The 72,089-nt window shown below is 40.4% G+C and overlaps 2 protein-coding genes, 1 non-coding gene and 1 pseudogene across 3 annotated transcripts; 2 read left to right on the top strand and 2 right to left on the bottom strand.

Moving 5' to 3' along the window:
- Positions 1–35,589: 35,589 nt before the first annotated feature.
- Positions 35,590–37,622, bottom strand: LOC145104668 (hypothetical protein At1g04090 pseudogene; annotated as a pseudogene).
- Positions 37,623–39,506: 1,884 nt separating this feature from the next.
- On the top strand, positions 39,507–39,578 carry TRNAD-GUC (transfer RNA aspartic acid (anticodon GUC)). The gene has a single exon. It is a non-coding gene; the product is annotated as a tRNA-Asp (tRNA).
- Positions 39,579–39,719: 141 nt separating this feature from the next.
- Positions 39,720–41,633, bottom strand: LOC145105710 (hypothetical protein At1g04090-like). Its single transcript, XM_079042795.1, has 2 exons — positions 41,510–41,633; positions 39,720–41,303 (listed from the first exon to the last, which is right to left on the bottom strand). Exons 1-2 carry the CDS (start codon positions 41,622–41,624, stop codon positions 39,748–39,750), a joined length of 1,671 nt encoding a protein of 556 aa, XP_078898921.1. The 5' UTR covers positions 41,625–41,633; the 3' UTR covers positions 39,720–39,747.
- Positions 41,634–68,250: 26,617 nt separating this feature from the next.
- LOC145105707 (beta-hexosaminidase 2-like) lies at positions 68,251–70,279 on the top strand. The gene is made up of 2 exons (XM_079042791.1): positions 68,251–69,062; positions 69,161–70,279. Exons 1-2 carry the CDS (start codon positions 68,282–68,284, stop codon positions 70,108–70,110), a joined length of 1,731 nt encoding a protein of 576 aa, XP_078898917.1. The 5' UTR covers positions 68,251–68,281; the 3' UTR covers positions 70,111–70,279.
- The last annotated feature ends 1,810 nt before the right edge of the window (positions 70,280–72,089 follow it).

Here is a 72,089-nt window from a genome sequence, read left to right as displayed (position 1 = left end):
CTCCAAGGTGAGTGATGATGAAGTTTTCTTTGCTGATGTTTTTGATAACTTATTGGAAAATGAGATATTGGAAGTAAAAGATAAAGACATTGAAAGCATGATGCAACTTGGAGAAGATACGTTTGATGCTGAAAAAGATCTGGAAGAACTGGAAAAGCTGCTGGAGGAGATTAATCAAAAAGAAGACTACACGGATAGTAAATCAGAAAAAGAGGAAGCACACCACAAAGAAACACCTTTTGACTCCGATGTCAAAAGTGAGTTGAAAGTTTTACCTGATCATTTGGAGTACGCATACCTAGGAAATAATGAGCAATTCCCTGTGATCATCGCTGCAAATCTCTCACCGCATGAAAAAGAGAGGTTGATTGAAGTTTTGAAAAAGAGAAAGCAAGCTATAGCATGGAATATTTCTGATATCAAAGGAATAAATCCATCCTATTGTTCTCACAAAATTTTGATGGAAGAAGGATCAAAACCAGCAGTCCAACCACAAAGGCGATTGAACCCGAAAATGCAAGAAGTTGTGAGAAAAGAGATCGTAAAACTCTTAGATTCGGGAATGATCTACCCTATTTCAGACAGTCCATGGGTAAGCCCCATTCACATTGTCCCAAAGAAGGGAGGAATGACCATCATAATCAATGAAAAGAATGAGCTGATACCAACAAGAACAGTTACAGGGTGGCGAGTGTGCATCGATTATCGAAAGTTAAATGATGCATCCCGCAAAGACCATTTCCCCCTTCCTTTTATCGATCAGATGCTAGAACGTCTTTCTGGAAATGCTTACTATTGTTTCCTAGATGGTTTCTCAGGATACTTTCAAATTCCTATCGTTCCTGAAGATCAAGAAAAGACAACATTCACTTGCCCATACGGAACTTTTGCATACAGACGAATGCCATTCGGACTTTGCAATGCTCCTGCAACCTTCCAAAGATGCATGACAGCCATTTTCCACGACATGGTGGAAAAATTCATGGAAGTGTTTATGGATGATTTTTCAGTGTTTGGAGATTCCTTTGATGCATGTTTAGCTAATCTAGACAAAATGCTTGCTAGATGCGAAGAATCAAATCTGGTTTTGAACTGGGAGAAATGTCATTTCATGGTGCAAGAAGGCATTGTACTAGGGCATAAAATCTCCAAGGAGGGGATTGAGGTGGACAAAGCGAAAATAGAGACAATATCAAAATTGCCACCTCCAACCAACGTCAAAGGGGTCAGAAGTTTTCTAGGTCATGCAGGATTTTACAGAAGGTTCATAAAAGATTTTTCAAAAATCACGCGCCCTTTGACTCAACTTCTGTTAAAGGAAGCAAAGTTTAATTTTTCTTCAGATTGTTTAAATGCTTTCAACAATTTAAAAGAAAAATTAACAACAGCCCCGATAATGGTCGCTCCAAATTGGAATTTGCCATTTGAATTAATGTGTGATGCTAGTGATTTTGCAGTGGGAGCAGTTATGGGACAAAGAATTGAGAAACATTTTCAGCCAATCTACTATGCCAGCAAGACGTTAAACCCCGCTCAAGCAAATTACACCACAACTGAAAAAGAATTGCTTGCTGTGGTTTATGCTTTTGAGAAATTTCGCTCTTACTTGATCTTGTCAAAAACTATTGTCTTTACTGATCATGCTGCCTTGAAGTATTTATTCAGGAAAGAAGACTCTAAGCAACGATTAATTCGTTGGATCATGTTACTCCAAGAATTTGACATCGAGATTAAAGACAAGAAAGGCATGGAAAATGTGGCTGCTGATCATTTGTCTAGATTAGAGAATCCCAACATCGAAGAACTCAAGGAGTCTGAAATAAATGACAAATTTCCAGATGAATCCTTGATGATGATAGGTGAAGAGGTACCTTGGTATGCAGACATTGTAAACTACTTGGCTGCAGGATTTCTTTTTAAAGGAATGACACATCAACAGAAGAAGAAATTTTTTTCGGACCTCAGGCACTATTATTGGGATGACCCTTACTTATTCCGAAGTTGCGCGGATAATGTAGTAAGGAGATGCGTATTCGGAAAAGAAAGTCGTGAGATCATGAAAGGATGTCACGCTGGACCGACTGGGGGGCATCATGGTGCTAATTACACAGCAAGAAAAATCTTTCATGCTGGATTTTACTGGCCTACGATTTTCAAAGATGCTCACATCTTCGTGAAAGAATGTGATGCATGTCAAAGGGCCGGTAACATCTCTTCCCGAAATGAGATGCCCCAAAACAGCATCCAAGTATGTGAAATTTTTGACGTTTGGGGAATCGATTTTATGGGACCATTTCCTTCCTCACGAGGAAACAAATATATTTTGGTAGCTGTTGACTACGTATCAAAGTGGGCTGAAGCGAAAGCTTTACCCACTAACGATGCTCGTGTAGTAGTCAGGTTTTTAAAGAATCTGTTTTCACGTTTTGGTTTCCCTAAAGCTCTGATCAGTGACAGGGGTACACACTTCTGCAATACCCAACTGGAAAAGGTTTTGCAAAAATATGGTGTTCACCATAGAATCGCAACGGCGTATCATCCACAAACCAGTGGGCAAACTGAAGTCACAAATCGAGCTTTAAAAAGAATTCTGGAACGATCAGTGGGAAGTAACAAGAAGGAATGGGCAGATAAACTTAATGATGCGCTGTGGGCATTTCGAACTACATACAAAACACCTATTGGTAGTACACCATATAGGATGGTCTTTGGAAAAGCATGTCATTTGCCAGTCGAAATCGAACATAAAGCATTTTGGGCATTGAAATCATGCAACTTTGATCCTGTGGAAATTAAAACTAACCGTCTTATGCAGATGAATGCTCTGGAAGAATTAAGGGATGAAGCTTATGGAAACTCTCAAATCTACAAAGAGAAATCAAAGAAATGGCATGATAAAAGATTAAGCAGAGACAAAAAGTTTACCCCTGGAGAAAAAGTATTGCTATTCAATTCCAGGTTGAAACTTTTTCCAGGTAAACTGAAGACGCGTTGGTACGGTCCATTCACAATAAAAGAAGTCTTTTCACATGGTGCAATCGAACTAATTGGAAAAGATGGAGAAAGCTTTAAGGTAAATGGACATTGAGTGAAGCATTACCAGGAAGGAATGTTAGAAGAAGAAGAGAAAGAGGATATACCCCTCCAACTCACTGAAAACAATTAAGTGAGGGGTAGAGTCTGGCTCATGACTCAGTTAAAAAGAAGCGCTTGCGGGAGGCAACCCGATGTTTGTTTTGATTTTTAAATGTGGTGTGTTTATTTTCTGTATGTTTGGTGTGAATTTTCTTTTTAGTTTATGTTTTCAATAAAAGTGCTTTTTAATGGTTTTATTTTTCTGTGAAAGTTACTTTTCAGCTTAGAAACAGGTGATGGTCAGAATGGTGTAAAGTAAATTTCTGAAGTGCAAATTACAATTGGAGCAATGGCATCACATAAGTATGGGGTGATTCCCCACAAAGAGCAGGATGGAGAACTGAAGCTAACACTGACCAACGGGAGAGCATTATTCGAAGGATGAAGCAAGTGTTCGGCCGACACAAGTCAAATCCAATTCACTCAGCGAAAAGGAGTAATTGATCTAATAACGTAATGTGTACTTGGCCAGTATACAAAGCGTTAAATTCAAGAATCGCGAAGAGAATCCCAATAATTGCATTACGCGACGTGTCCAAATCTTATACGGGACACGTAAATGCACATGTTCAGAGAAATTGTGCGGAAAAAGATTCAGATGCCACACTTACCTAATATCCAGCTGGTTCAAAAAGAAAAAATTTACATGCACTTCAACATCACAAACAGAAAAATGCACTCAACACTTGTCCCACGCAATTCAGGATTTCGACCTTGCCACTACAATACCCCAGGGGAGTCTGTTCCTTTTTCTCCCTTTTTACTTTTATGTTCTTTAATTTTGCATACAATGGGGACATTGTATGATTTAAGTGTGGGGTAGGGGGTCGAACAAGGAAACCAAGCATTTTTTTTTTATAAAAATTGAAAAATTGAATTTTTTTTTTGCTAGATTCACATTTATTGAATAATGGTTTAATTCAGAAATCTAGTAAAAATTAAAAAGTTTTATTGTGTTGAAACCTAAGTTGCCAACGTTGTGTGGGATGATCCAATGCGAACTTAAATGTTTAATTGAACCAATAGTATGTTATAGTACATTTATGGCTTCCCTGTCCTAGTGAAATCATGGAACAAAAACACAACCTTGCTTAGTTTGAGGGCCATAATACGTTTAGCATCGTGTACCAGAAATATATCCAGGAGAGCTTATGTAGTCATTGCACTCTAGACTAATATCTCTAACCAATAAGAATTGAAGTTAAGTTCCTTTGCTTAAGCATATGTTTTTATTTTTTAGGATTTTTAGTTTGAAAAAAAAAATATTACAAAGTTTGAGAATAAGAGTCTACAAAGCTATGAAGATCAAGAAATATCATGAAGAAAAGTTCCAAAAATCAATGAAGACTCTAGAATAAAGGCAATTTGCCAAGTTATTAGTTATTGTAATTTTTATTTCTAGGTTATTTTTCCATATGTATGCTTGGGGACTTAGTAAAAATACTTTGAGGTTAAGAAAGATTTCTGAGGATATATTCGGAGGGATGCATAAAATGAATGTTGTTCAAAAGAAGTGGGCAAGTGTTTATGAAGATTGTGAGTATTTAGGATTGGGGAAGTTTTAAGAATCATTAGACACAAATGTATGCATTGAGGTTTCGATGTAATGGTTGGGTTCAAGTTGGATTGTCTTAAACAATGTTGGTGATGAAGGTTTTGATATGATGACATGCTAAAGTTAGTTTTGCTTGAGGACAAGCAAAGTTCAAGTGTGGGGTATTTTGATATCGCAATAATTATACATATATTTCGAGCGATATTTATGTATTTTTAGCTATATTTTGGTATGATTTAAGATAAAAGGTACTTATAAAGTTTGAAATTCCATTTTACAGCTAAAAATCATTTCTGAAGAAAAAGGAGAAGAAAATGTGCAAAAATCCGCAAAAAGAAGTGAAAGAAATTACACGAAGAAAAACGAGATCAAAAAGTCAAAGAATTCAAAAATAGCCGCGTTGGAAAGACGAGAAAACAAAATAAAAATATAAAAAAAAAGAATTTAAATTAATTAATGAGGTTTAATTAAAATAAATTATTGGGAATTAATTATTTAATTTCTAAATAATTTATATTAATTAAATTAATTTAATTTAATTTAAATTGGAAAAAGAAAAAAAAATAGAAAAGAAACCAAAACCCGGAGCCCAAAATCGGAGCCCAAAACCCGAAGCCCTGATCCATTCTCGCGACCCAGATCCAGAAGATCCGCGCATCGACCCGATCTGACCCGGGTTTAGGATCCGCGCTTTTTTTCCGATTATGACGTCATCGACGACGTCACTCGGTTCTGATCCGCATCCGACTTCGATCCAGATCCGACCCGAGAATCCGATCTGTTTCCTCTCACATAAGGTCCGCGTGTCGACCCGATTCCGACCCGATTTCCGACCCAGAATTCGATTCGGTACTATTCATGCCTAAACGACGTCGTTTTGAGTACCAGATTTGCCAATTCCGATTCCATTACGTTTTTAACCATTTTTTCCCCACTTTTTCCTATTCTAAACCCATTCCTTTCCAACCAATACTCAATAATTCACCACCTTTAAACTTTCAAACCATTTATTCCCATCTTTTTATTTCTTTTGAATTCTTTTTCATTAGATCCAATCTCAATTCATTTCTTTTTGGTATTTAATTCTTCCAATTTTTACTATAAATACCACCATTTTTCACCACAAAAAAAGGGAGAAGACATTGAATCATACACTTTGATACACAAATTTCTCCATACAATCTCAGGGATCTGCTCCTGCTGTTGTTTGAGCTACAGAGAGTCGGCCGGCGAAGGCTGAGGCGCCGAAGGCTCGCGGGAGAGCCTTCCAGTTGACAACGGAGGAGGTCCGCGCAGCACCCGATGTGGTAGCTGGTATGTATTCTTTTCTCTGTTTATTTTGAGTTTGTAGTGTTATGCTTATATTGTGATATGCGTAGGTACATTTCTTGTGTGTTCTGTACCTGCCTTGGTGTTATTTGACTCGGGTGCGAGTCGGTCTTTTGTGTCACTAGCGTTTAGTCAGCACATCAGTACCCAGCGTGAGGCGTTGAGTCGACCTCTACGAGTTTCCATAGCTGACGAGCGAGTGGTGTATGCTACTGATGTGATTCGAGGATGTGTACTCGAGATCTTCGGTGTCGAGTTTCCGATAGATCTGGTCCCGATTGCTATGGGGGACGTATGTGTCATAGTGGGCATGGATTGGTTGAGCCGTTTCGGAGCTGTGATTGACTGTGAGCGACAGTTGATGACGATACGAGACCCCAGTGGGGGAGTACTTACGGTGTACGGCGAGGGTTCCCGTTCTGGGTCAGCATTTTGTTCGGCCGCTAGAGCGAGGCAGAGTTTACAACAGGGCTGTAGTGGGTTTGTGGCTTATGTGGTGGATACGAGAGTAGATGCAGAGAGACCGAGGTCGATCGATGAGGTCCCGATAGTGCGCGAGTTCCCAGATGTTTTCCCCGAGGAGTTGTCGGGTGTGCCTCCCGAGAGGCAGGTAGAGTTCCGTATTGATTTGGTTCCGGGGGCAGTGCCTATCGCCTTGCGCCACCAGAGATGCAGGAGTTATCCTCGCAGCTTCAGGAGCTGCTGGGGAAGGGGTTTATACGGCCGAGTAGCTCGCCGTGGGGAGCGCCGATCCTTTTTGTCAAGAAAAAGGATGGTTCACACCGGATGTGCATTGATTACCGGGAGCTGAACAAACTGACGGTCAAGAACCGTTACCCCTTACCGAGGATCGACGATTTATTCGATCAGTTGCATGGAGCGTCTTGGTTTTCCAAGATCGACTTGAGGTCTGGATATCATCAGATGAGAGTACGAGATGAGGATATGCAGAAGACAGCGTTCAGGACTCGTTACGGGCATTACGAGTTCGTGGTGATGCCTTTCGGGCTCACCAATGCACCGGCGGCGTTCATGGATCTCATGAACAGAGTATGCAGACCGATGTTGGACCGTTCGGTGATCGTGTTCATCGATGATATACTGGTGTATTCGAGATCCAGAGAGCAGCATGAGGAGCATTTGAGAGAGTTACTTGGAGTTTTGAGATCGGAGAGGCTTTATGCCAAATTCTCCAAGTGTGATTTCTGGTTACGAGAGGTCCAGTTCCTAGGGCACCTCATTAACCAGAATGGGATATTGGTCGACCCGGCCAAGATTGAGGCGGTTATGAGTTGGGAGGTGCCGAGATCCCCCACCGAGATCAGGAGTTTCTTAGGGTTGGCTGGCTATTATCGGAGATTTATCAGGGATTTCTCCAAGATCGCCATGCCACTCACCAGGTTGACCCGGAAGGGTGTTGCTTTTTCATGGGGACCAGAGCAGCAGGCCTCCTTCGAGACACTTCGCCAGAGACTGTGCGAAGCCCCAGTGTTAGCCCTTCCGGAGGGGATGGAGGACTTTGTGGTGTATTGTGACGCATCGATATCGGGGCTGGGAGCGGTGCTGATGCAGAGAGGGCATGTGATAGCATACGCATCGAGGCAGCTGAAGCCTCACGAGACGAGGTATCCCACCCACGATCTGGAGTTGGGGGCTGTAGTGTTCGCCCTCAAGATCTGGCGTCACTATCTGTATGGGGTTCGGTGTACCATATACACGGACCACAAGAGCTTGAAGTACTTGATGGATCAACCCAACCTGAATATGCGCCAGAGGAGATGGTTGGACGTGGTAAAGGATTACGATTGTGAGATCCTGTACCACCCGGGCAAGGCTAACGTTGTAGCCGATGCCCTGAGTCGTAGGGCGGAGAGCGCCCCGACACGGGACGTTTGTATGAGATTGACAGTGATGACTCCGGTGTTGGACACCATCCGAGGGGCCCAGGCTGAGGCCGTGAGACCGGAGAACCGCAAGAGAGAGCGGGTTATCGGATATGTATCGGAGTTTGTTACCGATAGCAGAGGGCTTATGACCTTCCAGGGTCGGATCTGGGTGCCATTTATGGGCGGGGCACGCACCATATTGATGGAGGAGGCACACGATCGAGGTTTTCGATCCATCCCGGGTCTACTAAGATGTATTTGGACCTGAGAAGAGATTATTGGTGGCCCTGTATGAAGAGGGATGTAGCATGGGTTGTTGAGAGGTGCTTGACCTGTCGCAGGGTTAAGGCCGAGCACCAGAGGCCGCATGGTAAGTTGCAGCCGTTGGAGGTTCCCGAGTGGAAGTGGGAACAGATTACCATGGATTTTATCACCAAATTGCCAAGGACTGCGAGGGGCGTCGATGCAATTTGGGTGATTGTGGACAGGTTGACGAAGAGCGCTCACTTCCTTGCTATCAGTGAGAGCTCCTCCGCTGAGAGGTTGGCAGAGTTGTACGTGAGGGAGGTGGTATCACGGCATGGAGTGCCGATCTCGATCGTCTCAAATCGAGATGTGCGTTTCACTTCCAGATTCTGGAAGAAGTTTCATGAGGAGTTGGGTACGAGGCTACATTTTAGTACCGCATACCACCCCCAGACAGATGGGCAGAGTGAGCGGATGATTCAGACGCTCGAGGACATGCTTCGGGCATGTGTGTTGGATTTCGGAGGGAGTTGGGACACATACTTGCCCTTGGCTGAGTTTTCCTATAACAACAGCCATCATTCGAGCATCGGTATGCCACCCTTTGAGCTGTTGTATGGGAGGAGGTGTCGGACTCCTATTTGCTGGGGTGAGGTCGGGCAGCGTGTGATGGGTAGTACAGAGATAGTACTTCAGACGACTGAGCAGATTCAGCAGGTCAGACAGAGGTTGTTGACCGCTCAGAGCCGCCAGAAGAGTTATGCGGACAGACGTCGCTCGGGGCTTGAGTTCCAGGTTGGTGATTTAGTACTCCTGAAGGTATCTCCTTGGAAGGGGGTGATCCGATTCAGGAAGAGGGGTAAGTTGGGACCTCGGTATATTGGTCCTTTCAGGGTGACTGCTAGGGTGGGCAGGGTAGCGTATCGTTTGGAGCTACCTACGGAGTTGAGCCAGATTCACGATACCTTCCACGTGTCTCAGTTGAGGAAGTGTATCACTGATGAGTCGGCAGTGGTTCCGTTAGAGGACATTCAGGTGGATGCGAGCCTGAATTATGTTGAGAGACCGGTTGCGATTGTGGATCGAAGGATCAAGACTTTGAGAAACAAGGAGGTGCCATTGGTTCAAGTCCAGTGGCAACATCGGAAGGGTTCTGAAATGACCTGGGAGCCGGAGTTAGAGATGCGCGAGCAGTATCCAGAGTTATTTGTGGAGTGAGACTTCGAGGGCGAAGTCTGATTCTAGTGGGGGAGAATTGTAACATCCGGATTCCCAGGTATCTTAAATTATGTATTTTATTGAGTTTTGGAGAGAGACTCGGCGAGTAGGCGCTCAGACTCGCCGAGTAGAGTCGCGAATCTCCATCCGGGTTAATGACTGGACTCGGCGAGTCCATACGTGGACTCAGCGAGTCCATGTTGTTTAATGAAACCCTAATTTCTCGGGTTTAGGGACTATTTAAAGGCCCTTATGGCCGCCATTTGAGGTCACCAGTCATAGTGAGAAACCCTAGAGTGCTTGAGCGTTTTGGGAGAGGAAGGAAGCCATTTTTTGACCTTGGGAGTGTTGTTTAGCAAGAAGAAGGAGGTACTAGCCAAGAGGAAGCATAGGAGATTGCTATTCTGTGGATTTGGAGCTAAGATCTTCACATTTGAGGTAGTAATTCGACTCCCCTTCTGTTCTTATGATGATCATATGGATTTAGGGTTTCTTAGACCCTTTGTTGCTTAGATTTGAAGCCCAAATAGTCCCTTATGATGAGGAGGCTTTGGATCTGGATCCATAGAGGTCCAGAGAGCCTTATTCATTAAGCTTTTTGAATAACAATGGAGGCTATGACCTTGAGTTATGGTATTTGGGGCTAAATCATCATATATGATCAAATAGATGTTGTATGTGCATCAAGATGGAAACTTTACGTGGTTATTGGGTTTGGGAATGATAGATCTATTGGTTAGAGGACTGGATCTGACCTTAGGAAGTTGTTTGAGGATGTGCATGGAATGAACTCGCCGAGTCCATGAACGGACTCGACGAGTAGAGTCGGGTAGCCCCGCGACTCGCAATCTGTGACGACTCGTGGAGCATAGAGTTGACTCAGTGAGTCGGAGGGAATTAGAGGACTGGAGTTCAAGGCGGAACTCGCCGAGTCCATGAACAGACTCGACGAGTTGAGTCGGGGTGGCCCCGCGATTCATGCCAGGTGTCACCCGTCGAGTAAGGGAAAAGACTCGACGTGTCATGCGAGATCAGAAAGATAGTGGGCACGTGTAGACTCGCCGAGTCGCCCAAGTGCACTCGGCTAGTCGGGTCAAAGTTTGACCGTTGACCTTTATTGACTTTTAGGGTTTGGTCAATTTTAGGGTCTTTGAGCCATGAGAGGGGTAAAATGGTCTTTTACCCTTCTGAGAGTACTAAGAGGAGGAATAGTCTAGCCTTGAGAGATGTATTGATTCAGAGTGTTTATTTCATATGATTAGGCGGAGGCTAGACCCGACTTTATAGAGTTCGAGCTTTACCGAGTTAACCGAGGTGAGTCTTCTCACTATACTTTACCTAGAGTGGTAATTAGAGCTATGAGACAGAGTATTGTGTATGCTTTTGCATGATGTGATTTCTATGTGTTATATGATATGTATGCTACAGAGTTTTCAGAGTTAGGACCGGAAGGTCCACAGAGTTAGGATCAGAGGACCCATAGAGTTAGGGCCAGAGGGCCCACAGAGTCATGGGACTGGGGGGTCCCACAGAGACACTTTGACCAGAGTGTCAAACAGAGTTATAGCCTCGAGTGGCTAATATGTGTTATGTGTGGTATTTTGGGGAACTCACTAGGCATTTATGCTTACAGTGTAGTGTTATGTGTCTCAGGTACCAGCGAGGATCGCGGGAAGGCGCCGGCTTGATCAGTACACATGCGGGGAGATTTTATTATGATCTTGGGAGATGATGTTATGTGATACAATGGTGTTTTTATAACGATTATGAATGAAAACGTGTTTTATAAAATGTGAAAAATTGTTTTGAAAATTTGGGTGTTACAGACACCAAGGTCGGTCCGTATATGTGATCTGATTAATAGTTAAGTGTGGGTGAGGCCCGTATCTCATACATAGCTGATATGGTGCAGATTTATATGTTTAGTTATACTTGTTGTCTGTATGATACTTGTATGTGTTTCATGATTAGTTGAGTTTGGGCGATGCCCATATCTCATAGTAGCTGAGTGTGGGCGAGGCTCGTATCTCATAGTAGCTGAGTGTGGGCGAGGCCCGTATCTCATATCAGCTGAGTGTGGGCGAGGCTCGTACCTCAGAGATAGCAGAGTGTGGGCGAGGCCCGTGTCTTCTATTTATATGAGTGTAGGTAGGGCCTGTATCTCATCAAGTGTGGGCGGGGCCCGTATCTCCTAGTTGCATGTTATGTGTATGGTATGTGGTAGTTTAGGGAACTCACTAAGCTTCGTGCTTATAGTTTTTAGTTTTGGTTTCAGGTACTTTCGGTAGCAATGGGAAGAGCTCGGGATAACTGCAGTGCACACACCATTATGTTTATAGCCTGGGATGTTTACAATGATATTTTGACAGATGTTTTGAAATGAGATACTATTACTTATGTTTTGATGAGATGATTATGATAATTATGGTTTTATTTATTAATTAAAAATGAAATTTTTGGTCATGATTTTTGGGATGTTACATTAACTCTTCAAATTCCTTCGACAATAGAGGGTTAGTTGAACCAAAAATTATATCATCAACATAAATTTGAACAAGCATCAGGTGATTCCCAACTTTCTTTCGAAATAAGGTGGGATCAACCGATCCTTGTTTAAATTTAGCAAGTTTCAAAAAGATGGTTAAGGTTGCATACCAGGAACAAGGTACTTGTTTCAACCCATAAACTGCCTTATCAAGATCATAACAGTAATTTGGATACTTATTGTTGACGAAACCCGGTGGTTGTTCGACATAGACCATTTCCTCCAGTTCTCCATTCAGGAAGGCACATTTGACATCCATTTGATATACATCGAAGTCTTTACGTGCTGCATGAGCAAGAAAGATGCGAACAACCTCGAGTCTTGCAACAGGGGCAAAGGTTTCCTCATAATCTATTCCTTCTTGTTGACAATAACCTTTAACAACTAATCTTGCCTTATTGCGAATGACATTTCCTTATTTATCAGTTTTATTTTTAAAAATCCATTTTAACCCAATTAACAAAACATCATCTGGTTTAGGAATTAACCTCCTAATATTGTTACGTTCAAATTCTTCCAGTTCAGATTGCATTGCAACAACCTAATCTGAGTGTTCTAATGCAACATTTACTGTTTTGGGTTCTAGTTTCAAAATAAACACATTGAACATATTGTATTCCTGGTGAACATTCAGTATATCATTCTTAGCTCGAATTTGTGCACGCGTCATAACTTCAGCATGAGGATCACCAAGAACTTGTTCCTTTAGATGACTTCGTTTCCATCTATCCAATAGTGGATATGCAAAATCAAAATCTAAAGGCGCGTCTTCGAATACTTCATCCGCTTCTGAACCTTCACCTGCATTCGACACATTATCAGCAACATCATGAAATTCGTCAGTTTGATCAGTGATATCATTAGGAAGTAATCCATTTAGCTCCCCCTCAACTAATGGATTCAAATTTATATGCTCCCCCTCGACATCATCATTTTTCTGTTCATGCTCCCCCTCGAACTGATGTGTGTTTCGATCATGCCCCCCCCCCCCTCAATAGATGAATCTTGAATATTATCACTTGATATCTAACTCAAGTGCTCCCCTTCCATTTGATCACCTATCGAAACAGGTATGCGTTCGACATGCACTTGTGAAGTTGAGGTTGAATGAGAATCATCTTCTTCCCTAGTAACCGTCGAATCATCTGATTGCTTCGATGCTTCAGGAATATGATTATCATCAGCATGAGTTTCAGCATCTATAGCTCTATCTGGTACACCAAAAATCAAGTCATAGTCAATATAAAAAAGAATTCAAAACTTCTGACTTATCATTCGTTTCAGAGATAATTGGCTTTTATGGAAAGAACTGTTCGACACGTTTGACGTGATAGTCATCGAAAGTGAGATTGAATGTTTCCTCAATCTTTCTTGTTCACTTATTCAACACCCAAAATACAACAGAGTTGTGTGAGTATCCCAAGAAAATCCATTCATCAGCTTTTGACTGAAATTAAGAGAGATTATCTTTGAGATTCATGATAAAGCACCTGCATCCAAAAATATGAAAGAATTTAACATTAGGCTTTCGATTGTTAATGATTTCATAAGGAGTGATGTTAAAACGACGATGAATGGATGAACGATTTTGTGTAAAACACGTCGTCAATACTGCTTCTGCCCATAGATATTGAGGTAAATTCGCATATGTCAGCATTGTTCTTGTTGCTTCGCATAGTGATTGATTTCTCCGTTCAACAACACCATTTTGTTGTGGTGTATAAGGAGATGAGAAGTTATACGTAATCCCTAATCCAGCCAAGAATGAATCAAGAACTTGATTCTTGAATTCTGAATCATTATCGCTTTTGATTCTTCTAACATTATTCCTCAGACTGAATTTGATGCTTTTGATGAAATCTATCATCACTTGAGCAATTTCAGACTTCTGATGAAGAAAGAAAACCCAAGTTAATCTTGAAAAATCATCAAAATAACCAATATGTACTTCTTCTTATTGAGAGTCTCAACAGTCGAAGGTCCACATAGGTCAATGTGAAAAAGTTCTATAGGTTCGATGATCTTAGAGTCGATAACAACTGGATGACCTTGACGATGTTGCTTACCCTGTTCACAAGCTGCACATAACGAATCGTTATCAAATTTTAATACAAGTAAGCCACGAATAAGATCATGTATACTAGCTTCTTGAGATTCTTGAAATTCAGATGAGAGAGTCGACGATGCCACAACCAGCTAAGGTCTGATGAAGCTTTTGATAGTAAACATACAGAGGGAACACCAGCTATTGGCTTCATGTCGAGTGTGAACATGTCACCTTTCCTTTTCGACTTGAGTAGAACTTCCTTCGTTTCTTTTTTAGATATGACACTTCCTTCTTCATCGAAGACAACTTCATTGCCAGTACCCACAACAAGTTGTGAAACACTTATCAAGTTGTGTTGTAAGCCTTCAACATACTCCACTCTATTTACAGTAAACTTCTCGTTCGTTACTTTACCATAACCTTTCACTTTGCATTTTTGATTGTTTCCAAACTTCACAATTCCTGCATTATCTAACTTTCGAAAGTCTTGCAGATTCTCCTTTCGTCCTATCATGTGACGAGAGCAACTACTATCGATATACCAATGTTCATCGTATTGCTCGTCACACAGTACATGCGATCATTCAGAAGAATTTAGGTCCCCAAGGCTTTTTGGGTACTTGGATATTAGTATGAAATGCATTGTGAAATGATGAACCTAGTACCCAACTTCGAACCTTTGACTTTAAACTGTCAATTAAGTCAATTTCGACATTTTTGGGCATTGAAATGTAATCATTCAATGGTTTACGTTCAACACTGATTTTCCCTGTGCTATCGGCAGTTCGATGTCCTTCATCCCTAGTCTTGGGAATTTCTTTCCACCTTTTCACTGATGGATTCAATTACAGTGATGATGAACTACCACTTGGCGAATCATTTAATTAGCTCTCACAGGCAAACTTGATTTTCTCACGAGAGTACTTTCCCGATTGGTATTGTTTCCCTTTACCTTCTAGCCAGTGATTGATATTTTTCACATCATTTCTTCCTTTCGCAAATGAGGCTTTAACTTTTTACTTTGACTCGGGATTTGGAAATTATGGATTTGTGGTCTTTAATGGTTCATTTTTCTTTCCTTTTACATCTAATTTTACAAAATTTCGTTTTGGAAAAAGATGGGTTTAGAGAATTTTGAAACTGATTTCGATATTGATTATTATAACCAACAGATGTTCGATTGAAAACCTTTTGTCCCTGTTGAAATGTAACGCCCCATTCCTGGTATGTAATTTAAATATTGAATTTCCATTCTTAAGGGTTACTCGACGAGTGAGTAGCCCCGACTCGTCGAGTAGAAGCGGGAATGCACGTGGACTTAGTGGGGCGACTCGACGAGTCCATTCCCGACTCGGCGAGTCTGCCAGTCTCGATGAAACCCTAATTCTTAGGGTTTGTACCCTATTTAAACGTCCTTATAGCCCCCATCCCAGCCTCCAACACCTCTAGAGTGTTCCCCCTCAAAACCCTAGACTTCCATTGGTGAGTTGAGTGATTCCTTCTTGATTTTGAGTGTTTTGGTGCATTCTTGGAAGTGTAGAAGAGAAGGAAGAGAGAAGGTGCAAAGGAGAAGAAGGAGATCCAAAAACTAGCTTCCATTTGCTACTTCATGTGGTAATAAAGCCTCTACCTTGTTTATTTTCCTAGTAGATCTTCATATATGCTTGTTTTGCCACTTTTGGGACATTTCAAGGTCCAAACTCGAGATTGGAGCTCCCTTAGGGTAGTGAACTATAGATATGGACATCATTGAGCTCCAGGAGCTCAAAGTAGCTACCTTTATGCAAAGCAAGGCCTTGTTCCAAACCCTAGGTTCCCATTTCTAGCTTATTTTGGTGTTTTAGCTTCATACCTCTATGCATGTACGTAAAGTTGGCAACTTTACGTGTTATATCGGCCCTAGAAGCTCATATCTATGAATTGGATGCACTGGAATCGATTAGAATCAACTGTATAGTGAAGACATGCATAAGACTCAACGAGTCGTTCATTGCACTCGACGAGTAGGAGTGCAAACTCCCGATTTCTCCTATTTGAGAGTTGCGAGTTGAATCAGTGAGTGGAAGAGGACTCAGTGAGTTAGAACAAGGATCTGAAAGTAGAAGGACTCGACGAGTCTACGCCCCGACTCGGCGAGTCGAGTCGCGAGTTAGAGAATTGTGAGTTAGGGAACTCGGCGAGTCCATAGTAGGACTCGGCGAGTAGAGTCAACCTGGAAGTTGACTCTGACTAGGACTTTGACTCTGACCAGGGGTAAATTGTTCATTTACTCCATGAGGAATCATCAGTTGATTCAGAATGTTATGTGATTGTAGCCGGGGAGTCGTCGGAGCAGCGGACAGAGATTTCTCACTCGGGATATCAGCAGCCAGTTATACGAGGTGAGTTCTCCTTCAGTAGGAACGGGTCTACGGCACCAAGGCCGGCCCGTAGTATGATATGATAGTAGTTGAGTGTGGGCGGGGACCGTATCCTATCCTATCAGAGTGTAGGCAAGGCCCGTATCTCATAGTAGTAGTTGAATATGATGTATGAGCAGTAGATTAGCTTTACATGTTGTCTGTGTGATACTTGTATGTTGAGTTTAGTAGTTGAGTGTGGGCGAGGCCCGTACCTCATCATAGCCGAGTGTGGGCGAGGCCCGTATCTCGAAGTAGCTGAGCATTGGCGAGGCCCGTACCTCAGAGATAGTGGAGTGTGGGCGAGGCCCGTATCTCCTAGACAGTGGAGTGTGGGCGAGGCCCGTATTTCCTAGATAGCGGAGGGTGGGCGGGGCCCGTATCTCCTAGTTAGCGGAGTGTGAGCGAGGCCCGTATTTCCACGAGTGTGGGCGAGGCCCGTATCCCCTAGTTGCATGCTATGTGTAGATGGTATGTGGTAGATTGGGGAGACTCACTAAGCTTTGTGCTTACTGTTTTCGGTTTTGGTTTCAGGTACTTACACTGGCACTGGGAAGGGCTCGGGATGATCGCATGGCACACACCACAGTCTTCAGCCTGGGAGCTAGACTCTGATATTTGGATATGAGATTTGATTTGAGACAGATACTATGATGTTTATGATACATGATTATGATTTTACTTATGATTTTGGATGGTTGATGGCTTTAATAATGTTTTGAAAACGAAATTTTTGGGTTGTATTTTTGGGATGTTTCAAGTTGGTATCAGAGCCTTGGTTTGAGAGATTCGGGCACGCTTTCGGGTGTGTCAGAACTCAAACTAAGGAAATGGTATAAGGTTTTCAAAAGAAAATCATTTTCGAAAGAATTTTTGAAAAAAAAAAACTTAACAAGAGAAAAGAGTTTTTGAAAAAAAAGAGAAAAGGGTGTGGTTGATGCAATCAGTCGAGCTCAAGTAAGTACTCCCAATTTACCCATACAAGTTTATGTTATGATTATCAGTTTAGTAGAACAGTATGCTAGATTAGGGCTAAGGATCTATGAGGATGCCTTATGTGCCTGCTATATGTGTTTCAGCTTTATAAGAACTGCATGCTAGTACAGATTAGCCAGGAGGATAGCCTGAGTAGTATATGCTTGATTATGTGCACTCGATGTCCGAATGCTGCTTGCTTTGTGCTTTTAGGAGTTCTAGTTGTCTTTCACTAGCTAGTAAACAAATATGTTAAGTTACATATTGCAAGGACTAAATAATTCTAGAAGGTTAGGTCTAGCCCTATTTTGCAGCTCTTGTTTGAGTCCAACCGTTGTAGGGTAGGATCTCTCATTCGAAGAATTATCTAGTCTGAGTGATATGTAATAGTATTTGCGAGCTAGTTAGGGGAAGAAAGCAGGGACTTCTTACGCAGCTGATGGCGGAGAGTGGGTTGGTGATTTCCCTAGGGCAAGCCTAGGAAGAGCATAGCAGAGATCAGTAGCAGTAGAAGGGACTTGGTGGAGTCAAGGCAGTTCTTGAGAAAAGTACGGATAGATGTGGAAGGTAGTATGGGCCCGTACTACTGAAAGCAGAGGATCCGTACTCGAATCGAGGAAGGCTGAGGCAAAACCAGGAAACTTGTGGTAGATGTGATCCCTCTAGTTATATCAGTGTTTCTCACGATTGTCATTATGTGTTTCAGAATGGTGGTTTTACGCCCTACACCAACAGTCGGCAGTTCAGGTGCCGGAGAGGGATCGGGTTCAGACTCGGGAGCCAAGCATTTGGATGAGCAGACCAGAGAGTTCATCTGTTCAGAGGTCACGCGTAGCATACTTGAGCAGACTCCTGTGATCTTTGGATCGGTCAAGAAGGGTATTCTTGAGCTGTTGGATGAGAGGTTGAGTGCGTTCCGCACTGAGATGGTGACTATGATGGGGTCACGTACTTTGACATTCAGGGAGTTCCGGGCTTGTGGAGCTCCAGATTACCAAGGGGCCCGAGACCCCATTGCGAGTACCAGATGGTTGGCTGATGTGGCCAACGCTTTCCGCACTAGCAGATGTCCCGAGGGGGACAAGGTCCGACTTGCATCCTGTCTTCTGCAGGGCAGGGCACGTGATTGGTGGGAGGAGGTCGGACATGTCATTGGGGATGATGCAGCCCTTGATGCTATGACCTGGATGGATTTTATGGCCCGGTTCAGGGCCGAGTTTGCACCTGTCATAGAGGTGCAACATCTTGCTAGGGAGTTCCAGGATCTCTAGCAGACGACGGAGACAGTGGCGGAGATTACCGCCAAGTTCAGGGAGAGGGCTCTCCTCGTTCCTCAGTAACCGGCAGATGAGGAGATGAAGAAGGCCCGGTACCATGAGATGTTGAGGAGTGATATCAGATAGTTTGTGAGCCGGTCCAGCTGTAAAACGCTGGATGACATGATTGCGAGGGCTTGTGAGATGGAGATTGATCTTGAGATGGAGAGAAATAGGAAACCAGAGGTAGTGTCTGGTTCAGATGGTTCGGGCAAAAGGCCCAGGACAGATTTCCAAGGGAAGGGCCAGCAGGGCCGAGGCCGCTGCGGCAAGTGTGGTAGGTCGGACGATGGGGCGTGCAGGGCAGGTAGTTCGGGCTGCTTCAAATGCGGCCGAACAGGTCATATGAGCAGGGATTGTACTGCTACTTCTACCGTTACTACCACGTCACTTTCTGATCTGATTTGCTTTCAGTGCAATCAGAGGGGCCATAAGAGGTCCCAGTGTCCGAGCTTAGCAGCAGCAGGGAAGGTGGCGGCACCTGCCCCTGCTACATTGAGGATTACAGACGGCCGTCAGGGTCAGACCGAGGCGCCAGTGGCGAAGAGTAGAGTCTTTCAGCTGACAGCAGAGGAGGCGCGAGCGACTCCTGATGTGGTGACGGGTATGTATTTTCCTCTTATCTTTGTTTTTGATATAGTTTGTTTCTCATGATTATGTGTTTGTGTATAGGGTCGTTCTTAGTGAACGGCATTTCAGCTACGGTATTGTTCGATTCGGGGGCTACCCGATCATTCGTTTCGCTCGCATTTAGCAAGCGATTTAGCAGAGCTCCGGGGGAGCTGGATTGTCCACTTGATGTTGAGATAGCCGATGACAGGACCGTCAGGGTCGCGAGAGTCCATAGGGGATGTACATTACGGTTGTATGACGAGTAGTTCATGGTGGATTTGGTTCCTATTCCCTTACGAGGGAATAAAGTTATAGTAGGTATGGATTGGTTGAGCCTGAACGGGGAAGTGATTAGCTGTGAGCGCCAGTTGGTGAGGGTTCGCACTCCTAGTGGGGGAGAGTTAGTGATTCAGGGCGAGAGGCCACAGCGCGGACCGATTCTTTGCTCAGCAGCGACAGCGAGGCGCTATTTCCAGCAGAGATGCGCAGGATACGTCGCCTATGTTGTGGATACCTGGGAAAAGGGTAAGGCGACAGTTGATGATGTACCAGTAGTGCGAGAGTACCCGGACGTATTCCCAGAGGATTTACCTGGGATACCCCCGGAGAGACAGGTTGAGTTTAGGATTGATCTGGTTCCTGGTGCGGCACCGATAGCCAAGGCACCGTATCGGTTGGCTCCTCCTGAGATGCAGGAGTTGTCTACGCAGTTGCAGGAGCTGCTAGACAAGGGCTTTATCAGGCCGAGCAGTTCACCATCGGGAGCCCCGATCCTGTTTGTGAAGAAGAAGGATGGGTCGCATCGCATGTGTATAGACTACCGGGAGCTGAACAAGGTAACGGTGAAGAACCGCTACCCACTCCCAATGATAGATGATTTGTTTGATCAGCTCCAGGGAGCATCTTGGTTCTCCAAGATTGATCTATGCTCTGGATATCACCAGATGCGGGTAAGAGATGATGATGTGCAGAAGACTGCTTTTAGGACCTGCTATGGTCATTATGAGTTTGTGGTGATGCCGTTTGGGCTCACCAATGCTCCAGCCGCGTTCATGGATCTCATGAACCGCGTATGCAGGCCGATGCTGGATCGGTCTGTGATAGTGTTTATTGACGATCCAAGACTCAGGAGCAGCACGAGGAGCACCTGAGAGAGGTGCTAGAGACACTTAGGAGGGAGAGAATTTTCGCAAAGTTCTCCAAGTGTGAGTTCTGGTCGCACGAGGTGCAGTTTCTGGGACACCTCGTCAACCAGAAGGGTATATTAGTCGATCCGGCCAAGATAGAGGTCGTGATGCAGTGGGAGGTCCCGAAGTCTCCATCTGAGATTCGGAGCTTCCTGGGCTTGGCAGGGTACTACGGGAGATTTATCCAGGATTTCTCCGAGATAGCAGTACCGCTCACTCGACTGACCAAGAAGTCGGTTGCGTATCGTTGGGGTCCTGAGCAGCAAGCAGCCTTCAAGACGCTCAGGCAGCGATTGTGCGAGGCACCGATTCTCACCCTGCCAGAGGGAGTAGATGATTTTGTGGTCTATTGTGACGCTTCGGTCACAGGCATGGGAGTAGTATTGATGCAGCGAGGCCATGTGATAGCTTATGCCTCCAGATAGTTGAAGCCTCACGAGGCTAACTATCCGACGCATGATTTAGAGTTAGGGGCTGTTGTGTTCGCCCTCAAGATTTGGCGGTATTACCTCTATGGGGTCCGATGTACCATTTACACGGATCACAAGAGTCTGAGGTACCTCATGGATCAGCCGAATCTGAACATGAGGCAGCGTCGATGGTTAGATGTGGTTAAGGATTACGATTGTGAGATCCTTTACCATCCGGGCAAGGCCAACGTAGTGGCCGATGCCCTGAGCCGCAAGGTGGTGGCGGCCTCGATACGAGACATCTGTTTAAGGATGACAGTGATGACTCCATTGCTGAAGCAGATTAGAGAGGCACAGGTTGAGGGCCTGAAGGAGGAGAGGCAGAAGTGTGAGAGGATCGTGGGCCGGGTGACTTCTTTTGATTATGATGGACGAGGATTGTTGACCCTACACGGGAGAATCTGGGTACCGTATTGGGGCGGAGTACGGCATGTATTGATGGATGAGGCCCACAAGTCTCGGTTCTCCATTCACCTAGGGGCGACGAAGCTGTACCGAGATCTTCGACCCGATTACTGGTGGCCCTGCATGAAGCGGGACGTAGCTTGGTATGTGGAGAGATGTCTGACCTGCAGGAAGGTCAAGGCAGAGCACCAGAGGCCCCACGGAAAGATGCATCTGCTGGACATTCCCGTGTGGAAATGGGAGGATATCACCATGGATTTCATTACTAAGCTTCCAAGGACCGCACGTGGAGTAGATTCGATTTGGGTAATCGTGGATCGGTTGACCAAGAGTGCGCATTTCATACCGATCCAGGAGAGCAGCTCAGCCGAAAAACTGGCTGAGATTTATGTGCGAGAGGTGGTGGCACGTCATGGAGTGCCTGTCTCAGTGGTATCAAACAGAGACGTCCGTTTTACTTCCAGGTTTTGGAAGCGGTTTCACGACGAGATGGGTACTCGTCTCCATTTTAGCACCGCTTTCCACCCTCAGACGGATGGACAGAGCGAGAGGACGATCCAGACTCTCGAGGACATGCTTCGGGCATGTGTGTTAGATTTCGGTGGCAGTTGGGATACGTATCTTCCATTAGCAGAATTTTCGTATAACAACAGCTATCACTCCAGTATAGACCAGCCTCCCTTCGAGATGCTCTACGGGAGGAAATGTAGGACCCCAATTTGTTGGGGTGAGGTCGGTCAGTGAGTCATGGGGAGTACAGAGGTGGTACTCAAGACTACGGATCAGATTCAGCAAGTCCGGAGCAGACTCCAAACTGCTCAGAGCCGGCAGAAGAGTTACGCCGACAAGCGGTGTTCGGACTTTAGGTGGGCGATATGGTCCTCCTGAAAGTGTCACCCTGGAAGGGTGTTATTAGATTTCGGAAGCGGGGCAAGCTGGGCCCCAGATTCATTGGTCCGTTTAGGGTTTTGGCTCGGGTGGGTCGGGTTGCTTATCGGTTAGACCTTCCAGCAGAGCTCAGCCAGATCCACAACACGTTCCATGTTTCTCAGTTGTGGAAGTGCTTAGTGGATGATTCAGCAGTGGTACCCCTGGAGGACATTCAGGTTGACGACAGCCTGAACTATATCGAGAGACCAGTGGCGATTCTAGATCGCAAGGTGAAAGAGCTGAGGAACAAGAGAGTAGAGTTGGTGAAGGTGCAGTGGCAGCACCGCAAGGGTTCGGAGTGGACATGGGAGCCCGAGGAAGAGATGAGGGAGCACTACCCAGAGTTGTTTCCAGAGACAGCAGACTTCGAGGACGAAGTCTAAGATAAGTGGGGGAGAATTGTAACGCCCCATTCCTGGTATGTAATTTAAATATTGAATTTCCTTTCTTAAGGGTTACTCTACGAGTCAGTAGCCCCGACTCGTCGAGTAGAAGCGGAAATGCACGTGAACTTAGTGGGGCGACTCGACGAGTCCATTCCCGACTCGACGAGTCTGCCAGTCTGGATGAAACCCTAATTCTTAGGGTTTGTACCCTATTTAAACGTCCTTATAGCCCCCATCCCAGCCTCCAACACCTCTAGAGCGTTCCCCCTCAAAACCCTAGCCCTCCATTGGTGAGTTGAGTGATTCCTTCTTGATTTTGAGTGTTTTGGTGTATTCTTGGAAGTTTAGATGAGAAGGAAGGAGAGAAGGTGCAAAGGAGAAGAAGGAGATCCAGAAACTAGCTTCCATTTGCTACTTCATCTGGTAATAAAGCCTCTACCTTGTTTATTTTCCTAGTAGATCTTCATATATGCTTGTTTTGCCACTTTTGGGACATTTCAAGGTCCAAACTCGAGATTGGAGCTCCCTTAGGGTAGTGAACTATAGATCTGGACATCATTGAGCTCCAGGAGCTCAAAGTAGCTACCTTTATGCAAAGCAAGACCTTATTCCAAACCCTAGGTTCCCATTTCTATCTTATTTTGGTGTTTTAGCTTCATACCTCTATGTATGTACGTAAAGTTGGCAACTTTACGTGTTATATCGGCCCTAGAAGCTCAGATCTATGAATTGGATGCACTGGAATCGATTAGAATCAACTATATAGTGAAGACATGCATAGGACTCGACGAGTCGTTCATTAGACTCGGCGAGTAGGAGTGCAAACTCCCGATTTCTCCGATTTGAGAGTTGCGAGTTGAATCGGTGAGTGGAAGAGGACTCAGTGAGTTAGAACAAGGATCTGAAAGTAGAAGGACTCGACGAGTCTACGCCCCGACCCAGCGAGTCGAGTCGCGAGTTAGAGAATTGTGAGTTAGGGAACTCGGCGAGTCCATAGTAGGACTCGACGAGTAGAGTCAACCTGGAAGTTAACTCTGACTAGGACTTTGACTTTGACCAGGGGGTAAATTGGTCATTTACTCCATGAGGAATCATCAGTTGATTCAAAATGTTATGTGATTGTAGCCGGGGAGTCGTCGGAGCAGCGGACAGGGATTTCTCACTCGGGATATCAGCAGCCAGTTATACGAGGTGAGTTCTCCTTCAGTAGGAACGGTTCTACAGCACCAAGGTCGGCCCGTAGTATGATATGATAGTAGCTGAGTGTGGGGGGGGCGTATCCTATCTTAGCAGAGTGTGGGCGAGGCCCGTATCTCATAGTAGTAGTTGAATATGACGTATGAGCAGTAGATTAGCTTTACATGTTGTCTGTGTGATACTTGTATGTTGGGTTTAGTAGTTGAGTGTGGGCGAGGCCCGTACCTCATCATAGCCGAGTGTGGCCGAGGCCCGTATCTCGAAGTAGCTGAGCATGGGCGAGGCCCGTACCTTAGAGATAGTGGAGTGTGGGCGAGGCCCGTATCTCCTAGACAGTGGAGTGTGGGCGAGGCCCGTATCTCCTAGATAGCGGAGGGTGGGCGGGGCCCGTATCTCCCAGTTAGCGGAGTGTGGGCAAGGCCAGTATCTCCTAGTTGCATGCTATGTGTAGATGGTATGTGTTAGATTGGGGAGATTCACTAAGCTTTGTGCTTACTGTTTTCAGTTTTGGTTTCAGGTACTTCCACTGGCACTGGGAAGGGCTCGGGATGATCGCATGGCACACACCACAGTCTTCAGCATGGGAGCTAGACTCTGATATTTGGATATGAGATTTAATTTGAGACAGATACTATGATGTTTATGATATATGATTATGATTTTACTTATGATTTTGGATGGTTGATGGCTTTAATAATGTTTTGAAAACGAAATTTTTGGGTTGTATTTTCGGGATGTTTCACGAAAACTTCATTGACCAAATGTTTGACTGAAATTTCTTTGTTCATAATTTCGAACAACATTTCTTTGAAATTTGTTTTCAAAAAACCTTTCATTTTCACGATTTGGACCAAAAGTCCTTGGACGTTGATTTTGAGCAAAAGATCCATTTCCTTGTTTTTGAAGATTTTGAGGTCGAACTTGTTTTTGAACATTAGATTGACCTTTTGGAAAATCATTTTGCTTTTTAGTTGACTTGTTTTAAACAAAGGTCTTTTTTTGAGAAAACGTATTAACTTGTTCAGTTGATTTTTGCTTAAAAACTTTTTGTTTTTGAAAAACCTTGACATTTTTCCAATAGACTTTGTTTCGAGCTTTTGAAATTGAAACACCTTCTTCTTTCACAACTTTTTGAACACTTTCATTGAAAATTTGTGACTTTGTCTTTTGAGTTTTCGAAACAGTTTCTTTGGTTTGATTATCATCTTTTGATTTTTCATATTTTACTTCCCAAACACGTTTCGGTTTTTGTCTTTGAAAGGTTGTTGAATTCTTGTTTAGACTATTTTCAACCGTGCTTTGGTTCGAGAATAAGCTTTCTTATGTCACATTTTTGTTGTCTTCATCAACAATTCTGTTTATTTCAGGGTTCACCTTGTCACCATTTCCAGTAGTGACAAACACTTGATGTGGGAGCACAACAGCATCTGTGCATTTGAACGATGGATAGACAACTGAATTTGATTCAAGATAATGAGGACCTTTGTCTTTTAACACCTTTTCGAACTGCTCTGTTTCTTCAAAGACTTGTTTGACAACAACCTTAGGATTAGGTGTTTCTTTCGCAACATCATCCTCATCACTATCACTATCACAGTCTTCTACAACAACTTGATCATAATCAAAAACTTTCGATGTAGAAGGTTGATCGGTGTTAACCTTCGCCATTGAATCATGACAAATTTCTTTGCCCTTGGCCATCGAGGTGACATTAATGACAGATAACTGAGAACAATCAACAGTTTCCTCTGTTGGATTAGGTGTCTAAGCCCATAACTATAATTGGTATGTACTTGAATTGATAGCAGCACAGTCCTTTTGGGTTGCCCTCAACCTAGCAACTAGACAAGGAAATTATGAAAGGAGAGATATTAATTTATAAGATTGATAAATTAATATATAAATGATTTATTAATATGTTAGTGGATTAATATATTAATTAGAAATCATTATGTTTAATTAATAGTTAGCCAGAAATTAATCAGAATTAATTTTAGGGTTAAAAGAATTAATTATAAAGTGCAAGGACTAGTTTGCAATTAACTAATAGTTGAGTGGAAGGTTCCAGAACCCCCTTGGAAGGGGTGGACGAAATTCTTAGGGGAAACCCTAGAGATTTCGTCCAGGGGGTCCAAATAAGGCCTTTGGATCTTGCTTAGGCCCTAAGCAAAGGATAACTAGGGTTTTCCCTAAACCCTAGATCCCTCAGCTATTTAAGGAGCCTCCTGGCTCACATTTGAGGTCATTGATTTCTTTGGAAGAAACCCTAAGGCCGAAATTGCATACTCTCTCCATCCTCTCTCCTCCAAGTTTCCTTCTTGCTAGTTCTTGGGTGTGATTCCATTAGAGGCATTACATTTGTGGTGCTAAGCTTCCAAGAAGATCAAGATCAAGAGGATTATCAATTGTTTGCTATAACAATTGAAAGGTATGTAACTCCTAAACCCTAGTTTGTTAATTTCGAAATTAGCCTCTCTCCTCTAGGGTTCTTGTTTTGCAATTCAAAGTTATATGTTCAATAGTTAAAACATAGATCTAAAGTAGGTTGCATGTGAACTTAGGAATTGTTTTCTAGTTTATTTGTTTTACCTAAAACCCATCAGTGGTATTAGAGCCATTGTTTGTTTTAAATTGAATTGCTATAATTGTTGAATTGCAAATTAGGGTTTATAGCTATTAAACCCTCAAGGCCAAATTTTCGATTTCTAGGGTTTTGGATAAAAGGGTTTTTTCGAAAACCCTAGCCTCCAAAGAACCCTAATCGAAATTAGGGTTAGGGTTTTGAAAAACCCTAGCCTCCTCCCTTGTAAATTTCGAAATTGCTAGAAGTTTTAGGGTTTCTTGTTTTGGATAATTGTTACTTAATTAGATTAATTGGATAATTATCCTTACCCTATTTTTCGAAATTTAGAGGGATAAGGATTAGGATTAAATTAATTGATTAATTTAATTAGATATTCCTTACAAGATTTAATAATTTGATTAATAGTTAATTAAAAGATAAATATTAAATCTAGTTAATTGGTTTATTTAAATTTAAATTTAATAGTTTGAATTTCGAAATTTATATAAACCCTTGAAGTTTTAAAATGTTTTAAAACACACCCTATATATGTATTATGATTAAAAGTTTAATATTATATATGTATAAGAATATGGTCAGTCAAATCGCTAGTATGCCTCATTCACAAAGCTAATCTATAAGGGGGGTATAAGGAAACTGCCTATAAAATGGTAGTTGAATGGGTGTCCACTCTCACCCACTGCTTCCTTGATTAGTGGAGGGTCGTTAGCAGAACGGATTTGATAGGACAACTACTTCTCATTAAAAGTATAATGACATTAAAGAAAGTACTAGAACATTATTTTTAAAATCCCAACTCTAGTTACTTTAGGAAAAATGTGAAAAGTATGCTAATCCATGAAATTGCACATTATGCTTTATTGGTCGTTAGTGGAGCGTGTGTGGTTAACCAGTACACTAAAGGGCACTAATAAAGAGTAGTAATGGGTATCTCATAATTGTCATTTTGATGGAGCGTGTGTGGTTTACCAGCACATCAATAGTTAATGATAAAGACAATGAGGTTACCAAGCACATTTGCATGGTTATTCACATCTTGTTTGTGATCCTCGGCATCCCAGTCACAAATAGAAGAGCATAATCTGAGATTAAAACATGCCATTGAATAGTTTCAATGTATCTCAAAAGAATTAGGAATTTCACTTCGTTTGTTTCGTCTAATGGTGGAATTGGTGAATCGTCATTCACCTACCTTTATGAAATTTACACTTGGATCTCGGCATCCCATTTCTAAGTTGTGAATCTTCATAGTTGGATCCTAACCTTGATATTTTATCTTTGGGTTATTATATTGAGGTATCTTGAAATCTAACTAAAACTTTCTTTCTTTTCAGATGTCTACTCCTGGAAACACTTCTGCTTCATCCTCCTCCAACCAGAACTTCTCTTTGCTCAATATCTGCTCCAAAGTCGTTATGGATGGCTCAAACTATAAAGATTGGATGCGCAACATCAAGATGGCTCTTCGTTTTGAGAACAAAGAATATGTTCTTGAAAAGGAGCTCAAAGAGCTTGATGAGTCTGAAGCTACTCCTGAAGATCTTGTTGCCTACAAGAAACATTACGATAATGCTACCAAAGTAGCGTGCATCATGGTGGCAACCATGTCCCCAGAACTGCAGAGGTACTATGAGGACTAATGGCCTTTTGAGATGAACAAGGACCTTATGGAAAAGTACCATAAGCGAGCTCGTCAAGAAAAGTTTGAAGTAGTCAAGTCACTCATGGCTTGCAAGATGAAAGAAGGGGAATCGGTTGTGTCACATGTGCAAAGAATGCAACGCTACATAGAGCGTTTGGTCAAGCTCAACATTCACTTTGATGAGGAATTGGCCATTGACATGGTCTTGAACTCACTACCTGATTGTTATGGTCAGTTTATTCTAACTTACCATTTGAACAATACTGAGCAGACCTTGGCCCAATTGCACAACTTGTTGCAGACAGCTGAGGCAGGAATGAAGGGTAAAAGTATACCCTCCACGCCTACAAGTGCCCCTGTGTTGGCTATTGGACAGGGAAAGGGGAAAAAGAGGAAAGGTCCTCCCAAGCAAAACTGGAAGAGCAAGGCTCAAGTTGGGTCGTCTAGTAATGGCCCAAAGGCTAAGCCCAATGGTTCCACTCCCCATGTTTCTGATCCAAAAGAGGCCGTTTGCTTTTACTGCAATCAAAAGGGGCATTGGAAGAGATCTTGCCCACAATATCTGCAAGATATCAAGGATGGCAAAGTGAAGCCATCTTCGGCAGGTATTTACACTATTTCTGCTAATAACTCATTATCTTCTCGTTCATGGGTCCTTGATACAGGATGTGGTTTTCATATCTGTTCTGATTTGCAGGGACTAAAGGAAAGTGAGGAGATAGAGCGAGGAAGGATAAACTTGATCATGGGAAACAGAAAGTCTTCACCAGTGACCAAGATCGGAGTTTATCAGCTTCTGCTTAGCAATGATGTTAGATTAGATTTAATAAATTGTTGCTATTCGTCTGAGATGACGAGAAACATTATTTCATTTCATGCATTGTTCAGACAAGGTTTCAAATATTCTTTTAATGATTTGAATGGTTCAATTTCTGTTTATAATAATGGTGTTTTTATGTTTGAAGCTTTACCTTGTGATGGTGTGTATGAAACAGTGACTTGTGTTGATAGCTTAGGAAATAGTGTACTTAATATTGACTTGTCTAATAGTGTAGACAAGGCATGCTTGTGGCATTGTCGTCTTGGACACATTAACAAGAAACGCATAGCCCAACTCCAAAAGGATGGAGTGTTGGAATCATTTGACCTAAAATCAGATGATATGTGTGAATCTTGTCTTTTGGGAAAGATGACAAAATCACCATTCACAGGGTCTTGTGAAAGAGGTGAAGGTCTGTTGGATCTCATACACACAGATGTGTGTGGGCCCTTCAGATCAACTACAAGAGATGCTAATCGATTCTATGTGACTTTCACTGACGATTATAGCAGATATGGATATATCTACTTGATCAAGCATAAGTCAGAAACTTTTGAAAAGTTCAAAGAGTTTAAGCATGAAGTCGAAAATCAATTGGGCAGAAAGATAAAGATACTTAGATCCGATAGAGGCGGGGAGTATCTTAGTATCGAGTTTAACGACTATCTGAAAGAATGTGGGATAGTCTCACAATTGACTCCTCCTAGGACACCACAGTTAAATGGTGTAGCTGAGAGGCGTAATCGAACCTTGTTGGACATGGTTCGTTCTATGATGAGTCGGGCTTCGCTTCCCATTCACTTCTGGCGGTATGCCTTAGAGACAGCCGCCCACATCCTCAATCTTGTCCCTACAAAGAAGGTTGCCAAAACACCTCACGAAATGTGGACAGGGAAAGTTCCCTCGTTAGCACATATTAAAGTCTGGGGTTGTGAAGCTTTCGTAAGACGAGAGACTCACGACAAGCTAGCAGCTAGAAGTGAGAAATGTGTTTTCATTGGTTACCCAAAGCAGTCTTTTGGATATTTGTTCTACAGGCCTAGTGAGAACGTGGTCTTTGTAGCACGAAGATGAGTCTTTCTTGAAAGAGAGCTCATATTCAAAGAGGACAGTGGGAGCACTATTGACCTTAAAGAAATTCAAGAGTCAGCCAATGAAGGAACCTTAGATGACACTAGCACTCAACCAGAGGAAACAGTTCCTGTTGAACCAATCGATAACTCATTACCTCTTAGAAGATCCACTAGGGTGAGTGTGCCACCTGAGTTGTATGGTTTTCATATCACTTCAGATGGTGACACATTCATAAGTGACAGAACACTGGTAAACTTAGATGAACCAGTCACTTATAAGGAAGCAATGGCAGGCCCAGAGGCTTCCAAGTGGAAAGAGGCAATGGACAGCGAGATTAAGTCCATGTATGACAACCAAGTTTGGAATTTGGTTGATAGTGCACCAGGTCGTAAGACAGTTGGGTGCAAATGGATCTTCAAGAAGAATATAGACATGGATGGAAATGTGCACACATTCAAGGCTCGACTGGTTGCAAAAGGTTTCACTCAAACCCCAGGGGTTGACTATGATGAGACCTTCTCGCCAGTGGCTAAGATTAAATCTATTAGGATATTGCTCGCCATAGCTGCCTTTCATGACTATGAAATCTGGCAGATGGATGTCAAGACTGCTTTCCTTAACGGGAAGTTGGCTGAGGATGTTTACATGAATCAGCCAGAGGGTTTTGTTGATGCAAAGTTTCCCAATAGAGTGTGCAAGCTTGAGAAATCCATTTATGGATTGAAACAAGCATCTCGCAGCTGGAATCTTTGCTTCCATGAGAAAGTCAAAGATTTTGGTTTCTCTAGAAGTGAAGATGAGTTTTGTGTGTATATCAAGGCTAGTGGGAGTATAGTAACTTTTCTGGTGTTATATGTCGATGACATATTACTCATTGGTAACGACGTTCCAACCTTGAAAGATGTTAAGTCTTGGCTTGGAAAGTGTTTTGCCATGAAAGACCTTGGAGAAGCTGCCTATATTCTTGGGATTAGAATATTGAGAGATAGAAAGAAGAGACTAATTGGACTTAGTCAGAGCACATACTTGGATAAGGTACTAAAGAGGTTTAGTATAGAAAACTCCAAGAAGGGAGAGCTACCTATCCAGAGCAATACCAAATTGTGTAAGACTCAATGCCCGAGTACAGATGAGGAAATAGATGACATGAGTCGTGTACCTTATGCTTCCGCTGTCAGATCAATCATGTACGCTATGACATGTACTCTCCCTGATGTGACATTTGCTTTGAGCATGGTCAGTCGCTATCAGGGAAACCCAGGTAGAGCTCATTGGATAGCAGTTAAGAATATACTCAAGTATTTGCGAAGGACAAAGGACTGGGTCCTTGTGCTTGGTGGCAGTGATACTTTGAGAGTAGATGGTTACAGTGATGCTAGCTTTCAGACGGATAGAGATAACTTCCGTTCTCAGTCGGGCTGGGTGTTTTTACTGAATGGAGGAGCAGTTACTTGGAAGAGTTCCAAGCAAAATACGGTGGCTTGATTCTACTTGTGAATCAGAGTACATAGCAGCAAGTGAAGCGTCGAAAGAAGCAGCTTGGTTGAGGAACTTCATCGGGGATCTCGGAGTTGTTCCAACCATCCAGGAGCCTATGGAACTGTTCTGCGATAATGAAGGAGCGGTTGCCTTGACAAAGGAACCGAGAGATCATGGTAAGACCAGACATATCGACAGAAAGTACCATTTCATCAGACATAGAGTTGAAGAAGGTCATCTTATAGTAAAGAGGGTGTCATCTGAAGATAACCCAGCAGATCCCCTCACAAAGGGTCTGAGTAGGGCTAAGCATATTCAGCATGCTCGGAGCATAGGACTGAAAGATGATATTAGTTTTAGTAGTTAGATTAGTTTTATTCTGAAACTTGTAACAAAGTAAATGTAATTGACTTTTGGTGATTAAATAATAAAGTATTATTTATAAGTTTGGTTTCTGCCTTTTGTCAATTGTTTATTATTGTGTTTCATTTTTGCATGTTTTACTTCCCGAATAATAAGATTATTCAAACTCCACAGTCACTCATACTTTTGGAAGTAAGTAGTGAATTAAGATTGTCATGAACTGGATTGTAGATTGTCTAAGGATTGACATGGCAATAGAATTGCTGCAACGTTCATGAGTACTCAGAAATTGAGATTTGAGTATTGGATAAACCCTCGCTCAGAGTATCACTTCATGGAATTCATCACGAGTAATACTGAGACGATAATATCTTATAATCTTGAAACGAAGATATATGAGTTGTAATTTACAAGTCGGTCATGCATTGGTGATACGAAAATGCACCAGTAACTTGGTGTTATAAAACGTATTGTCATGTATAATTTGATGAGTAAAAGATACAAGCATATGAGTCAACGTTTATTCGTTCCTTTTGCCCTAACAGGAAAAGCGATATATGTGGGCCCCTCGATGATTTGGTGTTGACTTATGTGCTGGGCCCAGTCAGGACTAAATTGATGTGTTCGATTAGAAGTCCTACATCATCACAAATCAGAAATCGGGAAACATAGATTCTGGACAAAGAGATTAATTACGTTCCATGTCTTATGTCTGGAGATATCATGCAGAACGAAGGATTATATGATCACTTATCTTAGGACACGTAACTGACCGGGTCAGAGTTCGGCGGCAGCTTTTTGGAAGCTACAATTTACTGGTCAAGTTTAGAAGGCATACTAGCAATTATAGTTACAGACTTATCCAAGTGGGAGACTGTTGGATTAGGTGTCTAAGCCAATAACTATAATTGGTATGTACTTGAATTGATAGCAGCACAATCCTTTTGGGTTGCCCTCAACCTAGCAACTAGACAAGGAAATTATGAAAGGAGAGATATTAATTTATAAGATTGATAAATTAATATATAAATGATTTATTAATATGTTAGTGGATTAATATATTGATTAGAAATCATTATGTTTAATTAATAGTTAGCCAGAAATTAATCAGAATTAATTTTAAGGTTAAAAGAATTAATTATAAAGTGCAAGGACTAGTTTGCAATTAACTAATAGTTGAGTGGAAGGTTCCAGAACCACCTTGGAAGGAGGTGGACGAAATTCTTAGGGGAAACCCTAGAGATTTCGTCCAAGGGGTCCAAATAAGGCCTTTGGATCTTGCTTAGGCCCTAAGCAAAGGATAACTAGGGTTTTCCCTAAACCCTAGATCCCTCAGCTATTTAAGGAGCCTCCTGGCTCACATTTGAGGTCACTGATTTCTTTGGAAGAAACCCTAAGGCCAAAATTGCATACTCTCTCCATCCTCTCTCCTCCAAGTTTCCTTCTTGCTAGTTCTTGGGTGTGATTCCATTAGAGGCATTACATTTGTGGTGCTAAGCTTCCAAGAAGATCAAGATCAAGAGGATTATCAATTGTTTGCTATAACAATTGAAAGGTATGTAACTCCTAAACCCTAGTTTGTTAATTTCGAAATGAGCCTCTCTCCTCTAGGGTTCTTGTTTTGCAATTCAAAGTTATATGTTCAATAGTTAAAACATAGATCTAAAGTAGGTTGCATGTGAACTTAGGAATTGTTTTCTAGTTTATTTGTTTTACCTAAAACCCATCATCCTCTTCCTCAATTTCACTGATATTATCAGAATTATCTTCAATATCAGCAAAAAAAATTTGAGAGTCTAATGTCGAATTCTTAGTCATGTTCAAAATTTTAACTTGTTCATTTTTAGTGAGAGTTTCATTAACAATATGCACTAAATCATTAACATTCAAGCATTCATCAATTTTGACTATTTCGTAAGCATATGAATAATTAGGCACTTTATCAAATTCTGATATTTTCTTTTCGCAATCATAGGAGTAATATCAACCTTCTCTCTTTCATATTCTAAGAAATGTAATAATTTACTATGTTTCTCTTTGCAAATGTCTGAAGAGTGATGGAGTTCAGTTAATTTGGCATAGAATCTCTTAGCGCTATTAAAATAAATGTTTCGTTGTTTCACTAACTAAATATTGTCATCTCTAACTGAATCCGTATCGAGAGTGATATTTCTCAATTGCAGCTCTAGACTATCAATTCTACTCTTCTTAGACTCCAAACGATTTTGAACATCTAACAACAATGTTTTCGAACGTTCAGCTTCGCTACTAACAGAAATTAGCATATTTCTCTATTGCAGCTCTAGACTATCATGAAGATGATGTTCCTCCACTCCTTTCACAATCCCATTAGAAATGTAAGATTGTATTCAAGAGTTGAGCGTGTAACACCATATCGGTTGCACTTGAATATCAATTCATTCAAGAGATCATAGTAGAGTTTGATAGTTTCACTTTCTTTCTATTTGAACTCACCTAGTTCCAGTAAACATTGCTTTACATAGCTCTTCTTCGTCTTTTCACTTCCTTGATACTTTTCTTTCAAAGTATCCCAAATCTCTTTTGCAGTCTTGCATCCTCGAACAAAGTTGTAAACAACCGGTGGAAGAGCCCCGCGAAGTTCACGAAGACACTTCTTATCATTAGCCTCATACTTTTCCTTTTGTGTTGCCATACCAGTGGATGAACCTGCATTTCCAACTTGAGTGAACATTTATGGACGATAATTTCCACTAGTAACACATCGCCAGAGATCTCCGTCGATCCCGTTGAGGTAATCCTCCATGTGATCCGCCCACTGTTCGTAATACTCCGTAATGAGCATTGGAATCTTAGTGGAAGATCCAAGCAGATCAGAAAAGCTTTTCATGGTGTTCATGTTGAAATTCGCCATTTTCGTACGGACAAAAGTGGCGATAAGATTCATAAAACGAGATCTAAAGGTAAAAACAACCAGTAAACAATCAGGAAACACTCAATCTATCAAACGGATTGCAGAACCGAAACAAATCAATTGATTAAAACAAGTTTTCTTAATCAATAGTGCGGAAATCTTTGAATCAGAGGGAGCGATTAAAAACTATTGAAAGGACGATAAAACTAGTATCAACTGAATGTATCCTGCTCTAATACCAATTGTAGTTCGTTTGAATCGAGTTTGTAAGACGAAATCAATAACAGAATGCAATAAGAACACAATCGTAAATAAGTTCTATTTGGCTCGTTGATTTATCTAAAAGAGTACAAAGTACAAGAGAGAATGTATGAACGAAGTGCTCTAAAATCATACTCTCTACTTCAATACTAACCCTATTTAAAAGGTACATCAGATAACAAAAAATATGTAAGGACTAAACGTTAAGCTTCGACATCTAACAGTGCCTTACAAAATACATAGCGAATAACTTCGACACTAAACAGACCATAAGAACACAAACATACCATAAGTATTTCGACATCTCACTAGACATTTCGCCCTAACATGGACATGTTGATGTAGATAACTCTTCAACATTCTCAATATCTAAGTCAACATTTGTAAATCATCATATATAACAATTTTATTAAACAGACCCGAAAAATAGGCAACTTCATGCTGTGTAATACTGTTTGATTTATATATATATATATATATATATATATATATATATATATATATATATATATATATATATATATATATATATATATATATATATAATACAAGTTTTTTGATAATCTAATAAGCAAATAATGTGATAAAAATAAAATGTCTTGTAAATTATAAATGAAAATCTATAAAACAAATGTTCATCCCATTTCATCTCCACTCCACTCGTGTTTAGCTTTGGGCCCAAGTGGCCCATCCTCACCTAAAACTTCTCTAGGAACACTTTTCACAAACTTGTGAAAAGCCTTTTTTAACTTCCATATCATAACTTTCTCCAGTTTATTAAGTTCTTTGTCAAGATCGTATTGAATTTTTGGACCCCATTTTCTAAAATAGTTTAACCATGGTGGTTCAACTACTATTGAGCCTAGGTACTCTGCTGCCACCACTGTTGCCCTCTCTCCGGTGTCCATCACCTTATCACTTTTTTCCATATCATCTCTGAGTCCAATATCGACTCCGTGGGGGCCAATCAAGACTAGTCCAGGTTTGGGGTAGGATGCATGACCGTTTAGTGATGAGTATACTACTGGTTTATTGCCAATTGCATACTCAAGAACCGAAGCACTCACCCATATCCCCGAACTATGTTGTGCAAAGAATACACTTTTTAATCCACCGTTGAAATTACTAACTCTTAATGTGATATGTTCCCAATCACTAACATGTTCTCCTACTTTTTCTAATGAAATGTTGATGAACTCAACTTTGGCTCTTGATGCCCCATTAAAAGGGTAAAAAAGCCAAATGGCAATGTCTGTAAATAACCCTCCATACATTGGTTTGATATGGAAATAAGACCTTGCATTTTGTAGGTTACCTTTCTTGATCCTTTGTTTACTTGAACCATCTTTTGGGAGGTCCAACCAATAGGTACCATCATTCCAACCACCTTGAGGGAGATTTGAACCATTTTGGTCAACAAGGATAGGGTTTGACTCGTCCCCTTTGTGGTAAACCAATGCACCATTCTGAAATAACCAATCAACTGAGCAAGGAAGGTAGCGTTCATTAGGATGAAAATAAACCATAGGAGAATATGTCTGAATTAGGGTTTTAATTTGGTCCAAATTTGGCATTGAATTTACCAAACTACCCTTCAAATTCTTCAAACAAGATATCGACAATGTGTTGCCCCCTATCCCATTTTCAACCACAAAACCTCCTATTGGTGCACTCATGGCTTCAACACCTCTATTCATCGGCCTAGAACTATAGACATTAAACCCATTTACATTTAAACTCTTGCTTGATCCCCATATCCATACGTCGCTCTCTAAAATGTCCGTCAAGTCAAACTTAACACATCGAACTCTTTCAAGAGCGGGTTTTTCTGATGAGGTAGTAACGATATAGCCAACAGCCATGTAGCCATCTGGTGGGTTTGGGTACCAGATGTAGCCATCACCATCTTTCTTGATATTTATAGAGACACTACTCCATACAAGAGTGTAATCAGTTGGTGGTTTGAGAGTAGGGTTTAAAGGGTCATTTGTAACATCTTTTCCCACAAGAACATACCCAAATAAAGGCATGTTGTTGGGTTGGCTGTAAAACCCTAAAATTGCAAATCCTTGAGGTATGGAAACCGGTTCATAAAATGTTGCACCGACATTACCGGGTCCTCCCTCGTTGGCTGCCCAAATCTTGTTGAATGTTGATACTTGACTCACTTGTAATCCTCCTAAATCCATGGTTCCACCACCAAAACCTCCACCTAAAAATAATTATAAAAAAATATAAATCACCATTGTGATTACAAGTCAATATCATCGAGTTTTGTTATGTGGTTTCTTGTGTTAATGAAGAGAAATATGTTGTAATCTATAACAATAGGAAGAAAAAGAGAGAGTTTTGATTTTATTTTTTCTGTGTATTGAATATGAACAAGCTGCCAAAATACATATATGTACATGTACAACAAGAAGAAAGATACTACGATTTGGTAATAACTATTAACTAAACTGCCATTTCGTAATAACTAACTCTAATGACTGTGGTTTAGTTCGGCTAACATTTGTGCATCGAAAAAAAAAAAAAAAAGATACGAACCAGGAGGCCATTTGGGCAAAGGAGAAGGAAGTTTGAAGCTGGTTTTGATCCCCACAAGCTCTCTCCTAGGCGAAACATCTTTCTGATCATAAGCCAATGATCGATTTGATGATTCCACCATTGTTGCACCATTGAAGAACAAGAAGGTTATAACAACAGTGAAGAATACATAGACCAAAGAATGCATCTTGAAGGAGATGGACCCAACTTAGGATAACAACAACAAAAGATGCTTTCTTCTATATATAATTCTAGGGGTTGCTCCTAACTTAGTTAGTTTTGTGTGTGTATGTGTGTATATGTCACTGTGGGTATCATCAAAGGTTAATTTGTGTGTGGTGTTATGGATTGTATGTGAATGGGAAATTGCCGATAACATAGAGACAGATAGATGGGAAGTTGCCAAACTTTGGTAGAATGACACGTTAATTATTTTTATTGGGTAAAATTTCAGGAGTGGATCAGTGGAGTATGGATACTTATTATCCTCCGATCTGTAGTATTAATTTATTTGGTTTTAAACTACATGCAACGTGTTTTTCTTATAACATATATGATATATGGACATGTTCATCATAATATTTTGTTTATGGGAATGGTTTAGTTATATTTAAAAACAGAAAAGTTGTTATTATCAAATGAGTTGGCACGTTTCTCCACTAACAAGTGAACAAGAGTAGTTTGAACATTGTTTTCGTCGGATGTAAATGGTTATGATTTTGATGTTCTGTTTTATTACTCTACATGCTAAACTGTCGTTTTATAGAGAGAGCAATACATTGTTAACCTGTTGGGTTTAAGTATATATGTAGGAGTCAACTCGGATCCGGTTACGTTACTACAATATTTACACTGCTAATACTAATAGATTAGCTCTTCGTGTAAAAAATTGGTTGGATGTGATTTGTAAATTGTATTTTTAAAAATTAAATATTACTCTCACTGCTTAAATATAAATTATATACAATATTTAATAATTCTGATATGATACCCATATTAAAAAGCATGTATATACAGTTAAATTGTAAAAATAAAAAAAAATGTAACAAGAAAATTGTAATATATAGTAAATCGGACCAAAATTTTATTCAGAAAATAGGACAAATTTATTAAAAAAAATACAAATTAAATATTTAAAAATTAAAAAAATTAAAAATAAAAAAAGCCTTGGGATCAAATTCATGATAAATTAAGTGAACTTGGGAACTTAGATAACCACCGATATCAGATCACATAGTATAATGATACAATTTGGAAATTAAATAACTTTGGGCCTCCAAAAACAATTGACTAAATAAGTACACAGAAAAATAGTTGGATGATAGTGTTTTTTTTTTCCTTTTTTGTTTCTTAAATGAAATTTAGTTGATGACCATGTATTTTTAAACAACATATTTAATTAAACATAGTTATTTACACACCTATCTATATTGTTATTTTTTATGATTTTTTTTTAGTATCGTAACAGGAATAAATCTAAAATGCATGACAGTCGGGGTAGCATATAGCAACTTTGATTACCAACACTTATTCAAATAATATTTTATACATATACCTTTAATGCAAAAATCACCAAGGTTGCATTTTAATCAAGCAAAATCTATGAAATATTTAGTTCTTAAAATACTATGATTTGTAAGAATTATTATTAGTAAACATATTCCAACTAGATAAATCATAAATACACCACGACTGCTTTCTTAGATTCTTTAAACTTACGTGTATCTTACTACCGATCAATATTAAGTATTAGTTGTTAATTAGTTGCTACTTTTACACATTTTGTTTTGCTTTTATTAAGGGACACTTGAAATACTTGATTAATCGTTATAAAATATATACAAACTCATATATTACATTTTATTTTGAAACGAAAAGTTATTCTCGTTAACATTCTTTTCTTCGTTTCAAATGCACTAATAATTACGAAGATTCTTCTATAATTCTTTGTTTAACAAAAAGTAATATGGCATTATATAATTTGAAATAGAAATAGAGTCAAGTTGTCGTTGTAGTATAGTGGTAAGTATTCCCGCCTGTCACGCGGGTGACCCGGGTTCGATCCCCGGCAACGGCGTTTCCTTTTTCAAAGGCATTTTTTTTGTTTATTGAACTCTTAGGTGGGCCTGCCTGTTATTGTTATTATTATTTTTTTTTTTATCCAGTTTCTCTATTTTTCCCATCTACAAAAAACAATCCGTTATAACGTAAAATAATCTATAAAAAAAGTATATAATGTTATATATTCAATATTTTTCATCTCCATTCCAATTATTTTTCATTTTAGGACCAGAAGGACCTTCTTCCCCTAAAACTTCATTTGGAACGCCACTTACAGCTTTCTCAAATACTTCCTTTAGTTTCCCTGGCAAAACCTTCTTCACTTTCTCTATCTCCTTTACTATATCATAACTTACCTTTGGACCCCATTTTCTACTATAATTTAACCATGGTGGTTCCTCAACCATGGTCAAATACTCCGCCGCCACCACCGCCGCCCTAACTCCGGTGTCCATCACCGCCTTCCCTTTAGCCGTATCATTTCGTATTCCATTTCCACCCTTCCCTTGTAAAACAAGCCCCGGTTTGGAGTAAAACGCATGCCCGTTTAAAGACGCATATGCAACCGGTTTATTTCCATTTCCAAATTCGATTTGTGAAGCATCGAGCAGTGTACCTCCACTGTGTTCTGAAAAATAGACATATTTTAAACTGCCGTCGAAATTACTGACCCTTAATGTCAAATGCTCCCAATCACCAACGTGTTGCCCTATTTTACCTAGTGAAATGGTGACAAATTCCAATTTCACCCTTGCGGGACCGTTGAACGGGTAAAATACCCATATGGCTATGTCAGTAAATGTTGCACCAAACATGGGCTTTATGTGGAAATATGCGTTAGCATTGTCTAGACCACCTTTCTTGACTCTATCTTTAGCCGAATCATCGATGGGAAGGTCTAGCCAATATGAATCATCATCCGAACCACCTTGAGGAAGATTCGAACCATCTGGTTCAATCGGGCTAGGATTATTTTCTAGCCCTTTTTGGTACAACAATGCTCCATTTTCAAAGTACCAATTAACCGTAGAAGGAAGATATTTTTCATCGGGGTGAAAATAAATTATTGGTGAATAAGCTTGAATCAAAGCCTCAATTTGGGCAAAAGTAGGCATAGCCAAAAGGGTATTTGTGTTATTTTTTAAACAATAGGGTAATGACAAATCAGCCAAACCATTTTGGACTAGAAATGAACCTATTGAAACACCCGTGGCTTGGGCCCCTCTATCTTTTGGTCTTGACCCATATACATTCAAACCATTGGGATCAATCTCATTCGTTAACCCCCAAATCCATCTATCAAATTCAACAATTTCTGTAAAATCCGATCGAACACATCGGATTTTTTCCAATGAGGGCTTTTCCGGTGAGTTTGTGACGACATATCCAACGGGTTTGTAGCCATTGGGAGGAACAGGGAGCCAAATGCATCCGGTTTTGTCTCGTTTTATCTTTTGGGACTCACTACTCCAAATGAGAGAGTAATCGATGGGCATGGCTAGTGATGATGGGTCATTTGCACTGGATTTGGCGACTAGAACCCACCCAAATAGTGGCTTGTTGTTGCACTGGCTATAGTGACCAAGCACATGGTAGTTGTCAGGTATTGCAGATGGTTCATAGAATGTTGAACCAAGATTATCTGGTCCACCCTCGTGGGTGGCCCAGATTTTGTTGAATGAAGTTACTTGACACACTTGTAATCCTCCTAAATCGATTGTCCCGGTTGCGAAGCCATTTCCTATAATTAGTTTAGGAGAAAATTCTTATCTTCAAAACATAAACAATTAAATATGCAAATAAACTACATTTGAAAGACATGATCTATGGAAATTTAATCCTTAATGTGAATATGTATGAAGCATAACTCTGCTATATATGACATTGATACTTTATATTATGATAATTCTAATCATCTAAAAGAAAGTAAAAGAATAAAAGTATTACCTTGAGGAAAATTGGGTGGCTCAGGCTCAGAGGCTAATTTGAAAATGGTTTCAATTGGTAACGGCTTCTTTTTCTTGATGAAGATATTTGCTAATAAACTTATTAGAATTCCCATTATATTTGGGCGTTTCAAGACTTCAACTTCTCTATCTACACAAGTGTTATTTATAGGAAGAGGTATTGTTAAGTTTCGTACGCCAAAAAAAAGTGTTTTCTATAAATAAGAATGAGAATATAACAGCAAATAGGTTTCTTGGTATTTTCATTATGATAAATTGAAATTTTATAAGTTTAAATCTTATCTTATGTTTAATATATTGGATAGTTTATAAGTAACGAAATACTACAATTTAACGACAACTTAATACAAATAATGTAGTATTTTCTGTATAAGATGCAATTAAAAATCGTGTATTTAATCTTGTCCAACTCGATTGCATTGAATAACCTAAATCTTTGAATAAGAACTTAGGTTTCAATAATCATATGAAAATTATTAAAGATGTCAAATATTGATATTGACTAAAGTTTTATGAATTTAATTTTGATAGAAAATAATATTTAAGAAAAAAAAAATGAAGATAAAAGAAAGACAAAAAGAATCGTTGGAAGAAGTGGATAACGTGCAAGGTATCCATGAAAAATGGTTATTTAGGCGTCCAAGGCTTTTAACCAACCCCACTTGGACTTGGTATCTTTTTTGCTCTTTTTGGATTTATGCCGTATAAGTTAAGGTGGTAATTTTAATAAAATACAATGAGCAATGTTTGGTAGATTTTGATGATAGATTGCAATTTTAGAGTTTCATTCGGTTTTGAGAGGGGGAGGAGGTATCGAGGTAAGAAGTAGGTATCTAGAGAGACTTAAAATGTTGAAAACCGAAGCGAAACTCGACTTTGAAATATGAGTTGGGTTTTGGGTTAAGTTTACGTATATAAATGTATAACCACAGCATGGATCCATGAAAGTATCGGTGTTTATAAATTATAATTATAGTCAAGATACATGGGCTTGGGCTACTATCTATGTTGTATTGCGGGTCTTGAATGATTGCATCATCTCTAAGCCCTTTCATTCCGGATTGCTAAAAATAACTATTAGTTGTCGATAGTAATTATCATGTATTTATCTTATTGGTGCAGGTGTGTATTTTCCTTTCATTTCCTCCACGTTACCTTATATATTGAGATTGAAAATAAATCAAAGAAAATATTACTTATATGGTATGAGAGCTTAAATTCTTCTTTTCTTTCTCTAGTCGTGGAAAAAAATAAAACCCTTCCACTACTTTTAATCAATGAAACGCATACTCACCCTCCAACCTCTACTTCTTTCTTGTTTTTTCTTACCCTCTTGGCCTCTTCTACAATCAATGGCAAACAATGTTAACTTCACCGGTCATCAGAGCTTAATACATCAAATCCATAATTCTCATCACTTTGGAGATGGAAAGAGCCAATATACTTCTTTGCCCGAGCACTTTAAAATTCAATTTTGTGTATATCAAGTAATTGATCATATCATGGCAACACCACCACCTTCCATCGCTATTGTTGCCAAAAAACAATTGGTCAAGACTTGATGTTAGCGTTTTTCGGTGGATGTACGGTACTATTTCTCGCAATCTCTTACATATTATACTTCCACTCGACTTGATTGCCAAGCAAGCATGGGATCGCTTGAAAGCAAGCACGGGATCAATAATTATCGAGCACAAAACTCAAACAATTCTCCAATATATCCATCCAACAGTTTTAAATAATTATATATTCTAGCCAACATTGGTGTCCAAACATTCTCTTGTCCCCCCCCCCCCCCCTAACGTATCACTACCTTACTACTGATGCATATGATGGTGTTGTCACAGTTATCCAGCAATTCGATCCGTTGCAATTATTTTATAAAGCTCGCTCCAAACTTATTTTGCAAGAAACCTGTCATGCCAAACAAACCACAAATTAAACTAGCTCCACTCTATATACCATAACCACCCTTATTATCCCTATGACCGCCAAATAATCTTCTGCTACCAACCCCACCATATTGGTGTTTGAAAACAACATCCATAACACTGTAACCAATGGCTATACCTGTGAAAACCGAGGTGAGGATATAGTCATAGAAACTACAATAACCAACACTACATGCATCCCTTTTCAGCTCAAATTCTATGTAACATCCCAAAAACACAGTCTGAAAATTTCGTTTTAAATCAGTAATAAAACCATATTCATCAAACGTCATATAAGAATCATAAACAATGTATCTCAAAATATCATAACAGCTGTCAAATATATCAGAGTATAAACATCCCAGACTGAACAAATTGTGTGTGCACTGCAATCTTTCCGAGCTCCTCTTTTGAAAACTGAGTACCTGAAACCAAAACTGAAAACTGTAAGCATGAAGCTTAGTGAGTCTCCCCAACTACCACATACCATACAATAACATATAAAGCACATACTGGGCCTCGCCCACTGCATCGGACCGAAGTCCGGAAACTGCATCGGACCGAAGTCCGGAACTAACCAGGGCCTTGCCCTCTGCATCGGACCGAAGTCCGGAAACTGCATCGGACCGAAGTCCAGAACTAACCAGGGCCTTGCCCTCTGCATCGTACTGAAGTCCGGAAACTGCATCGGACCGAAGTCCGGAACTAATCAGGGCCTTGCCCTCTGCATCGGATCGAAGTCCGGAACTGACTGAACATAGCATAGCATAATCATAACTACTAGCATAAACACGGATACTGCATACTGCATCGGACCGAAGTCCGGAACACATAACACAAAGTCATACTTGAATCACAAAGACATCAAGCACACTGAACTAATGCATCAGACCGAAGTCTGGAACTGACTGAACATAGCATAACATGATCATGGCATATAATATGAACACATATACTGCATACTGCATCAGACCATAGTCCGGAACACATAACACATACCATGCATGTATCACAAAGACACCAAGCATACTGAACTACTGCATCAGACTGAAGTCCGGAACTACTGCTAACTTAAACGGGCCGGCATTGTGGCCGTAGACCCGTTCCTACTGAAAGGAAACTCACCTCACACTGCTGAAGTCCCGAAGACATAACCTCACATTGCTGAAGTCCCGCAGACTCAACCCCAGTTGCTGGATGACAGATTCCCGAACTGTCAATACCAAAATAACACCCAATTAATAATTGGATTCCAACTCATAACCATAAGTCCATACTTGGGTAAAAGACTACTTTACCCCTATCTTAGCTTGACTCCAGCCCAAGGCCCAAACCAAAGGCCCAAAAGTCTAATAATGGACCAAAGCCCAACTATGGCCCAATTTTCTAAATTGGGCCCAACCTCCACATAGTCTTGCCTTAAGGCCCAATCATTCATTATTGGTCCAACACTTGACATTCTCATGGTCCAACATCTCATAATCATCAAGGCCCAAACTATAGCCTCTCTATGGCCTAATTTTCTAAATTGGGCCCAAACCCTCATATGGGCCTTACCCGAAAGCTCATCTAAATATTCTAGTCCATATAATCATTCTTGGATGGCCCATTATTGGCCCAATTACCAAAACCCAATCGAAAGGCCCAGCTCAAGGCCCAAGTGAAACTAGGGTTTCACATAAAATGACGATTAGGGTTAAGTGTTTCTTACTTAACCCATTAAGGACTTAATCCATTAAGTCCTTTACTCTACTAGATCAATGATATGGAGAAATTGGGCTTAATACACAATCCAATCCCAATGGCCCAAAGGTGGGTCCAAATAAGTCCAAGGCCCAAATACTCACAATTAGGGTTTTCTAAACCCTAATTAGGGTTTTCTAAACCCTAATTAGGGTTTTTCACCCAAACATGGCCCAATAGGCCCAAAACTAATCCTTAAGCCCATTAGGGTTTTGCTAGGTCAATTAGGGTTTGCTTGTGGGGCACCACCCACTACCACCTCGGGTAGTGGTGGTCCATGGCGGCTCATGGCGGCGGCCACCACCTTACGGTGGTGGTTACTATTATTATTTCCATTATTCCATGTAATTACAATTACAAGGCTTTTATCCAAAATACACACACTAACTAATACACACACTAACTAATACATACACACTAACTAACACACACACAGCCACACCATGGTGGCCGCCGGCGGTGCTTGGCGGCAGCCACCACCTCAAGGTGGTGCCGGTGGCTGTTATTGGGAATTCCGGCCAAACAACTACTCTGTTTCACTAAAATAAACACGCACAAACATCCATTAGAAGCAGAATCACACACCCACCCAACTCACACCCACCACCACGGTGGCTGGTGGTGTCTAGACACGGCAGCGACGGCAGGAGGTAATAGAAACGGCGGCTGGCGGTGCTTTGTATCGACAGCCACCACCTAACGGTGGTGGCGAGTTTCCTTGAGTCTCGGCCTATCAACACGCACCACCCGAGCAAGATCGTCGTGAACCCAATACCCAAAACGCACCTCGACCTCAGCCACCCTTGTGGTGGCGCAAGGTAGTTGAAGAAGAGCTCCAGCCGCAACAGTCGTTCGGAGTGGCTGCTACAGCGACATGGCGGCGGCAGAAGAAGAAGGAAACACGGAGAGGCGATGAAACAGTGGCGGCAGTCGACTTGAGCTCCGATCTTCCTTAATCGCACGCCGGAACCACGATTTCTGCCTTTGTCGGCGGCGGAAACAGCAGCAAGGGGACGGTTTCGCCGGTGACTTGGTTGGTCGGAGAAGTGAGGAGATAGGGTGGCGGTAGGGCAGCTGCAGGAGGGAGGTGGGTGACGGCTGCATCATAAGGAAGGGTTTAGGGTTAGGGTTGGCCGATAAGAGACTATATACCCGTCCAAAAATAACTATTTCCCCATAATTACATTTCTGGTCCCTCCCCATGAAATCCTTTCAAATTAAATCCGAAATTTACTATATTGCCCTTATCTCCAAAAATCTCTTCATAATAGGTCCTTAAATTTCCAAATCAGCCCCTTAGCATCTAAAATTCTTCAAATGAAGTCCCATAAAGTACCATTTAGTCCCTGCCTTCATAAATACTTACAAAACTAACCTGGAACTCACACTTTTATCCCCCAACTTCTAATATTGTAACAATTAACTCCTCGAGACCAACTCTTATTATAAAATTATTGATTTTAGGGCTACTATCCATTCATCAACTTTATCTATTTATTCATTTAATAAACGGGGTGTTACAACTCTCCCCCACTTAAATTAGACTTCGTCCTCGAAATCATCTCTTGTCATTCCTTACACGCCAAACTACTCAAGGAACATGGTCACAACCCTGGGCCCACCCGAGCCTTCTCAGGATAACCGTGACCAATCTTCGCAAAGCCCTAAAATCCACAGGCGAACGAATTTCTCGCAACAAGGTAACATCTACTCGACCTGAATCTCCTAATAACTCAAGGCTCCCACTAGAAAAACAAAATCACAACTCTATTATCCCTGTGATTCACTTATACTTGGCCAATGCTCAGCTATTTCCACTATGAGTGACTTGTCACTATCCATTTCAACCAGCTATTCTGTCCGCACTTGCAACCTAAACACAATTACTAACACTGCCCAAACACTGAAACTGTACGAACACTGAACTGCCCGAAGCAGTATGTTACCACATGGCTGCTTCCCGAAATCTATCTAGGCCTTTCTGGTCTAAACTGATTCGCCAATTATCCGAAGTACCGGGTTCCGACCCGGTTGCGGAGCCAAAGGAATCCCACTTAGTCGCCTCCACACGACTTCTGAACAAATTCCTTCTCTAGAACTAGTTGCCACTAGTTACCATGTCACTAAGGCTCTAATAACTTTTGATCTAACTAATCGAGTCCATACATTGAATCCTGACGTCACCAAACCCAAGGCTAAAAGTGATTGCTACATGACCATTGGTAGCCTCATGTCATAAATGACCTTAAGCAGTCCACTGCTTCCTTGCTCTCATCTCTATAGTGGCGCTTCTACAATCTTATCACTGGCTTAACCAGGTCTAATCCTTCTGGGAAATTCCGAAATCCAATCCGTGGATTTCCATTTCCTCACTGCTACACCCAAACTGGTGGGTACTATTGTTCTTTCAGCGTCCTAACAACGCACTCACGCTATCTACCAACCTAGTGAATGCTACGGCTACACCCGCAGACTTACAACACTCTATCACTGTCTGCTGCTAGTGAATGCTACGGCTACTCCCGCAGACTTACAACACTCTAATACTATCTGGCTGCTAGTGAATGCTACGGCTACGCCCGTAGACTTACAACACTCTAACACTATCTGACTGCTAGTGAATGCTACGGCTACACCCGCAGACTTACAACACTCTAACACTATCTGGCTGCTAGTGAATGCTACGGCTACACCCACAGACTTACAACACTCTATCACTATCTGGCTGCTAGTGAATGCTACGGCTACACCCGCAGACTTACAACACTCTAAGACTATCTGACTGCTAGTGAATGCTACGGCTACACCCGCAGACTTACAACACTCTAACACGATCTGGCTGCTAGTGAATGCTACAGCTACACCCGCAGACTTACAACACTCTAACACTATCTATACTGGATCGAACACGCGCTTGACTCGCACTCAGCTGAACTCATGTCCTGTCTGGAATCACCAACCTGATTCCCTAAGGCTTGCTAGCAAACATTACGGGAACGCGATCTCCTTATTGGCAAGTTTTTCCGAACTTCCATCTCACACTATCATCAAACCATACAGCCGCTTAAGCTGACTTCCTTCCAAACAAAGATGCGAAACTTATCCCAGTTTCAAAACTGCTCCTACTTCTGAATCCTTGGATGATTCTCCCCCACTTTGATTCAACTAACGTCTTTCAGCACACAATTCTGGAAGGATTCTCAATCCTTCTTACCATTCTATGCTCCATCTACTGAAACCACGCTTAGCATTGCTAGTGTTTCAATACTAGCCAGCCCAAAAGATCACACTGCCTCCAAGAACCCAATTAAATCTCCGGTAATAACCCGCTAAACCCAGGAAGCTCCGAATCTCAGTTGGAGACCTCGGAATCTCCCACTGCATCACGGCCTCTATCTTGGCCGGATCGACTAGAATATCCTTCTGATTGACAAGGTGCCCAAGAAATTGCACCCCGCGCAACCAGAACTCACAATTGGAGAACCTTGCGAAAATTCTCTCCCTCCTCAAAGTCTCTAGCACCTCCCTCAGGTGCTTCTCGTGCTGCTCCTCAGTCTTGGAATAAACCAAGATGACTATGTACTTCCCAATCCCGTAATCTGGGGAATTGGTCTATCACTATTCGCTAATGCTTCTCGGTATGCAATTGGCATATGACATCTCTTTAAAAAAAATATAATTCAGACACAAACGGAGGTTAACTCAGGGTTACACTTACTCAACCCATGGAACGAAAGGTTCCCTTGTGTAGTTTCCCGCAAGTGCTGCACCGAATCTGGTCCTACTGGTCTCTCGAAAGCTAATCTGAAATCTACGGTCTCCTCCTGAGACCCCTCACTATAAGCAACTGATCTGGTTCCCTCTTCCCAGCGTGCTCTAAGTCAATATCCCGCTCTCGAGCTCTAGAAGTCATATTACCCAGGGTCTCACACCCCGAGGTACTCCCGATCTACTTGCTATCATTATGTGGTATGTTCTGATAACTTACCTTCTTCGTTTCCTCATCTGCTGCATATTGTAGTACCATATAAGCTCTTTCCAGAGACATGGCAGTGACCTCTGCCACAGTCTCAGTCGTCTAGTGGAGATCTTGTTGGATTAGGTGTCTAAGCCCATAACTATAATTGGTATGTACTTGAATTGATAGCAGCACAGTCCTTTTGGGTTGCCCTCAAACCTAGCAACTGGACAAGAAAATTATGAAAGGAGAGATATTGATTTATTATAAGATTAATAAATTGATATAAATGATTTATTAATATGTTAAAAGATTAATATATTAATTAGAAATCATTATGTTTAATTAATAGTTAGCCAGAAATTAATCAGAATTAGTTTTGGGGTTAAAAGTTATAAAGTGCAGGGACTAGTTTGCAATTATCTAATAGTTGAGTGGAAGGCTCCAGAACCTCCTTGGAAGGAGGTGGACGAAATCTATAAGGTAAACCCTAAGGATTTCGTCCAAGGGGCTTTGGATAAGGCCTTTGGGTTAGCTTAGGCCCTAAGCAAAGGAGTATTAGGGTTTTCCCTAAACCCTAGATCCCTCAGCTATATAAGGAGCCTCCCAGCTCCTAAATTCGGCCACTCCTTCCTTGGTGAAACCCTAGGGCCGATTTTGCATACCCTACTCTCTCTCTCTCTCTCTCTCTCTCTCTCTCCTTCTAGTTTCCTTCTTGCTAGCTCTTAGGTGTGATTCCATTAGAGGCATTACAATTGTGGTGCTAGGCTTCCAAGAAGATCAAGTTCAAGAGGATTATCAAGTGTTTACTATAACAACTGAAAGGTATGTAATTCTAACACCCTAGTTTGTTAATTTCGAAATTAGCCTCTCTGCTCTAGGGTTCTTGTTTTGCAATTCAAAGTTATATGTTCAATAGTTAAAACATAGATCCAAAGTAGGTTGCATGTGAATTTAGGAATTGTTTTCTAGTTTATTTGTTTTACCTAAAACCCATCAGTGGTATCAGAGACATTGTTTGTTTTAAATTGAATTGCTATAATAGTTGAATTGCAAATTAGGGTTTATAACCATTAAACCCTAAAGGCCAAAATTTTCGATTTTAGGGTTTTGGTTCAAAGGGTTTTCAAAAAACCCTAGCCTCCATAAACCCTAATCGAAATTAGGGTTAGGGTTTTGGAAACCCTAGCCTCCTCCCTTGAATTTCGAAATATGCTAGTCCTTTTAGGGTTTCTTTGTTTTGGATAATAGTTGCCTTATTGGATACTTGAGATAAATAAGGAAATTATCCTATCCCCATATTTTCGAAATCTAGAAGGGATATGGATTATGATTAAATTAATTGTTTAATTTAATTAGATAATCCTTACAAGATTTAATAAATTAGTTAAAAGTTAATTAATAGATAAATATTAAATCTAGTTATTTGGTTTATTTTAAATTTAAAACTAATGGCTTAATTTTCGAAATTTATATATAAACCCTAAAGTTTTAAAAGGTTTAAAACACACCTTATATATATATATATATATATATATATATATATATATATATATATATATATATATATATATATATATTATAATTAAAAGTTAAATATTATATATGTATAAGAATATGGTCAGTCAAATCGCTAGTATGCCTCATTCACGAAGCTAGTCTATAAGGGGGGTATAAGGAAACTGCCTATAAAATGGTAGTTGAATGGGTGTCCACTCTTACCCACCGCTTCCTTGATTAGTGGAGGGTCGTTAGCAGAACGGGTTTGATAGGATAACTACATCTCATTAAAAGTATAATGTTATTAAATAAAGTACTAGAACATTATTTTACAAAATCCCAACTCTAGTTACTTTAGGGAAAATGTGAAAAGTATGCTAATCCATGAAATTGCACATTATGCTTTATTGGTCGTTAGTGGAGCGTGTGTGGATTACCAGCACACTAATAGGCACTAATAAAGAGTAGTAATGGGTATCTCATAATTATCATTTTGGTGGAGCGTGTGTGGTTTACCGGCACATCAATAGTTAATGATAAAGACAATGAGGTTACCAAGCACATTTGCATGGTTATTCACATCTTGTTTGTGATCCTCGGCATCCCAGTCACAAATAGAAGAGCATAATCCGAGATTAAAACATGCCATTGAATAGTTTCAATGTATCTCAAAAGAATTAGGAATTTCACTTCGTTTATTTCGTCTAAATGGTGGAATTGGTGAATCGTCATTCACCTACCTTTATGAATTTTACACTTGGATCTCGGCATCCCATTTCTAAGTTGTGAATCTTCATAGTTGGATCCTAACCTTAATATTGTATCTTTGGGTTATTATATTGAGGTATCTTGAAATTTAACTAAAACTTTCTTTCTTTTCAGATGTCTACTCCTGGAAACACTTCTGCTTCATCATCCTCCAACCACAACTTCTCTTTGCTCAACATTTGCTCCAAAGTCGTTATGGATGGCTCTAACTATAACGATTGGATGCGCAACATCAAGATGGCGCTTCGTTTTGAGGACAAAGAATATGTCCTTGAAAGAGAGCTCAAAGAAATTGATGAATCTAAAGCTACTCCTGAAGAATATGCTGCCTACAAGAAGCACTATGATGATGCCACCAAAGTGGCATGCATCATGGTCGCAACCATGTCCCCAGAACTGCAGAGGTACTATGAGGACTACTGGCCCTTTGAGATGAACAAGGACCTTATGGAGAAATACCATAAGCGAGCTCGTCAAGAAAAGTTTAAGGTAGTCAAGTCACTCATGGCTTGCAAGATGAAGGAAGGGGATTCGGTTGTTAGTCATGTGCAAAGAATGAAACGCTACATAGAGCGTTTGGTCAAGCTCAACATTCAATTCGATGAGGAATTGGCCATTGATATGGTCTTGAACTCATTGCCTGATTGTTATGGTCAGTTTATCCTAACTTACCATTTGAACAACACTGAGCAGACTCTGGCCCAATTGCACAACTTGTTGCAGACAGTTGAAGCAGGGATGAAGGGTAAAAGTATAGCCTCCAATCCTGCAAGTGCCCCTGTCTTGGCTATTGGATAGGGAAAAGGGAAAAAGAGGAAAGGTCCTCCTAAGCAAAACTGGAAGAATAAGGCTCAAGCTGGGTCATCTAGTAATGGCCCAAAGGCTAAGCCCAATGCTTCCATTCCCCATGTTTCTGATCCAAAGGATGCGGATTGCTTTTATTGCAATGACAAAGGGCACTGGAAAAGAAGTTGCCCAAAATATCTGCAGGACATTAAAGATGGCAAAGTGAAGCCATCTTCAGCAGGTATTTACACTATTTCTTCTAATAACTCATTATCTTCTCGTTCATGGGTCCTTGATACAGGATGTGGTTTTCACATCTGTTCTGATTTGCAGGGGCTAAAAGAAAGTGAGGAGATAGAGCGAGGAAGGATAAACTTGATCATGGGAAACAAGAAGTCTTCACCAGTAACCAAGATCGGAGTTTATCAACTTTTGCTTAGTAATGATGTTAGATTAGATTTATTGAATTGTTGCTATTCGTCTGATATGACGAGAAACATTATTTCATTTCATGCATTGTTCAGACAAGGTTTTAAATATTATTTTAATGATTTGAATGGTTCAATTTCTGTTTATAAGAATGGTGTTTTTGTGTTTGAAGCTTTTCCTTGTGATGGTGTGTATGAAACAGTGACTTGTGTTGATAGCTTAGGAAATAGTATATTTAATATTGACTTGTTTAATAGTGTAGACAAGGCATGCTTGTGGCATTGTCGTCTTGGACACATTAACAAGAAACGCATAGCCCAACTCCAAAAGGATGGAGTGTTGGAATCATTTGACTTAAAGTCAGATGATATGTGTGAATCTTGTCTTTTGGGAAAGATGACAAAATCACCATTCACAGGGTCTTGTGAAAGAGGTGAAGGTCTGTTGGATCTCATACACACAGATGTGTGTAGGCCCTTCAGATTAACTACAAGGGATGCTAATCGATTCTATGTGACTTTCACTGACGATTATAGCAGATATGGCTATATCTACTTAATCAAACATAAGTCAGAAACCTTTGAAAAGTTCAAAGAGTTTAAGCATGAGGTCGAAAATCAATTGGGCAGGAAGATAAAGGTACTTAGATCCGATAGAGGCGGGGAGTATCTTAGTATCGAGTTCAACGACTATCTAAAAGAATGTGGGATAGTCTCACAATTAACTCCTCCTAGGACACCACAGTTAAATGGTGTAGCTAAGAGGCGTAATCGAACCTTGTTAGACATGGTTCGTTCTATGATGAGTCGTGCTTCGCTTCCTATTCACTTCTGGGGGTATGCCTTAGAGACAGCCGCCCACATCCTCAATCTTGTCCCTACAAAGAAGGTTGCCAAAACACCTCACAAAATGTGGACGGGGAAAGTTCCCTCGTTGGCACATATTAAAGTCTGGGGTTGTGAAGCTTTCGTAAGACGAGAGACTCACGACAAACTAGCAGCTAGGAGTGAGAAATGTGTTTTCATTGGTTACCCAAAACAGTCTTTTGGATATTTGTTCTACAGACCTAGTGAAAACGTGGTCTTTGTAGCACGAAGAGGAGTCTTTCTAGAAAGAGAGCTCATATTCAAAGAGGATAGTGGGAGCACCATTGACCTTGAAGAAATTAAAGAGTTAGCCAATGAAGGAACCTTAGATGACACTAACACTCAACCAGAGGAAACAGTTCCTGTTGAACCAATTGATAACTCATTACCTCTTCGAAGATCCACTAGGGTGAGTGTGCCACCTGAGTTGTATGGTTTTCATATTACTTCAGATGGTGACACATTCATCAGTGATAGGACACTGGTAAATTTAGATGAACCAGTTACTTATAAGGAAGCAATGGCAGGCCCAGAGGCTTCCAAGTGGAAAGAGGCAATGGACAGCGAGATTAAGTCCATGTATGACAACCAAGTTTGGAATTTGGTTGATAGTGCACCAGGTCGTAAGACATTTGGGTGCAAATGGATCTTCAAGAAGAAGACAGACATGGATGGGAATGTGCACACATTCAAGGCTCGACTGGTTGCAAAAGGTTTCACTCAAACCCCAGGGGTTGACTATGATGAGACCTTTTCGCCAGTAGCCAAGATTAAATCTATTAGGATATTGCTCGCCATAGCTGCCTTTCATGACTATGAAATCTGGCAGATGGATGTCAAGACTGCTTTCCTTAACGGGAAGTTGGCTGAGGATGTTTACATGAATCAGCCAGAGGGTTTTGTTGATGCAAAGTTTCCCAATAGAGTGTGCAAGCTTGAGAAATCCATTTATGGATTGAAACAAGCATCTCGCAGCTGGAATCTTTGCTTCCATGAGAAAGTCAAAGAGTTTGGTTTCTCTAGAAGTGAAGATGAGTTTTGTGTGTATATCAAGGCTAGTGGGAGTATAGTAACTTTTCTGGTGTTATATGTCGATGACATATTACTCATTGGTAACAACGTTCCAACCTTGAAAGATGTTAAGTCTTGGCTTGGAAAGTGTTTTGCCATGAAAGACCTTGGAGAAGCTGCCTATATTCTTGGGATTAGAATATTGAGAGATAGAAAGAAGAGACTAATTGGACTTAGTCAGAGCACATACTTGGATAAGGTACTAAAGAGGTTTAGTATAGAAAACTCCAAGAAGGGAGAGCTACCTATCCAGAGCAATACCAAATTGAGTAAGACTCAATGCCCGAGTACAGATGAGGAAATAGATGACATGAGTCGTGTACCTTATGCTTCCGTTGTCAGATCAATCATGTACGCTATGACATGTACTCGCACTGATGTGACATTTGCTTTGAGCATGGTTAGTCGTTATCAGGGAAACTCGGGTAGAGCTCATTGGATAGCGGTTAAGAATATACTCAAGTATTTGCAAAGGACAAAGGACTGGGTCCTTGTGCTTGGTGGTAGTGATACTTTGAGAAAAGATGGTTACAGTGATGCCAACTTTTAAACGGATAGAGATAACTTCCGTTCTCAATCAGGCTGGGTATTTTTACTGAATGGAGGAGCAGTTACTTGGAAAAGTTCCAAGCAAGATACGGTGGCTGATTCTACTTGTGAATCAGAGTACATAGCAGCGAGTGAAGCGTCGAAAGAAGCAGCTTGGTTGAGGAACTTCATCAGAGATCTCGGAGTTGTTCCAACCATCCAGGAGCCTATGGAACTGTTATGCGATAATGAAGGAGCGGTTGCCTTAACAAAGGAACCAAGAGATCATGGTAAAACCAGACATATCGACAGAAAGTACCATTTTATCAGACATAGAGTAGAAGAAGGCCATCTTGCAGTAAAGAGGGTGTCATCTGAAGATAACCCAGCAGACCCTCTCACAAAGGGTCTGAGTAGGGCTAAGCATATTCAGCATGCTCGGAGCATAGGACTGAAAGATGATATTAGTTTTAGTAGTTAGATTAATTTTATTCTGAAACTTGTAACAAAGTAAATGTAATTGACTTTTGGTGATTAAATAATAAAGTATTATTTATGAGTTTGTTTACTGCCTTATGTGCTGACTTATGTGTTGGGCCCAGCCAGGACTAAATTGATGTGTTCAATTAGAAGTCCTACATCATCACAAATCAGAAATCGGGAAACATAGATTCTGGACAAAGAGATTGATTACATTCCATGTCTTATGTCTGGGGATATCTTGTAGAACGAAGGATTATATGATCACTTATCTTAGGACATGTAACTGACTGGGTCAGAGTTCAGCAGCAGCTTTTGGAAGCTACAATTTGCTGGTCAAATTTAGAAGTCATACTAGCAATTATAGTTACAGACTTATCCAAGTGGGAGACTGTTGGATTAGGTGTCTAAGCCCATAACTATAATTGGTATGTACTTGAATTGATAGCAGCACAATCCTTTTGGGTTGCCCTCAAACCTAGCAACTGGACAAGGAAATTATGAAAGGAGAGATATTGATTTATTATAAGATTAATAAATTGATATAAATGATTTATTAATATGTTAAAAGATTAATATATTAATTAGAAATCATTATGTTTAATTAATAGTTAGCCAGAAATTAATCAGAATTAGTTTTAGGGTTAAAAGTATTAATTATAAAGTGTAGGGACTAGTTTGCAATTATCTAATAGTTGAGTGGAAGGCTCCAAAACCTCCTTGGAAGGAGGTGGACGAAATCTATAGGGTAAACCCTAAGGATTTCGTCCAAGGGGCTTTGGATAAGGCCTTTGGGTTAGCTTAGGCCCTAAGCAAAGGAGTATTAGGGTTTTCCCTAAACCCTAGATCCCTCAGCTATATAAGGAACATCCCAGCTCCTAAATTCGGCCACTCCTTCCTTGGTGAAACCCTAGGGCTAATTTTGCATACCCTACTCTCTCTCTCTCTCTCTCTCTCTCTCCTTCTAGTTTCCTTCTTGCTAGCTCTTGGGTGTGATTCCATTAGAGGCATTACAATTGTGGTGCTAGGCTTCCAAGAAGATCAAGTTCAAGAGGATTATCAATTGTTTACTATAACAATTGAAATGTATGTAATTCTAACACCCTAGTTTGTTAATTTCGAAATTAGCCTCTCTGCTCTAGGGTTCTTGTTTTGCAATTCAAAGTTATATGTTCAATAGTTAAAACATAGATCCAAAGTAGGTTGCATGTGAATTTAGGAATTGTTTTCTATTTTATTTGTTTTACCTAAAACCCATCAGATCTAACAACTCTTGCGCCAACTGCTGCGCCTCAATCGCCTGGGCACACTCTGCCCAGAATCTGGTCTGGAAGTCATCCCATGACATAGCATCAACCACGTCATCACTCAACTCACTACCAACCTCTTCCTATCAATCTCGTGCTCTATCCCTCAGGAGACAGGAAGTATGTCAGATCTTGTCTCCTTTCAAGACAACGTCTGGTACGAAAAGTGTTGGTGACATCTGTCAACCATCTAGTACTAACAATGGGGTTCCTAACCCCCATGACAATCTGAAGCCTCACAAACTCTGAATTCCCGAAACATCCACGTACGGGTCTCTATCATGACTGCTATCTCAGTGCAGAATGCACTCGGCCTCTCATCACAAATCTCTATAATGCCCTCCTTGATCACACTGAGGATCACAGGAGTCTGGTCAATGATACTGCGCGTAATTCTCAGATGGAATGAACTCCCTCATCTGATCATCAATCTGCCCGGCTCCAGAATCTGCGCCTGATCCCTCGTCGACACCAGAACTACCATCTGGTCTACCACGTAGTGTCACTATACTCGGAAACATACCATCACTAACATCACAATACTCATCCAAACTCGAGGGATCTCACACACTATAAGTTCCCTGGTCTTATCTCAGCCTTCCTTGGTTCGAGTATGGATCCTATGCTTTCAGTAGTACGGGCCCATACTACCTTCCACATCTATCTGTACTTTCCTCAAGTACTGCCTCGACTCCACCAAGTCACTACTACTGCTACTGATCTCTGCTACTCTCATCCTAGGCTTGCCCTAGGGAAATCTCTAACTCCACCCAAACCAGTCCTCAGCTGCTGAAGGCCTCCTTGTAATGCCAATTAGCCATCACCTGAATACCATCACACGTGAAGAGGCTCAGATAATCCTTCGAGTAACAGACTCGTCCCTACAACGGTTAGACTCAAACAAGAGCTGCGCAATAGGGACAAATCCAGCACTCTGAGATTATTCAACCCTGATCACATGTGACGTGACGTATTCACCTAACGGCTAACTCCCATCACCCAGAGTCCCACAAAGCACAAAGCAAGCATCATTCAGACACGGGAAACTATTCGAGCAATTCTATCCTCGTGACAAGAAACTGTACTAGCATACAATGCTAAGCTCATACTTATCAGGCATAACCTAAACAGGCTATCCTACTACTGTCTACTCAATACTAGCATGCAATTCTCATAAAGCTGGAACACATAAAGCAGGCACATAACGCATCCTCCTAGATCGTTAGTCCTATTCTAGCATGCTGTTCTACTGAAACTGAAACTGATAATCATAACATAAACTTGTATGGGTAATTTGGGAGTACTTACTTGAGCTCGGCTGATTGCATGCACCACACCCTTTTCTCTTTTCAAAATTCTTTTCGCTTTTTCTAAAACTCTTTTCTTTATACTTTTTCTAAAATTGTTTTCTTTTCTCAAAATTCTTTTGTAACCATGGTTTTTCTCTTGAAAACTTTATACCACTTCCTTAGTTTGAGTTCAGACACACCCGAAAGTGTGCCCGAATCCCTCAAACCAAGGCTCTGATACCAACTTGTAACATCCCAAAAACACAGTCTGAAAATTTCGTTTTAAATCAGTAATAAAACCATATTCATCAAACGTCATATAAGAATCATAAACAATGTATCTCAAAATATCATAACTGTCAAATATATCAGAGTATAAACATCCCAGGCTGAACAAATGGTGTGTGTACTGCAATCTTTCCGAGCTCCTCTTTTGAAAACTGAGTACCTGAAACCAAAACTGAAAATTGTAAGCACGAAGCTTAGTGAGTCTCCCCAACTACCACATATCATACAATAACATATAAAGCACATACTGGGCCTCGTCCACTGCATCGGACCGAAGTCCGGAAACTGCATCGGACCGAAGTCCGGAACTAACCAGGGCCTTGCCCTCTGCATCAGACTGAAGACTGGAAACTGCATTGGACCGAAGTCCGGAACTAACCAGGGCCTTGCCCTCTGCATCGTACTGAAGTCCCGAAACTGCATCATACCGAAGTCCGGAACTAACCAGGGCCTTGCCCTCTGCATCGGACCGAAGTCCGGAACTGACTGAACATAGCACAGCATAATCATAACTACTAGCATAAACACAGATACTGCAAACTGCATCGGACCGAAGTTCGGAACACATAACACAAAGTCATACTTGAATCACAAAGACATCAAGCACACTGAACTACTGCATCAGACCGAAGTCTGGAACTGACTGAACATAGCATAACATGATCATGGCATATAATATGAACACATATACTGCATACTGCATCAGACGATAGTCCGGAACACATAACACATACCATGCATGTATCACAAAGACACCAAGCATACTGAACTACTGCATCAGACTGAAGTCCGGAACTACTGCTAACTTAAACGGGCCGGCATTATGGCCGTAGACCCGTTCCTATTGAAAGGAAACTCACCTCACACTTCTGAAGTCCCGAAGACATAACCTCACATTGCTGAAGTCCCGCAGACTCAACCCCAGTTGCTGGATGACAGATTCCCGAACTGTCAATACCAAAATAACACCCAATTAATAATTGGGTTCCAACTCATAACCATAAGTCCATACTTGGGTAAAAGACTACTTTACCCCTATCTTAGCTTGACTCCAGCCCAAGGCCCAAACCAAAGGCCCAAAAGTCTAATAATGGACCAAAGCCCAACTATGGCCCAATTTTCTAAATTGGGCCCAACCTCCACATAGTCTTGCCTTAAGGCCCAATCATTCATTATTGGTCCAACACTTGACATTCTCATGGTCCAACATCTCATAATCATCAAGGCCCAAACTATAGCCTCTCTATGGCCTAATTTTCTAAATTTGGCCCAAACCCTCATATGGGCCTTACCCGAAAGCTCATCTAAATATTCTAGTCCATATAATCATTCTTGGATGGCCCATTATTGGCCCAATTACCAAAACCCAATCGAAAGGCCCAGCTCAAGGCCCAAGTGAAACTAGGGTTTCACATAAAATGACGATTAGGGTTAAGTGTTTCTTACTTAACCCATTAAGGACTTAATCCATTAAGTCCTTTACTCTACTAGATCAATGATATGGAGAAATTGGGCTTAATACACAATCCAATCCCAATGGCCCAAAGGTGGGTCCAAATAAGTCCAAGGCCCAAATACTCACAATTAGGGTTTTCTAAACCCTAATTAGGGTTTTTCACCCAAACATGGCCCAATAGGCCCAAAACTAATCCTTAAGCCCATTAGGGTTTTGCTAGGTCAATTAGGGTTTGCTTGTGGGGCACCACCCACTACCACCTCAGGTAGTGGTGGTCCATGGCGGCTCATGGCGGCAGCCACCACCTTACGGTGGTGGTTACTATTATTATTTCCATTATTCCATGCAATTACAATTACAAGGCTTTTATCCAAAATACACACACTAACTAATACACACACTAACTAATACATACACACTAACTAACACACACACAACCACACCATGGTGGCCGGCGGCGGTGCTTGGCGGCAGCCACCACCTCACGGTGGTGGCGGTGGCTGTTCTTGGGAATTCCGGCCAAACAACTACTCTGTTTCACTAAAATAAACACGCACAAACATCCATTAGAAGCAGAATCACACACCCACCCAACTCACACCCACCACCACGGTGGCTGGTGGTGTCTAGACACGGCAGCGACGGTAGGAGGTAATAGAAACGACGGCTGGCGGTGCTTTGTATCGACAGCCACCACCTCACGGTGGTGGCGAGTTTCCTTGAGTCTCGGCGTATCAACACGCACCACCCGAGCAAGATCGTCACGAACCCAATACCCAAACCGCACCTCGACCTCAGCCACCCTTGTGGTGGCGCAAGGTAGTTGAAGAAGAGCTCCAGCCGCAACAGTCGTTCGGAGTGGCTGCTACAGCGACATGGCGGCGGCAGAAGAAGAAGGAAACATGGAGAGGCGATGAAACAGTGGCTGCAGTGGACTTGAGCTCTGATCTTCCTTAATCGCACGCCGGAACCACAATTTCTGCCTTTGTCGGCGGCGGAAACAGCAGTAAGGGGACGGTTTCCCCGGTGACTTGGCTGGTCGGAGAAGTGAGGAGATAGGGTGGCGGTAGGGCAGCGGTAGGAGGGAGGTGGGTGACGGCTGCATCATAAGGAAGGGTTTAGGGTTAGGGTTGGCCGATAAGAGACTATATACCCGTCCCAAAATAACTATTTCCCCATAATTACATTTCTGGTCCCTCCCCATGAAATCCTTTCAAATTAAATCCGAAATTTACTATATTGCCCTTATCTCCAAAAATCTCTTCATAATAGGTCCTTAAATTTCCAAATCAGCCCCTTAGCATCTAAAATTCTTCAAATGAAGTCCCATAAAGTACCATTTAGTCCCTGCCTTCATAAATACTTACAAAACTAACCTGGAACTCACACTTTTATCCCCCAACTTCTAATATTGTAACAATTAACTCCTCGAGACCAACTCTTATTATAAAATTATTGATTTTAGGGCTACTATCCATTCATCAACTTTATCTATTTATACATTTAATAAACGGGGTGTTACATTCTATCTTGGGCTTAGGCTCAATCATAACAATGGTCCATTAAGTTGTATCCATATCCAACTACACAATGGAAGCGTCCATCCAACCATCTTCTAATTTTACATCACCTACCTTCCCATATTATTCCCCAACATATCTTACACAATCAATGCAATAAAATGGCCTTCATACTCCATGAAAATTAATCCATATATTGGCCACTCTCTTTGTACTAATGATATATTAGAATGAAAATATACATCAAAGATGCCATTTTGAGAGTCTAAAAGTAGATTCCAAGGCCAGAAGACTGATATGAAGCACGAATATAAAGGATATGGGGTTGAATCATTAGTGACTCGTTTATGTTTTCTTTATGTTGTACTTCTAATTTGGGGCTTAAAACCCTTTTATTTTGTGCTTAGATGTAGATATACCTTGATTTTGTGGTTTTATTGTTATTTGGATCTATAAAGATATTTAATTTATCTTGTTTATTTAATCAAAGATCCATATAGTTAAAGATTGTGATTTTATTGCCTATTATTGAGTTTATGCAGTCTAGAGGACTAAACTTACTATGTTTGCTTAAATCATAGTTGTTTTATGACCATTAAACTATTATGACTAGTGATGAACCAAATCATAAGGTTAGGTTCATAAAGTTATGAGCTTTAATGTATGTGCTTGCATTATATGATCATTCTATGAACCTAATTGATTGGCATGACCATTGAAGGTAAATTAATCGATCAAATCTTACATAATATGAATGTAACACCCTGTTCAGAATCATTTCCTAATGCGGGGCTGTGACCTGAAGATTGGTTATCATAAGGCTTATGGCCTTTGAAGAAGGGAGGTTTAGACCCATTTGGGTGTGGATAAGGTAAAATAGATGATCTGGAAATTCGGTTTGTGATTTGGAGCCCAAGGGTATAACTGTAAAGTGGTAGTCGAGCCTTTTATGAATTTTGAATTTTTGTTCGGAAAGTTTTAAGGAAATGATGATTTGATATAAGTGTAGAGCTTCTCGTTTCCTTTTCGTGGATATAAGGATCATCGGAAACGGACTTATAACGAAGAAGTTGTGGCCTTCGGAAGTGTGGGGAATTTAAGGTCACCGAGTATACGAGGCATACATAAGTGTACGCATGGCGTACTAGTGTAAAGGCCAGTATGCGGGGCGTACATCGGTGTACGCTGGGTGTACTAAGGGAAATGATCGCGGGGCCTTAAGGGAGTACGTTGGGCGTACCAGAAGTATGTTGGGCGTACTCCAGTCAGACCCAAACACTACTTTAGGGTCTAGGAACCTATTTAAGCACCTTAACTTACCACCAAACCCTATTATTTTCAGCCTCCATCCCCTTAAACCCTATAAATGAAACCCTAGCCTCCATTGATGTGGGTTTTTAGTTTTTGGTGGTATTTCATGCATTTTGGTACTCATAGAAGAAGAATGAGCTTCTTGGAGAAGTGTAGGATTGCTTGGAGCTTGTGGATCTAGGCTTAGTGCATCTTGATCTACCTTCTCAAGGTATAAAGCTTCAAACTTGATGAATCTATTCATATATCTTGTTATGGCATAGTTTCATAAGCTTTTGTCCCAAAGTTTTGATCTTTGTAGGTATGGAGTACTTCAAAGCATATTAACTGTCCTTTTTGAGGTCTTGAAGTGTATTGAGCCATAAAAAATGCTTTCTTGATATTTTCCTTAGCACCATGCAAGAGTTAAGTGGTTTTGAGTGATGTGAAAGGAAGGATTTTGGATATTTATCCCTCTTTAGCCATGCAAAGGCTTAAAGGTTTTGACTTTATGGTTTAAGGCATCATTTAGGGTTAAGATAAGTGGTTGGATGCCTTTGACTTAACCCAATAAGAGCTTAATGTGAATTTTTATCCCCTGATGAGTATGTTGGGCGTACTCAGAAGTATGCTTAGTGTAAATAGAGTTGCATACTTTAAGGACTTGTACATTTCGCTTAGAGGGTGAGTACGTGGGGCGTACACTTCTGGTACACGGGACGTACTCCCCAGGATGTGATTTTTGGGTCTTTTGGTTTGGGCCTTGTTAGGCCACTGGACTTATGACCTTGGGTCATGGGTTGATTATGGGCTTTCTTGGAATTTGATTCATGATGGTTTTGGGCACAATTAGGAAGTTGAGCCATATCGGGTCTTGGTTTTAGGTTAAGTAATAAAAAGGGTAAAATGGTCTTTTACCCTGATCATTAGGCAAGTAATTCAGATTCTTGATTATGGGTCGAGATTCAATTATTAATTGGAAGATATTTGATGGTGCTAGCGCGTGGGGATTTCCGGATCAGCGATCTGAGCATTTGTCTGAGATATTCGGCCGCTTCAGGTGATTTTCCTCATTATACTTGCGGGTCGAAAGCACCAAGACCGGCCCATTGGTTTAATATCTTGTCATTCACTAATATGTTGAGTATGGAATAGATATGTATGATTATGCTAGTTGCCGATATGCTAGTCTGGTAGATCTGTAGGGCTACCTGTGTTTCTATCTGCATGATTATATGTATATGTTTGTTATTTATTATATGTCGACATATTGTGTTGGGTTGAGGTTGTACTGCTTCGTGCTATAGTCAACAAACCCTGGAGCATTCCAGTTATGAGTTGAGGGTCGGGTGGTGCATGCCAGACTCATACTGAGGGCTCAGATGCATTCCAGATTCGAGCGGAGGACCGGGTGGTATGCCATACTCGTACTGAGGGCTTGAGGGTACTTCAGTCTGATGACTGATTGGGTCAGGGAGCAAGTAAGATATAAGTTGTGGGCCCCAGGGGCAAGCCATACTTATGTTATGGGCTCAGGAGCAAGCCAGATATGAGCTATGGGCCCGATAGGCAAGCCACACTCATACTGTGGGCTCAGGGGTAATCCAGTCTTTTAGCTGTCGACCCAGTACATGTTGTTATTTGTATATGCTAGTCTGGTAGATCTGTAGGGCTACCTGTGTTTCTATCTGCATGATTATATGTATATGTTTGTTATTTATTATATGTCGACATATTGTGTTGGGTTGAGGTTGTACTGCTTCGTGCTATAGTCAACAAACCCTGGAGCATTCCAGTTATTAGTTGAGGGTCGGGTGGTGCATGCCAGACTCATACTGAGGGCTCAGATGCATTCCAGATTCGAGCGGAGGACCGGGTGGTATGCCATACTCGTACTGAGGCTTGAGGGTACTTCAGTCTGATGACTGATTGGGTCAGGGAGCAAGTCAGATATAAGTTGTGGGCCCCAGGGGCAAGCCATACTTATGTTATGGGCTCAGGAGCAAGCCAGATATGAGCTATGGGCCCGATAGGCAAGCCACACTCATACTGTGGGCTCAGGGGTAATCCAGTCTTTTAGCTGTCGACCCAGTACATGTTGTTATTTGTATATGCTATCTGTTTGTGTGTTGGTACTTTGGGGGAACTCACTAAACTTCGTGCTTACAATTTTATTTTATGGTTTCAGGTTCTTCAGAGGATCGTGGCGAGGTGAAGGCGTGACCGTACACATCATTGGTTTTACTACTGACTGGATCTTGGAAGACTCTGATTTTAAATCATGTTTTGGAAACAATGGTTTTGTAAACATTTTTATTAGTAAATGGGTTGTTTTGAAAAGTTTAAATTGATCGTGATTTTTATAGATGTTACAACGAACTAAATACTAACTTTAGGGATTAATTAAATACATGACTATTGTGTTAATTGCCCTTATCATCATTAGGATTTGAGAACTGGCCAAGGGAACAAATCAACTTAGGAATCGATAAATAACAACTAATATACATTGCACTTTTAGTAATCAACATATGTGTAATTGAAAGGTAAAAGTACATTTAGTTATGTGCTTCCTAATTATTTTTCATTATTTGATTATTTGCTTGTTTCTTAGTATTCTTTAGCTTAAAAGAATCCACCCTCTTTGTTTTGATGTCTTTAATTTAACTAGTCATCTGATTGTCTAAATTAATTCACTTTGTCCTTATTGAGTTTGTCATTAAGTCTCATCAATACTATGATAATTGTTCCAAGCTCTTATAAAATGGGGTTTATAAATTTAAAATCTAGTTTTTGGACAGATTTATACACACCATAACTTGAGAAATGAGACAAAAGGCTCAACGTGATGCATGCACCAAATGCCTCGACCTAAAGGCTAAACCTTGACACATATGATGACTAGAAACAGGTCTTCAAGCGGATTCATAAAAAATTACTACCGGGGTCCAAGATAAAGATTAAACATATTCCTTATTTTCTTTTTAATATAAATTTGGGGTTAAGGTCACAATCAAGTAAAATATGTCATTAAGAATCTCACCAACACTCATGAATTTTGGAGTGGTTATATTTATATTCTCAAAAGACAAAATTGCAAAAATGGTCCTTGTGGTTTCATAAAAACTTTGGATATGGTCCAAAACGTTTCCGACTTACATGGAAGGTCCAAAATCAATAACGTCCTTTGATTTTAGTCCATTTTAGTCATTACAAAACCTGAAAAGACTTTTTTACCCTTTTGATTTTTTTTTTCATTTTTAATATCAACTTTAACTATTTTATAATTAAAAAAATATATCCTTTTCTCTTACTCTCTCTCTCTCTCTCTCTCTCTCTCTCTCTTCGATTCTTTCTCTGTGAAATTCTCTCTTTTTTCCATTTTCTTCCTCACTTTTCACTTTCAAATGCAATTAAATGAACAAAACCCCATATCAGAGAAGCAAATCAATGTCAAAAATGGAATAAGAATAAGTGAATCATTAATATCAACTTGCCCATTTCCCGACCATCTTCTACTTCCCCTGTTAATTAACCCCCTGATTGAATTGATTGAACCCACCTACCTCATCTCTATGTTGTGTCTCATCAGAGAAAAATGGTACGATGTCTCTGGCGAGACCAAGCATTCGTCACCGACGACTTAGGAAGCTAAAACTCGTGGCTTCCCTTATTTGATCTCCATTCTTGCAATTAAAGGTGTTTTTTTCTTGCTGATCTTACCCCTCTTTGTGGAAATCAAAAACCTAGAAGATGAGATGATGTAAACTGAAAACCCAGAAGAATATTTAAACCAATGTCGGAGAAGATGAAGTGGTGGCTGAGCGATGTCATCAGATGTCTTGACTCCTAGAACCAACACCTCAATTAGCGGGTTTCGTTTGTGAGAGATTTGATTTTCAGGATGTATATGTAAGAGGTTTCAGTTGCAGGTAAAAGGTGAGGAAGAAGAAGATGGGAGGGGGTGGTGATGAACCTGCATCAACGATATGAGTCTTCCTCATCAGATCATTCGATAACGATGTGTGTTTTGGGGTTGAACCAACAATTGTTTATGAGCCTCACCACCAGAAACAATATCTAAATCTGTAAACATGTGTGCTGAATCTAAAATCAAGGTGCACTAACCTTTTAAGATAATCTCCTCCTTCTTCAACACATAAACAAATACACACAATAAAATTAATGTTGATTTCGTAAGTGTGCTAATTTCGCCATCGGTTTGACTTGGAAACTGAATCAAAAGTGTGTATGTGTGAGAGTGTGTGTTTATTGTAGAGAGAGAGAGAGGGAGAGAGAGAGAGAGAGAGAGAGAGAGAGAGAGAGAACAGTGGAGGTGGGTGGGGATAATCATTTTCTTTCCTTTTTTAAGTTAAAATGGTATTAAATTAATTATAAAAAATACAAAAAAGAAAATGAAAGGGCATAACCGTCATTTCAAGTTTTTTTGGACTAAAATCAAAAGAAGTTTTTGATTTTGGACCTTCAAGCAAGTCGGAAACGTTTTGGACCCTATCCAAAGTTTTTATGAAACCACAAGGACCAATTTTGCAGTTTTGTCCTCTCAAAATATTACATTACTATTATTTATTTAGCTTGTTTAGAAAGGGTCCTAGGAATATTCAAAGTTTACATTCGGCTCCTTTATCTATTAATACAGTAAAATATGCTCCCCAAAAGTTAATAAAATAATGGAAATCCGGCCGACTTAACACTTCAAGAAAACCAACGCAATTCACGGCTCGCCGGCACTAGTCGCCGATTAACTATTAATACATGTTCTTTATGCAAATTTGACTTATGTCTACTTCAATAAAATTAAATTAAACAGCTATTACATATTCAAAGTGAAGTAAAAATAATAATTTAATGTATGTTTGTTGATCAAAAAAACAATGTTTATTTTAACTTTTATCATTATCATCTATATTTTTGGGATGAACAGTGAAAATTCCAAAACAAATTTATTTCTTTGTTTATATTTAAATTAGTGACTCATTTCTTGTATACAAATAATATTCAAAGTGAATTTAATTTGTATTTTTCATCACCTATGTTATACAAATAAAAGCCAACAAGAGACTCTATAACATACATGGTGAAAATACAAATTAAATTGGATATAAAATTTGTATAACATTATTTATTTCAATTATTACAAAATGTTAAATGTTAATTTAAACATCATGATCATTTCATACGGCTTAACACAAACATAGTAAATCATTCATGAAATCATAACATATTTAGAAATATACTTTAAAAATACTATCAATCCATATGAAATCATATACCATATATGACACTTTACTACCGAATAATCATGGTTTAAATCATTACACGATTATTTATATCATTATATGAACTAAACACAAAACACCAAATGGAAGAAACAAAATGAGAAAAGAGATATCTAAAAGTTCAAACAAATGAAATATCCTTCGTTCCATTGACTTTTTATATTTTCAAAAAAGTATATAAATTTATCCTCTCCATTCTTCTACTCATCACTCATCACTCGCTTTACTTTCCACAACAAAAAATGAATATCAATAAATTTTCCACTATTTTTAACTTACTATTATTATTTCTCACTTTGGTTCCTTCAATCTCAGCCGTTGGATCTCCGATTAATATATGGCCCAAACCAAGATCCTTCATCTGGACCACCCCACAGGCAATCCCTTTTTCCCCATCTTTCGCCATTACTTCTCCGCAGCACCCCTATCTAACACCGGCGGTTAACCGTTACCTCAGCCAAATCCAAACCGCTAACTACAACCCCTTACTTGCTCCGGTCATCAACTTCACTACCTCCCTGCCGTTACAAACTTTAACGATCACCATATCAGATCTCAACGCAACGCTCTCTCATGGCGTCAATGAATCCTACACTCTCACCATCCCGTCCAAAAGCACCTCGGCTACTCTCACGGCGGCGACGCCTTGGGGAGCTATGAGAGGACTGGAGAGTTTCTCGCAACTAGTATGGGGAAGCCCTGCTCGAGTGGCAGCCGGATTGGTGATCTCGGATTGGCCTATCTTCGAACACAGAGGGATTCTACTGGATACTTCAAGGAATTACTATGGTGTTGAGGATCTTTTGAGGTTGATTGGAGGTATGAGTGCCAATAAACTGAACGTGTTCCATTGGCACATAACGGATTCGCATTCATTTCCATTGGTTCTGAAATCGGAACCAGCGCTTGCCGGAAATGGATCGTATGGATCGGATATGCAGTATTCGACGGAAGATGTGAAGCGGATTGTACAATTCGGGTTGGAACACGGCGTTCGAGTGATTCCGGAGATCGATATGCCTGGTAAGTCTCATTTTTGTCAGTGTGCGCACGTTTTCTGGCGATTCGTAATTCCCGATCGATTGATGTTATCAATGGCTCCTTTTCTTATCGTTATGCAGGGCACACGGGGTCATGGGCCGATGCTTATCCGGAGATTGTAGCTTGTGCCAACATGTTTTGGATGCCGGCGGGGGCCTCGTGGGAAGACCGGCTGGCAGCAGAGCCAGGAACCGGTCACCTGAATCCTTTAATCCCGAAAACCTACGACGTTGTGAAAAACGTCTTCACAGAACTCACTACTCTGTTTCCAGATACATTGTTCCACGGCGGAGCCGATGAGGTGGTTCCTGGATGTTGGAAAGCCGACGCCACAATCCAAAAATATCTTGCTAACAACGGCACTCTCAGTCAAGTCCTCGAAATTTTCATCAACTCTACCTACCCTTACATTCTGTCGCTCAATCGCACTGCCGTCTACTGGGAGGACGTTATTCTCGACGGCGAAATTAAGGTGAATCCTTCGATTCTCCCTCCGGAGACCACCATTATGCAGACATGGAACGGCGGCCCCAACAACACGAAACGATTGGTGTCGGCGGGTTACCGGACAATCGTATCGTCGGCAGATTACTATTACCTGGACTGCGGGCATGGCGATTTCACCGGGAATAACAGTATATACGATCAACCACCAGGCACTGAACAAGGAAACGGTGGATCTTGGTGTGGGCCTTTCAAGACATGGCAGTTGATATACAACTATGATATAACATATGGGCTGACGGAGGCGGAGGCGAAGTTGGTTTTAGGTGGGGAGGTGGCTTTGTGGTCGGAACAGGCGGATGCGACGGTTCTTGATTCAAGGATTTGGCCAAGGTCGTCGGCAATGGCGGAGGTGTTGTGGTCCGGCAACCGTGATGAGGCGGGGATGAAGAGATCTGGGGAGGCGACGGATAGGTTGAATGAGTGGATAAATAGAATGGTGAAGAGAGGGGTGAAGGCTGAACCGATTCAACCGCTTTGGTGCATCAGAAATCCTGGCATGTGTAATAACGCTATCAGTGCTTGATTTTTTTATTTTTGCAAAATAACATGTTCTTTTAAGTTGTATTTTCGTATCATACGATTGAAAAAATCTAACAAAATGTGATTACGTTCTTTTTATTAACATTACCTTGTAACCACGTTTGAGTTCTGCATCAAGAATTTAATGGAAAAAAGATTTGGTTTTGATTAAACACCCACCAAAGTTTTATGCTTGAAAACCCTTTAATAAGCCATATACTTCATTAATTTGAGACAAAATTATAAAAATGGTCTCTGTGGTTTGCCAAAAGTCACAAAGTCAGTCCCTGCTAATTTTTTTTTGATGCAAATGGTCATTGTGGTTTGCAAAACTTGCAAAGATGGCCCTTTTTACTAACACCGTTAGTATTGAGCCGTTAGGGACTGAATCTGTAAGGGCATTTTCGTCTTTTCAAGTATAAAGAGACTGAATTCGTGACATTTGATAAACCACAGGGACCATTTTCGAAGTTTGTTTGAAAAAGTGAAATAATTAGCTTAAAGAAGAAGGGGACAAGGCTCAAACTCGAGACCTCCACCCCTTTATACCACAAAGGCCCTTACCAATTGAGCTGGAAGCTCATTTAGTTATGTCTTCTGAAAACTATTTTATATAATAACGAAAACGTTAATACCTAAATAATAAATAATTACAAAAACCAATTTTTTTTATATAATTTTTTTTAAATAAAGCAAAATGTATTTTAGCTGTATTATAAAAAAAATAGTTTTTTACAAACAGTTTTTATGTATTTATTTTACGTAAAATATATTTTTTTATGTCTCTAAAAAATACGTTTTCGTATAAAAAATATGTTTTCGTAAAATAAAAATTTCATGTCTTTGAAATAATAATAATTAACACTACTCATGACATAAAAAATTTATAAATTCTTTTGGGTCGTTAGTTCTAAAACCGTTTTTTCGTCGGTTATATGTATTAAAAACAACATAACAACGATTTTGTTATGTATCTAAACAATTTATATGTTTTTTTTATGTTAAGAATAGTATTAATTATCGTTATTTCAAAAAGATATATCATTATTTCTTTTCTTTCTTCATTTTATCAATACGATTTTGAACTTGCGATTAATATGAAATGCGTATTTTAAATAATATATATAACCGATTAAGTTTTTTATGCTTTTTTAGATACATATAACTGAAAAACGGTTTTCAGAAAAACGATTAGACCAATTCGGTTATATATATCTTATTTAAAATACGTATTTCATCTTAATCGCAAGTTCTAAATCGTATTGTTAAAATGAAGATGAAAAGAAATAATGATATATCTTTTTGAAATAACGATAATTAATACTACTCTTGACATAAAAAAAACGAATAAATTTTTTAGATACATAACAAAATCGTTGTTATATTGTTTTTAATACATATAACCGTAAAAACGGTTTTAAAACTAGCGACCCAAAAGAATTTGTACATTTTTTTTGTGTCATGAGTAGTGTTAATTATTATTATTTCAAAGACATGAAAAAATATATTTTAGGAAAACATAATTTTTTATACGAAAACGTATTTTTTAGCGACATAAAAAAATATATTTTACGTAAAATAAATACATACAAATTGTTTGTAAAAAACTATTTTTTTTATAATACGGCTAAAATACATTTTGTTTTATTTAAAAAAAAATATATAAAAAAATTAGTTTTTGTAATTATTTATTATTTAGGTATTAACGTTTTCGTTATTATATAAAATAGTTTTCGGAATATATAACCAAATGAGCTTCTAGCTCAATTGGTAAGGGCCCCTGTGATATAAGGGGGGTGGAGGTCTCGAGTTCGAGTCTCCTTCTTCTTTAAGCTAATTATTTCACTTTTTCAAACAAACTTCAAAAATGGTCCCTGTGGTTTATCAAATGTCACGAATTCAGTCCCTTTATACTTGAAAAGACGAAAATGTCCTTACAGATTCAGTCCCTAACGGCTTAATGCTAACGACGTTAGTAAAAAG

The sequence above is a fragment of the Lactuca virosa genome, chromosome 4, assembly GCF_052849685.1.
Source record: "Lactuca virosa cultivar CGN04683 chromosome 4, Lactuca_virosa_CGN04683_v6, whole genome shotgun sequence".
In the NCBI taxonomy this organism is placed as follows: domain Eukaryota; kingdom Viridiplantae; phylum Streptophyta; class Magnoliopsida; order Asterales; family Asteraceae; genus Lactuca; species Lactuca virosa.
Note: the sequence above shows the minus strand (reverse complement) of the source record. Positions and strands in the feature narration are given on the sequence as shown.

Bases quoted from the DNA above. Each gene is read 5' to 3' on its own strand.
- LOC145105710 (XM_079042795.1), bottom strand. From the start codon at position 41,624: ATGGGAATTCTAATAAGTTTATTAGCAAATATCTTCATCAAGAAAAAG. The intron at 41,304-41,509 runs GTAATACTTTTA...AACTAATTATAG, and splicing joins GCCACCCAATTTTCCTCAAG to GAAATGGCTTCGCAACCGGG.
- LOC145105707 (XM_079042791.1), top strand. From the start codon at position 68,282: ATGAATATCAATAAATTTTCCACTATTTTTAACTTACTATTATTATTT. The intron at 69,063-69,160 runs GTAAGTCTCATT...ATCGTTATGCAG, and splicing joins TCCGGAGATCGATATGCCTG to GGCACACGGGGTCATGGGCC.